This window comes from Acomys minous (genome assembly GCF_964271855.1).
Source record: "Acomys minous genome assembly, chromosome: 9".
NCBI classification, from domain to species: domain Eukaryota; kingdom Metazoa; phylum Chordata; class Mammalia; order Rodentia; family Muridae; genus Acomys; species Acomys minous.
Genome location: NC_140490.1, coordinates 99,373,883 through 99,445,680, shown reverse-complemented (window position 1 = coordinate 99,445,680; position 71,798 = coordinate 99,373,883). Strand labels below are relative to the sequence as shown.

Sequence of the window (71,798 nt, the reverse complement as noted above, 5' to 3'; positions counted from 1 at the left end):
AAAACAAACAAAAAGAAAGAAAAAAAGAAAAAAGAAAGGGCTGGAGAGATGGTTTAGAGGTTAAGAGCACTGGCTGTTCTTCCAAAGGTCTTGGGTTCAATTCCCAGCAACTACATGGTGGCTCACAACCATCTATAATGAGATCTGGTGCCCTCTTCTGGTCTGAAGATGTACATGCCGGCAGAATACTGTATATGTAATAAATAAATGAAAGAAAGAAAGAAAGAAAGAAAGAAAGAAAGAAAGAAAGAAAAAGAAAGAAAGAAAGAAAAAAGTCCCAATGGATACACTGTGACAGGATCAAACCTGCTTGAGGATGATCTGGTTTAGACAGGTTGTAAAGGCAAGAGGTCAGGCCAGTCATTGGTTCGGTTCATCCAGCCATCACCAAAAAGTGTGTTTAAAGACAAAGGCACCAAGATCAAGGAGAATTGCCCAGTAGGTCTTTAGCATCTGTATTATTTTGTAAGCTGTCCATGGAATAGAAATTAGACAAAATGTTGGCCTTTGTGGACTATGACTTGCAAGTGAAAGACAGTTTTACACACACACACACACACACACACACACACACACACACACACACACACACACACTCCAAAGAAAGGAAAGGTCACATTGTCAAACTGAAAATAAACCCATAAGCAAGTTATATACAAAGCACTGGTCTCCGTTTCTTTCTTTAAATTCTCATGGTAAAGCACCGGGAAGGTTAAGGCTGCTCTCTTAAGAACCACATTAGAATGCAAATTTAAATCACCAGCCATCAGCAGAGGGGCAAGTAGGCTTTAAAAGCTCCTTGCGAATTTCATCCAAGAATCTAGAGGACACAGCAGAGGACAGGACAAATAATAGATCTTAGTCTTTGGAAAAGAGAAAGAAGGAAGACACAGGGGACTCCCAGGAGCAAGGCCACTTAAATATTTTGGCATCTCACCAACACTCACAGTGTACTGAATTTAAAAATATCTTTTCTGGTTTTACCTTCTAAGAGGTACCCAATCACACCACACTGGAGCAGCAGGAGTGTTGAGTTTTCAAGACTAATCTTTTTTTAAAAATTTACAAACAGGGAATAAAATAGAATATGCTAACAATAACTACAAAATCAAAGACGCTAATGATAACTGTCTTCAAAAGGACAGAAATGTCCTTCATTGACAGAAAATGATCATAAGGGACTCAAAATATGGACAAAATGTGAACTTGAATGTAAAATAAATTTGATTATTCTTGAAGCTAACCACTAAGCTAGATGAATACATCATATCCATTTACACAAATCCACACATAAAATCAGCCCGATATGCAAAAAGAAAGAAAAAGAAAATTAGAATAGGTAATTATAACTCAAATGTGTGTGTTGTGAAGCTTGTCAATGGCTTATTAAAAATCTGGTTTATGAGCTGGGCAGTGGTGGCGCACGCCTTTAATCCCAGCACTTGGGAGGCAGAGTCAGGCTGATCTCTGCAAGCTCAAGGCCAGCCTGGTCTACAAAGTTAGTCCAAGACAGCCAAGGCTACACAGAGAAATCTTGTCTTGAAAAAACAAAACAAAACAAACAAACAAAACTCTAGTTTATGGGCCATCAGGAGTGTTACGAGTTTGCCACCAAGTCTGATGGCCTCAGATCCACATAGAGCCATGGTTCTCAACCTTCCGAACACTGTAACCTTTCAATACAGTTCCTCATGTTGTGGTAACCCCCTAACCATCAAATTATTTTTGTTGCTATTTCATAACCGTAAGTTTGCTACTGTTATGAATCTTAATGTAAATATGTGATATTTCCCATGTCTTAGATGATTTCTGTGAATGGGTCCTTCAGTTCCCAAAGGGGTCATGACCCAACTCTTATAAGCCCAAAACACCTCAGATGATGTCACAAAGAATAGAAGGGGCCAGAGAAAGGCATAGGGCGCTATGGACCTCTGACTTGCAGTATGACACTAACTTTGTACCCTTGAACTCTCAACAGCTGTGACTACCAGCACAAGAATAAATAAGCCTGTCAACATCCTGGCAAGAAGAGGGGAGGGCGGGCCTCACAAGGCCTCAACACCCTCTGGGGATCTACATCTGTAGACAGTCAGTGATTGCTATAGAAGGTGTAGACATTTTCTTTGGTGGTATAGCCACTGGCAAATTGGCTATGCTTATGTAAATAACCCGTTGCTCATGTTCCTATAAGTGACCCTAATTAAACTCACACAGCAGGAACGAGAGGGAGACAAGAGAACGTGATAAGGGATACCAAAAATACACACACACATGCTCGCGCGCGCGCGCGCACACACACACACACACACACACACACACACACACACACACACACAACACACACGACACATATATATTATATATTTACATATATGTGAAAATATCATAATGGAGCCCATTATATAAAATTAATATATGCTAATAAAAAGCTCAGAAGAAGCAATCCAATCTAGTCACTGGCTATAGTCATACAACTAATGCCAGCACACAGAAGGTTATGGCAGGAAGTTCTACATTTAAGGCCAGTCCAGGAGACCTTAGCTGGACAATGTCTCAAAAAAAAAAAAAAACAAAAAAACAAAGAATGCGAAAGTACTGAAGATACGATTGTTGAAGAGCATAACCTGCTACTCAATATAGCTTCCACCATCATCATCTTCTGTGCCTAGAGAATGGCAGACACTCATTATGTGTCCATCAGAAGCAGGCCCGTGGACATTGCATCACAGAAGGAAGAGTGTAAAAAGAGGCCTGATATTGTGGCCATGGCTCCTCCCAGCCATTTTTATGCAAATTTTCCCTAAAGTCAGTGGCCGGTGTTAGTGTTGCCCTAGGAGATGCATGAGGGTATATAAAAGGAACCGAGTAGAAGAAGGGGGCTCCATCTATGTGGTCATGGGGGAAGCCGTCATCCATGCTGGGTCAAGGCTTTCCAATAGGACCGACTTAGGATCATCCAAGCTCCTACCAAAATCCCTCACCCACACTTTGTAAGTAAACCCAATAAACCCAGTTGGTTTGTGGTTGGCACCTTACCGGAGGGGCACAGTTGGACATTGTTTACCTCTCTCCAGGGAAGGAATTCTCCAAGCAGTGAGCAAACAACCAGCATAATATTCAAAAATAATTCTAACAGGAAGGGGGCTTACCTGATTTGTTTATCTGGTACTATTTAACTATAAAACTAAATTTGGCCCTAGGCAACTTCCTCAGTTAGTCTTTACAAAACAAAACAAGCTGCAACCTAACTTGGTCGTTAACTGGAATCTAAATCAGAGATATGTTTTCTGTAACAAATAGCTGAGTCTAAGCTGTTCACAGCATCTGAGCTTCGTTCACTCACAGGCTGCCCACTGACTAGCCCATGTCCACATCAGGATTCAGCCAATCACAGGCTGCCCACTAACTAGCCCATGTCCACATCAGGATTCAGCCAATCACAGGATGCCCACTGACTAGCCCATGTCCACCTCAGGATTCAGCCAATCACAGGCTGCCCACTGACTGGCCCAAGTTCATATTAGGAATTCAGGGTATTGCAGGCTGCCCACTGACTGGCTCATGTCCATATAAGAAAGACAGGAGCTGTGGACAACCATAAATGCCTCTGTTCAAGTCAGCTGCCTGAACCTGTTCTGGTTTGAGGACTGTAGGACTTGTAAATTGTTCTTTACTCAATTAAATCACTCTTCAATTTGTCCAAAGGTTTTCTTTTAACAATACTTTAAAACCACAGTGAGTAAGAACACACATTAGTCAAGCTTTATCATTGAACGAAACTGAGTCCAGACACAGGCCCATGTGTGAGAACTCAGAGAAAGGTTGACCTGAAAAGAGTTGAGGAAGGATGGATTAATGCCTATGCAAATAGACTAAAAATGTGCCACTCTTCCAGTAAAATCATGATCTTCCTAAAAAAGGAGACCTAGCAATTTGGCTTAAAACTATTTTTTTTTTCTTTTTGGTGTTGCTTTTATCCATATAATTCTTACAAAATATAATTTACCGACATAGGTGTTATTGGTAAATTATCTGGGATGAAATCAATTCTAATCCCTTGAATAAGCTTATACAAGGCATAATTTCAATGTTTTTTAGTTATCAGCGTTCTCACTTTTATCATACTTCAGTTATTTTTTCATTAAGTGCCTAAAAAAAAGGAGGAAGAGGAGGAGGAGAAGAGGAAGAGGAGGAGGTGGAGGAAGAGAGGAGGTAGAGAAAGAGGAGGAGGAGAAGAAGAAGAAGAAGAAGGTGAGGAGGAAGAAGACGTAGTAGCACAGTAGTAGCCAGGGTCCCACTAGGCTTCCCAGGCTGGCCTGGAATTCACTCTGCAACCCAGACACATTGAATTTCCCAACCTGTTGGTTTGGCCATGCCCAGGTAGCTATGATTACCATGCAAAACAAGCTGGCACTCAAAGAGGAAAAGGAATCAGAAAGGTGGCCGGTGACTTATATTGAAAAACATGCTGTTAGTTGGATGTGAGGTGCCACTCTTATAAAGGCAGCACTCACTTGGGAGGCTGAGGCAAGAAGGTTATGAGTTCAAGGCTACCCTGCCTGAACTACACATCAAGCCCCGTGGCAAAAACACCAAACAAAAGCCTGTCGTGATGTCATGTGCCTGTTGTAGCAGCACCTGGGAAGCAGGGGCAATGAGATTTCTATGACTTGGAAGCCAGTCTTGTCCAGAAGTGAGACTCTTCCCTCAAAATAAAACAAACAAACAAACAAAAACAAAACCACCAGACAGAGTTCACAACTCTCTTGGAATTGTCGAAAGCAGTAGTTTCAGGGGCACAAAACAGGTCCTAGGATGGATGGATTCATTTCTGTCCAGATAAATTCACAACCTTGGGCTGTGAGCCGAGTCCTGTGGATTGGCAGATGGAGACTGGAAAAAAAAAATGTCACCAGAAGAAGTTTTATCATCAGAGCCCATCAGTCCCCTTACATTTCCACTCAGGCAGAAACGATGGCCGTCAGGTGTTTCATACCCTAGGCATTTGTTTAAAGGGCAACATGTAGGTTGACTGTAGGCTGAGGTACAGCTCAGGAAGGGAGCTTTAGAGATAACTGCACAAACTGGTCCCTTTTTCAGCTAGATAAAGGGGAAAGCGGCTTAACCAGTAATTCTTTTTTTTTTTTTTTTTTTTTAAGATAAAGGTGATGAAAACACCAGGGTTGTGGAGAGCTTCTGGCTCAACCAAACTTACACTAAGGCTTTAGAAACGGGCTAAGGGACTAAATTAGGTCCTACAGGAAGCTTCGAGGGGAGCAGTTTCTCTGGAAGGGGGATGTATTTGAATGCTGTGTGCGCAGCACAGCTGGGCTCTGAAACCTCTGTGGTTGCTATTGCAGCCTTGGGCCTTCCGTACATGGGTGAGTATGGTCCTTCTAACAGTCTTACTTAGAGACATTACCCCTCTTAAATCTCAAATAATTACCATACATCACAAATAATGCTGTGTGTGTGTGTGTGTGTGTGTGTGTGTGTGTGTGTGTGTGTGTGTACATTAGAGAGAGAGAGAGACAGACAGAGAGACAGAGACAGACAAAGGGCCATCCTACTTGTTTTCTGAGGTCCCTTGGACCTGGGGCTGGTTGGCCAGAGAGCCAATCAATCTGCCTATTTCCACTTCCACAGCGCTGTGTTTAGAACCACAAGCTTCCAGACCCCATTGCTTAACCAGGGTGCTAAGAACTGAACTCGGGTCTCATCCATGCAAGATAAGCATGTGCCTGACTAAACTGTCTCCCTAGCCCGCATCTACTATTCTTTTAAATATTCGTGTACCATTTGAAACTACTTTTTGAAACATTCTTAGCTTTGGTTGGTTGGTTGTCAAGCCACGGGACTGGCCTGTAGCATGCTGACCCCTGAAACAAAAGGCAATCATTGGAGCTTGGCCCAATGGGTGGTGCAGGCCTGAGATCACAGGACTCTGGAGGCTGAGGCAGGAGGATGGTGAGTTCCAGGCCAGCCTGAGCTGCATGGCATATCCCATAACAACAAAAAGTGCAAACAGGAAGGCCTTATTAACAATAGTGCTTGTTGTTCATATCTGGCCAAAGAAGGTTCTAGAAGATGAGGTCACATTGGGGCCAATTCAGCTGCAGGTGGCATCGAGTTGTGAGTCCAGCAACTCAAAGGCTACTCTCACGGAACTGTGGGGGTCCAGGAGCACAGGATCACTAGATAGCCAAAGAATCTCCTCGGGAGGGAGGTTGTTCCACTACAGCAAAGGACGGAGAGGTAAGACAAAGCCCTGCCTCCTCCCCCCCCCCCCCCCCCCCCCCCCCGCTTTTCAATTATCTATGCTCTACTTGTCCAGTAAAACCAGGCCACTGAAAACATCAGCAACCACAGAGTTAAATTTAGACACTCCCCCACCGCAACCTACGGTGGTTTTGGATTTGTTTTGTTTTGTTTTTTGTTTTTTGTTTTTGTTTTTCTTTTTCTTTTTGCATCAGGATGAGGCTCTGCTTTGTGCACACTGGAAAAACCAACAGTTCTCAGATCCCTCTCCCAAGTCCGGGCAGTCTGAGGACGGCTTTGTTTACCTGTAAGCACCAGGCTCTTATGTAAATTCCTGCAGCCAGCTCAAAGTAAGCCTGTGCTGGGGCTCTCTGATGGATTTATTTCTCATTTGCTGCAGCAGGCACAGACCACTTCTATGTGGGGGAGGGGGAGAGGGACACCGCAGCCGCGCTTGCCCAGGAGTTCAGGGCCTGCCTGGCAACCAGCCTCTTTGCTCCTTCTGCAGCTTGGGCCTGACTACCTAGCTACTGAATAGTCGGATGGGAAGGGTTCAATTCAGGGTTTGCACTTTCCCAGCCATTAGCCAGCTGCCAACGCATTTCATTATCTTCGGAGGGTTTGTACATCAAAGAGAGCCCCAAACAGTGTGATCGAGTGGAAGTAACAGTGCCTGGTCAACACTATAACTCGAAGCATTTTTTTCCCCCTTCGTGCATATAAAGCCATCTGGTACCCAGGGACAGCAAAGGCCGGGGATGGAAAAACCCTACCTCCTTGTTTTGCTTAGTGGTGTAACAGTTAATCCCGATAAAGAACACAGGGCGACTGCCTGCTCACTATCTTGTATGTCTATTGTCCTACACAGGCTGAACTGCCCCAGCCGCCAAAGGCAAAGGTTGCTCACAGGATTGCCAAGTGGGTGGAGGAGGGAGGGACATCAAGGAGAACTGGGGAAAACACCTATTTGTCTTTTTGCCTATTGAATTGCTTAAACACACACACACACACACACACACACACACACACACACACACACACACACACACACACACACACCACACGAAAAAGAACTATTCCTCCCAGACAGTGAAGTTTCCTGAGAAAACCTCAAGTAGCTGTCTTTGAAACTGGACTCTTCTGTTAATCACATAGCTTCTTAACATCTGCTGTAAAAATTTTGCTTTAGAGTATGTTGAAAAATTGCTCTCTTTAGGCAGGTGTGGGGGCACACGCCTTTAATCCTAGTACTGGAGAGGCAGAGGCAGGCAGAGTTCAAGCCAGCTTAGTGCAGGACAGCCAGAGCTGTTACAGTGAGAAACCCTGTTTCGAAAAACAAAACAAACAAAATAAAGAAAATTTGCCAGGCTTGGTGCCTGTAATCCCAACACTCTGTGAGTTCGAGACCAATTTAGTCTACAAAGCAAGTCCACGAGAGCCAAGGGTACATAGAGAAACCCTGTTAAAAAAAAAAAAAAGAAGAAGGAGGAGGAGGAGAAGGAGAAAAGAAAGAAAGAAAGAAAAGAAGAAAGGAAGAAATTCCTCTCCTTTACCCTCCAGGGATTTTAGATTGCCCACCCACATCACACCACCAATGAAATCACTGTTCTCTTCTGATTAAAAAGACAGAAAGGGGGCTGGAGAGATGGCTCAGAGGTTAAGAGCACTGCCTGCTCTTCCTAAAGGACCCAGGTTCGATTCCCAGCACCTACATGGCAGCTTACAACTGTCTGTAACTCCAAGATCTGACACCCTCACACCAATGCACATTAATTAAAATTAAATAAAATATTTTTTTTTAAAGGAGGCAGAAAGAACGCAAAGCCTGTGGCTAACAGAGAGGCTGTGTGAACACATGTGCAGTGCACAGGGAGAGCAGAAGCCAGTTTGCATGGTAGGTGAATTTCAAACAAAAAAAGGGGGGGGGGGCGCTGGACAACTATGAGTCTCTCCTTGTTTTTATTATTTTGACATCAATCTTCCAAACAGAGGAAACAACATCCACGTGGACAGTGGTCTGCTCTGCTAAAATGAGGACAAAAGCTCAATTTATGTTTGCTTGGGTTTTTTGTTTTTCTGGTTTTTTTGTTTGACTTCCTTTCGTGTTTGTTTGTTTATTTTGGTTGGGGGTTTTTGTTTTGTTTTGTTTGCTACTAGTCAAAACGTGCACTGCTACCGTTTGGAAACTCTTTGGTGTTTTGTTCTGTTTTGTTTTGTTTTTTCCTGTTCGTTACTCCAACTCTTCCCTTCTGACCGACTCTATGCTCTCCACCCTCCTCTTCCATCTCTGCAGGGGGAAAAACCTGATATTTTGAGTAAGATGGAGTAAAGTCATACCAAGACAGGATCCTGACATGGCTGCTTAAGCAACTAAGATGCCTTCAGAGACCGTAACCCTCCTAAGGCAGCTGTCCCTGTTCGCCAGTGGGTTCTCAACCTTCCTAATGCTGCGACCCTTTAACACAGTTCCTCACATTGGTCACACACACACACACACACACACACACACACACACACACACACACCCTTAAAATTCTTTTCGCTGCTATTTCATAGCTGTAATTTTGCTACTGTTATTAAGGGTGATGTAAAGAGTTTCGGGGACCGGGGGTTGCAAAGCGCGTGGAGACCCCACAAGTTCAGAACCATTTCTGTGCACAGCTGTACCAATTAAGATGATTGTAAAAGTAAGTAGGTGCCTACCAATAAACAACACGTTGTCTGAAGCTACTCAGAAGATTCACCTAAATCCCTGGCCTGCTACTGCTTTTCTTTTCCTTGGCATAAACTACACATTTAAAACCCTGGGAAGCCGGGCTTGGTGGCGCACGCGCCTTTAATCCCAGCAGAGGCAGATGGATCGCTGTCAGTTCAAGGCCAGCCTGGTCTACAAAGTGAGCCCAAGACAGCCAAGACTACAAGACTACACAGAGAAAGCCTGTTTTGAAAAATGAATGAATGAATGAATGAATGAATGAATGAGTAAATAAGTAAAAAATCTTGGGAAGAGAAGGGACGCTGGTTGCCATTTTCCCCCAGCATGAAGCTGCTCCTCTGGCCTCCACCCTGTCTCTCTTTCTTTCTCTCTGCCTCTCTCCCTTCTCAAAGTCATGAGAAAAGAGAAAAACAGAACAGAATGAAGGGAACACAGCTGAAAATCCCTGACCAAGAGGGAGAAATGAAAGTATGGTGCTCAGATTTCCAATGCTAGGTTATTTCCAATACAGATATATTTCTAATATGTACATTGGCTACTTCACAGTTCATAAACACTGAATCTCTATCATGGGGGGGGGGGGAGACTTGCCAAGGAGAAACTTGCACAGAATGTGAAAAAGCATTGCGTATTCCAAGTTTTAGCCTGTCTCTTGAGTGCTGGGATTAAAGGCATGTGCCACCACACCTGGACCTAAACTTTTCCTTACCTGAAACTTGCTCTATCCCGGGCTGGCCTTGAACTCAGATCTGCTTGCTTTCTGTTTCCTGGCGTTAAAGGTGTGTTTGTATTCCAGTTGAGCCACATAGACCTAGAAGGTCTTTTGGCTATGATCTCTTGCCAGAGCAGCTGTGTCTTGTTTAAATTCCTTGGGTGGGGTGAGGGTGGGGGAGGACTCACCATGACCTGAGTCATGGTGTGAGGATCCGAATGAAGCCTCTTTTAATAAATCTATACATAAACAAATACAATGGAAACTAGTAGTTAGTACAAGAGAGGGACTAGTAGAATAGTAAGAAAAGAAAGAAAGAAAGAAAGAAAGAAAGAAAGAAAGAAAGAAAGTCGGTTACATCAGAAACAGTCTTTGCAGAGCTCACATTAAAGTAGTGACCTGCTGCTGTGTTTAAGGCAAACATGCTTTAGTCGTCAAATCACCCAGGAAAGAGAATCAGTCACTTGTGGTGTGTCTTCCGTTCTAACTTTTTATATCACTTCATCCTTCTTGGGCCGTTACTGATGATTTCAGATTTGTTGGTGCATCCTTTTAAATACGGTGAGCTTCCCCACTCTGACTGTGGAAATGTGGTGTTCGCTGCAGGATCCTGCTGACAGGTTAAGTCACTGATATTTGCAAAGGAGGGAACAGAAGAGTAGTGGGTTATAAAAAAAATTTTTTTTAAAGGCAGGGTGTGGTGGCACATGCCTTTAATCCCAGCACTCAGGAGGCAGAGGCAGGTGGATTACTGTGAGTTCCAGGCAACAGCCTGGTCTACAAAGTGAGTCCAGGACAGCCAAGGCTAACACAGAGAGACCCTGTCTCAAAAAACCAAAACAGAAAAAAAGAAATGATGCAGACTTCCTTTCTTAAAATGTTGCTAACATCTGACCCATAGATGCTAGGAATTATAGGATGCACAAACTCATTTCTATAGAGTGTATGGGTTTTGTTTTGAGTCAGGAATCTCAAATAGGCCCAGGCTAGCCTCAACTCAGTACCTAGCTGAGGGTGACTTTGAACTTCTGATCCTCTTGCCTCTACCTCCCAAGATTATTATCCATGAGAAACTGTGAGCACTAAACATGCTACTGGGACTGAAAAAAAAAAAAACCTACAATAGCTCCCAGAACATTTAAAGCTGTCAACAGAGGCTAGATAGCGCTATTACCCACGCTATTTTTACCCCTGTTATTATAGTCATAGTTTGCATAACATCATGCTCAAAGCGGTTCAAACAAGACACCATGTTTAGTTGGCCATAACGTAGCATAAGAATCACTCTATTTCTAAACCCTAAGTGCCTAACGATATTCATCAGATTATTAAGGAAACCTTCATCCTGGTTTCCCATACACACCCAAAAGTAAAACTCTAGGATGACTTTATTTATCATAAAAGATTGGCCACAGGGCAGTGAGATGGATTGGTACATAAAGGCTTGTGGCTGAGCCTGGTGATCCGAATTTCATCCCAGGAAGCCATATGGCAACAGAGGATCAAGTCCTGCAGGCTGACCTCTGACCTCCACACATGTGCCATACTATGTACACACACACACACACACACACACACACACACACACACACACACACACACTTTTAAAAAAGATTTGTCTCTGAACTAACTTTCAAGAACTCCAAATTCCTTCACAAACCGCTCCCCGCTCAGCTCTGGCGATCTCTGGCCTTCCCAAATGCCACTCTTCTCTCTGCCTCTTAACCATCTACTTCCTCACAGTGGTTGCCACGGTTTCCAGCTTGCCAACCTGTCGTTTTTCTTTTTTCCCTGAGACTATAATGAAGTTTTGGGAAAACTTTAAAATCTCAGGCAAACTACAAAGAAACCCTCTAACATCCTTCTTTCCACTGCCAATTCATTTATGAAGGCTACCAAGAACCGGGAATCCTGATTACCCGAGGCATAACAGCTGGTGAGGGGTATGACCCTGGTGTGGAGGAAACACACAATGTTCTTAATTAAAGCAACTCCATGTGCAACGCAGGCTGGCCTTGAACTCCCAAGCCCCTTGCTTCAGCCTCCCTAGTGTTAAAGTTACTGGCATGCGTCAGCACCACACCCTCCCTTTGCAGAAATATTTCTTGACCCTTGTACCAATCACTTGCATGCAGAAAAAATACCTCCTAACTGCTACTCACTCTGCCCTCCCAAATGAAAAGTTAAGTCTGCAAACTGTCAGGCTGGCGTGAGAAAGCCTGGCTTAAAAGCATTCTTGTGTATGTGCTTACTTCTAGCTTTCTCTTGCCAACTTTTTTTTTTTTCAAATATCTGACCTGCAGGTTCTGTCTCAACTCAGTTTTCTTCTAGATTGTTCCCTGTATAAGAGCAAATCACATAAAGTCTCCCGGATTACTAAGTTCCCCTCTCCTTCCTACCTTCCTCTACTTCTTGGCAGCATGAACGTATGCACAGCGTGGATCCAACCTCCCAGTTCTTTGCAGTCGTCAAGTAGGCGTGTAAACATGTTTCTCAATAATTTCACCTTGGGCAATGGAGCATAGGTAATGTGAATTCTGTATCTTTACTAAAATGATCAGTATAATCTAGCAGGTATTTTTGTGTGATCTGAAACTGGATTTTCCAGCTGACAGAGCATCAAAATAAACACGGAATTTCATGGAGAATAGGACAAATCACAAAATAGAACGTGTGTGTGTGTGTGTGTGTGTACACAAAAACTACATATAAGCATTGCTTATATACATATAATGATGTCTTTGTCATCACATTGAATGGAAAGAGAGATACTTAAAAATTTAGTAAAGCCCATTTCGGGCTGTGTGCGTGAGGGCGTGTCCAGAGATGATTGGCATGTCCACCACCAAAGTGAGTGGAGAAGAGCCACCCTCAATACAGGGGAGCATCCTATGGGCTGGAGGCTTAGAGGAAACAAAACGTAGAAGGGAAAAGCTGCAATGAGTGTGCAGTTCTTCCTGATACAGTAAATTTGCCGGGATGCCATCACTCGCAGACCTCACCCCTGGTCCCTCTCGGTCTGTGGCTGGTGTGCAGCGACTGGCATCCGCAACATCCGTCTTCCTGACTCTGAGCCTGTTCCATCTCTAATTCTGTAAGCCAATGTAATGAATCCCCTTTGATAACTGCATATACGTTTCAGTCGTTCTGTTCCTCTGGAGAACCTTGATAATTAATCCTAAAGTATACTATACATATTCCTGTCAATATATATTATAGATGGCTAATAAGTGTGCACATACATAAACATCACCTTATTACAGGGATTTGGGGCCTCACGATATGCTGGTAGCAAGGTGGAGATAGCGCACAGGTACTGCAAAGCTGATGGACTAGATTGCAGTCTGAGCACGAAGGCCTCAGAATATAATTGAAAATATGTATCGAGATGTACATTATATACTAGCCATGGCACTAAGATCCTGCAAGGTGGGTACCATCTTGTTTTCAATTTCTATTCTTTTTTCCCTTTTCTGTTTTAACTTTCTAGACAGGGTTTCTCTGTGTAGCCTTGGCTGTCCTGGTCTTACTTTGTAGACCAGGCTGGCCTCAAACTCAACAGCGATCAGATCTGCCCCGTCTGCCTCTGCCTCCCCGAGTGCTGGGATTATAGGTGTGTGCCACAACGCCCACGTTTTTTTCAGAGAAAGAAACCAAGTTATGGAGGGAATGGGCAACTTGCTGGAAATGAAGCATTTAGCAAGTGACAGAACTGAGCAATCAAGCTAGAGAACGGAGAACATTAAGTCTCCTCTTTCCCAAAGTCTCTGACAGGTGACTCGCTCTTGACTGCACCCTTGTCTGCTGCGCAACATTTCCTCCAAGGTGGAAACACTCCATCCAGTAGGGTAACTCCTAAGGCGGGAAGAAAAACAACTCAAAAGAGCATCAGGAAGTCCCTGAAACTGACTAGAAATCACTAGGCGCCCCCCCCCCCTTGTCAGACTAAATAATGGAAGCTGACAGTGGCTGTCAGATGGAGAAAGCTGAGCTGCAGAGAAGACTCTAAAGAGAAGAAAAGGCACAGAGACCCTAAAACTAGACCTAAGACTAGCTGCCTGGAAGTGGCAGCCCACGGCCACACTCCCTAGAAGAGGTTTAGACCAGTGTCACTTGAAATGGACACCCTTCCACTTGCTGAGCTGCCTGCAGGCTGTGCCCAGGTTTCCCAGCTTATGTGAGCTGTCACTCGTGCTAGTGTGGGCTTTGGTGATACAGTCTTTGAGTCACTTCTGCTCCTGTAAGCGCCCCCTCACCCATATTCTATAAATAACCCCAATACAACTCATTGGTTCACCAAGTTGGACTTGGATGGTATCCATACGTTGGTCAGCCGTGGGTTCCCTATCTAGGATGAGCAGACATGCTGTTGTTAGGTCTCCCCAGGAAAGGTTTTGTAACGCAACGCTGTCCTTTCTCTTTGCTTCATGAAACAGGATGGATGTTGGGAAAGTCAGCTGTAAGTTTTCTCTGGCTTTTAAATTAGCACCAGGACATCCAAGGAACAGGTTTGGAAAGAGAGAGAGGTTTAGTAAGAAAAGGGAAGTGGTCAGTGCCAGTGGTAACAGGTGAAGAAAACATTAAGAAATTGCTGAGAGAGAGAGAGAGAGAGAGAGAGAGAGAGAGAGAGAGAGAGAGAGAGAAATAACAAACCCAAAGAACTGGCATCTTTGCACTTCAGCTTAAAGAGGAAGAACTACAGTGCAATCATGAAATAAAGTTTCTTTGGAAAACTCCAGTAGGTTTATGTTTGTCACAAGCACAAAGAAGGCGATCATGTACACACTTATATACGGTGGTGCTAAGACATGAGTGTAGCCAGAACTCGGCACATATTTAGTGTGTGTTCAGTGAGTGATAACCCATCTTATTTTTATCATGCAAAGGATTACTCACTCGCTCACTATCTAGATGCCCCTGAAAGTTTCCAAGCAACCCCGCAACCACCGTGACAGTTGTGTCTTCTCTCCCTGGTCTTCTCCGTCATTCATGGTGTCTCAGACTCCAGGGTGCTGGGATTACAAAAGTGTGCCCCCACGCCTGGTTAAGAGAAATGTATTTCTTTGACCTCTAAAACCTAACTGTCAGCAAGAAATGACTTGTGGCTGAATGAGAGAGAGAGAGAGAGAGAGAGAGAGAGAGAGAGAGAGAGAGAGAGAGAGAATAAAAACACCAGCTTGTGTTATTATGTTACATTGTTTTTTATTATTATATGTTCATGTGTGTAGGTGTGTGTGTGTGTGTGTGTGTGTGTGCGTGTGTGTGTGTGTGTGTGTGTGTGACGAGGAGGGAGTTTTACATGCCAAGGCACGTGTGTGGAGATCAGGAGCCAGCTTTGTAGAATTAGTTCTCACCATCACCTTTCAGTAGCTTCTGAGGACAGAACCCAGGGCCCAGCACCTGGTGTCCATGGGACGCCCGCAAGCATCTTTACCCACCATGCTGTCCCTTCAGCCCCAATCTTAGGCTCTGTCTGCATCTTCCTTCGCTTCCACAGACTTGGTTTCACTCATCATTTTGGAGTTGTTTTCGTTTAATGAAGACAACAACAAAGGAATTCGAATCTTAGAACAGGAGCTGAGAATTCATCTTCACAAACGAAAGCTTTGGGAAATGAAAACACAACCACCAAACAATTTAAAATATTTAATGGGCTATATACTAACCAACTAAGTCTCCACTGCAGAGTTCAAGAACCCAGTACAGAGAGACAAAATGAATGCACAACTTGCTGCCTGAATTTTCTTTTTCTAAATTTCTCAACATCACATTTTTTTAGACAATAGAAAGATGTCTTGATTATCTTATGATTCTAGGACAAGGACTTAACTTTTTCAGTCAGACAAGTTCTACAAGCCTACAGCCATCTATTCTTCCTCATATTGTACTTTTTTTTTTTTAAGATTTATTTACTGTGTATACAGTGTTCTGTTTGCATGTGCGCCTGAACACCAGAAGAGGACACCCGATCTCATTATAGATGATGGTGAGCCATCACATGGTTGCTGGGAATTGAACTCATGACCTTTGAAAAAGCAGACAGTGCTTTTAACCTCTGAGCCATCGCTCCCAGCCCCATAGTGTACTTTCAAAGTTTATATTCAGGAGAAAGAACTGTATCTTCACCAAGCAACAGGGCTCATAATAGGGAAAACACTGAACAAAATATCATCCTCTCTAGGCTCCGAATCACACTCCTTTTTTTTTTTTAAGATTTATTATTTATTATTATGTATACAGTGCTCTGCCTGCATGTACATCTGCAGGTCAGAAGAGGGCATCAGATCTCATTATAGAAGGTTGTGAGCCACCATGTAGTCGCTGGGAATTGAACTCAGGACCTCTGGAAGAGCAGTCAGTGCTCTTAACCTCTGAGCCATCTCTCCAGCCCCACATTTCTTTTATAACTAGAGTTTACAGTCTGTGTTCCTCTCCCATTTCCTCCAAGGAGCCGTCCCTTGTCAAGACTCAGCACCTGGCCCTTGAGAGGGTGTTCTGAGAGTGTTTCTCATTGGCTGTTCCACTTGAAGCATCTTTTCACTCAGAGAAAGGTCTGGTGGTCTCCGCTGTAATCAGCTCTCTAGTCCCCTGAGATCTTTGGATCCCTGAGGGATGCAATATGAGAGGAGAGGGGAGAGACAAAGTAGGGAAAGGGAGGAGCCAGCTCGTGCAATCAGTGAAGTGCCTGCTTTGTAAGCCAGAGGACCTGAGTTCAGAGCCCCTCAGAATCCACAGCTTTGGCCCTCACTGCCTGAGAGGCAGAAACAGGAGGATGCCTGGGGTTACTTACCGGCCAGCAGGTCAACCCAGAGCCAAGGGTCTGTGAGATGTGTGTGAGATCCTGCCTCAAAAGTATCGTGAAGAGAAGACCAGGTCTTCTGGCCTCTACATACATACATACACACACACACACACACACACACACACACACAGTGGGATGGGAAAAACAAAGGGACAATAAAATAAAAAGACATTTGGTCCAGGTCTAACATCAAATGTAGGTTTTCACATCACTACTTCCCTCCAAATATGGTTCAGTTTACTATTTTGGTGAGATGGATCCTTTTAGTTTGGCTTGTGTGAAAGGGGCTCATATAGCCCAGGCTGGCTACATGGTCAAGGCCGACTTCTAAGACCTGGTCAGTCTGTTCCTATCTACCAACTGTTGGGACGGCAGTAATGTGACACCAACTGGCTCTTTTTGTTTTTTGTTTTTAATATGCCTTTGAGATCTCACCCCTGTATACAGCTGATGCCTCATCAGGTCGCCTCCCTATAGTCCATTTTCAGTGTGAAGAGAAAAATGCAGGAGCATGGAGCCATGACAGCTCTCTACACCAGTGGTTCTCAACCTTCCCAACGCCACGACTCTTTTATAGTTCTTCATGCCGTGGTGACCCTCCAGCCATAAGATTATTCTTGTTGCTGCTTCATAACTGTAATTTTCTACTGTTATAAATTATAATGTAAGCCAGGAGGTGGTGACGCAGGCCATTAACCCCAGCACTCGGGAGGCAGAGGCAGGCATATCGCTGTGAGTTTGAGGCCAGCCTGGTCTACAAAGTCCAGGACAGCCAGGGCTACACAGAGAAACCCTGTCTCAAGAAAAACAACAACAACAACAACAACAACAACAACAAAACAAATAAAAACAAATTATAATGTAAATATCTGTTTTATGATAGTCTTAGGTGACTATCACAGCTCTACTTTATAAAGCAGGCACTGGCTAAAAGTCAATGACTGGAACGATTGATGAAACATCTCTCTAGATTCACAAACTTTCTATCCTACCACTTAATTTAAATAAAAACAATGATGGTATTTCTATTATGCACACAGAGACACAACTGATGTGGTTTTCTCTTTTATCAAAACTGAGGGCCAGGCGTCCAAATAGGTGTCGAAGTGCAATATGCCTTCTGGGGATACCTTTAAAACCAAAGCCAGTATCTTTACTTGTACTAATTTCAAGGCAAACAAAAATGCTACTTTGTACCACTTCTTAAACTTTATTTACTCTTCTTTTTAAAAAATGTGTGTGTGTGCGCACGCGCGTGTAATAGAGAGAGAGAGCCACGGTGCACATGTTGAGGTCAGATGCACACTTTTGAGTCAGTTTTCTCTTTCCACTGTGGATCCCTGGGACTGAATGCAGGGCATCAGGCTTGACAGCAGGTTTCTCTACCTTCAGAACCATCTCCCCAGTCCTTACGAAGTCTCCCCAATGTTGACTACATTCACCCTAGTCTCCAGCAAAAATAGATAACCACCACCACACCACTACCCCCAGCACAGGTGTTTGAATTTTGTTTCCTCAAAATAAATTTCTAGTGAAAAAAAAAATTTCACTGCAAATTATAAACATCTATCTGGGCAAAGGCCGGTGCTCCAAACCCTTAAATAGCATTTTCACTCAAACACTCTAAACCCTTGAACTGTGAAATAGCCAGCTAAGCAATTCCATTTCAATTAGCTTGCATAACTTTATTATACCACAGTGTTATGCTAGCTTTAAATTAAAAACAACAACAACAACAACAACAACTCTGCCCAACCACACATTTAGGTGTCTGTATTTCATTCTACGCAGGGAAAGAGTTTCCTACCCAAGCAGAGAAGTTTGGCAGGAGCAGGCGGGAAGGAGGAAAACACAGCGATTCTCACTAAGAAATGGAGGCAGAACATTTCTCTCGAACACGAAGGGCAAACACACGTCTCCCAGCCAGAGCATCCAAGCCAGCACTCTGATGCAGAGAATGAACTTGAGGCACGGTAATGCATATGAGAAATCTTCTGGGAGACATAACGTAGGCCATGGAAACAAGTATTAGCGGATTCACAAAGCTATAATCGCCATGGGTATCCATGGCGCTAGGTTTCAAATTAACATGGTTATTTTTCTTGGGTTGCCAAATTTAGCATTGGGGAATTTTGGTTGTGGGCTTATTATCGTTAGGCAAACGTGTATGCCGCTGTCGAAGGAATTGTTCGATAATTACACAGCATTTACAGACACAGGTTTGTGGGTTTAAGCATATACTCGGATACCCGTGCCTCCAAATAAACACAGGTCTCCTGTCACCCTTGGTAAATGTTTGTGGTGGGTAAAATGTCTGGTTCTGCATGCAATCCTGAATAATACGACTATTGGTTTTCAGTCTATCACTCCGCTTTTCTTTCCTTTCTTTTGCTATTCTCCACTGCTCTATCTCAACACTTTTAGTTGAATGGCCCCAATTATCTGTTAATATTTATGAACTTTAAGGGGGATCCCTCTGATGTGGATCCAAATGGAAGGTGGGGGGTTGGGAGGAACTGGAAGGAGTAGACCGGAGGGGAAGCCATAACCAGAAATCAGAAAATGAAAGCATAATCAGAATATATTTTATGAAAATAATCTTTTTTCTTTTTATGTTGTTGTTGTTGTTCGGGACAGGGTTTCTCTGTGTGGCCTTGGCTGTCTTGGACTTGCTTTGTAGACCAGAGTGGCCTAGAACTCACAGAGATCCGCCTGCCTCTGCCTCACTGAGTGCTGGGATTATAGGCGTGTGCCACCTCACTCGTTATGGGGGGAAAAAAAGGAGGCAAAAACCTTTTTTGAATAAAAGAAGGAAAAAAAGAGGGATTCTTCTGCAAGATCCAGTAAATATTTCTGCCTCCATCTCTGTCTTGCTCGGACGGCCAACAGTGGTATGCGGAAACTCAGGAGAGTGGTTTAATCTCAACCTCAACAGGCCAAAAAGTACTCAGAGGAGTTCTCAGTAGTCCAAGGAAGACCACTGAGGAGGAAGTAGGGCAGCCAGTGTGAACAGGAACAATGAATCTCACTTCCTGGGTCCGTGACCAGGACAGAAATCATGGCGCAATAGATTTTAGAAAGTACAAAGTGAAGGAATCAGGAAAATGCTTTAAAATCTTCACACCAAAGCCCGTGGTGACTCATGCCTGACTTTCCAGCTCTTGGGAAACCGAGGCAGGAGGCGTATGAGGAGGCATGCCTGGGCCGAGGAACAAAACCTCAAAAACAAAAACAGGATCGGGCAGTGGTGGTGCACGCCTCTAATCCCAGCACTCCAGAGCAGAGGCAGGGGGCTCCCTGTAGGTTGGAGGCCAGCTGGGACTGCACAGGAGCTTTTACAGGACAGCCAGGACTATGTAGAAAGAACCGCGTCACAAACAAACAACAAAAGCCAAACCAGGCTGAGGATGTAGGTCTGGTGCTAGAGCCCTTGCCTAAATGGATGAGGGGCCTGGGATCTGATCCCCAGTATCCCATAAACTGGCACTCTTACATATGATTGTAACCCCAGTATCTGGTGGGTTGGAGGCAGGATCATCAGAAGAGTTTCTAGCATGTCCTTGGTTGGCTACGTAGTGAGTTCAAGGCCAGCCTGGGAAACACGAGACCCTCTTGAAAACAGAAACCCGCAAACTGGTGGCTGGAGAGAGGGCTGAGTAGAGAAGGTGGCTTGCTGCTCTTTCCGGAGCCCCCCAAATTCTGATGCCACACCCATCCGCAGTGAACAACTTCCTGTAACTCCAGCTCCAGGGAAGCAAACTGCCTCTTCTGGTCCACTCGAGATAGCCACATGGCATATACATACACGCATACACATAAACCGAAATAAATCTATACGGAAAAAAAAAAACAAAAAAACAAAAATTCTACGAAACAAAACCAAACCAAGAATAAAGCAACACATACATAGAGAGTCCTCTACAAATAACTCAAAGATAGGACAGAGACCCACCAGTGACTTTAAAAAGGTGTTTTGTAGTGAGATAGTGTTGAGGGTGAAGACACCTGATAACGTGAGTTAGATCTTTGGGACTTATATAAGATGGACGAAGACTCCACAAAATTGTCTTCTGACCTCCACACATGTGGTGGCCAGCTCACGTGTACAAGGGCACGCATGCGTGCAAACACACAGCCACGAATAATACAAAAGAAATAAAACAAGTGTTCCAAGAGTATTTATTTATTGCATGACGAAAGCAGTGTACCTTTGCTTTTTATCTCATCTCATACATGAAGGCCAAGGGCTTAAAATGATAACAACGCCCTTTACTGTAATCTCTTGATTCAGGGAGAACAGGCTTCTTGAATAACTGAATCTCCCAGTTACCGGGACGCTGTTTTTGTTTTCAACACTTGCCTGTACCATTACCCTGAGCAGTAAATCTCGTTTCCTATTTCTTGCAGATGTAGAGTTTAAAGAAATCAGAATGACTTTTTGAAAGTTCACGTCTTCTCGCATCGGGGCTGTCTGTTTTGATTTGCAATTTTCTCTAAAGCGGAAAGGAAGGGCTTGGGGAGAGGTGGGAGGCGGGGACCTGCTGCTAAGGCTTTCCAGTAATCAGAGATGTGCTTACTCCTGCAAAACCCAGGGATCAGGAGCGAAAAGGACCATGAAGCAGGTTAGCCGACACTCTCGTGGAGGCGGGGGTCCAGATGCGGGATCACAGGGGAGCGCTGAGCCCCCGAGAGAGTCTGGAATTCACTCAAGTACGTGAACAGGATATTCTCTCTCCTAGACTATCTCCAAATCTGTTCCTCCGTTCTCTGGGCTTCCTGCTCAAATGTGACCTTCTCCAGGAGGCCATCGTGATGACCATTTTACTTAAAATAGCAACCTGCCCCAGCCCCTACCCCAGCAACAATTCCCCACGTCCCTTTAATGTGTGGACCACACACAGTGCTGTACAAGCCTGTATGTCCTTGTCCAGGAACTAACCCATCAGCCTTGTTCGTAGCGCCCTTGCTCCCTGATATCACATATATTTTCCCTGCTTCTTCTTCACCTTCCTCTCTGAAAGCAGAGGATTTTATTATCTTCACACAAAAAAAAAATAGGGGGGAAGGAAAATAGATAAATAGATGCTGGGCCCTTGTATTTCAAACTATACAGTCTTTCAATATAACGTTAGCATCTTCTAAAGATTCCACCTAAGTGGACATTAAAATCTTCCTATGTTATAAGATCAGACATGAGAAATGCAACGCCTAGGTAGGAGTGATGGCTTGGCAAGCAAAAGCAGTTGCTGGGAAAGCCAGATGACTGAGTTCCATCCCCAGCCCACACATCTCTCTCTCTCTCTCTCTCTCTCTCTCTCTCTCTCTCTCTCTCTCTCTCTCTCTCAAAATGAACAAATTACAAATCAGGCAACTGAGCCAGGCATGGCAGCACACGCCAGGCCGATCGCTGTGAGTTCCAGGTCAGCCTGGTCTACAAAGTGAGTCCAGGACAGCCAAGGGTACACAGAGAAACCCTGTCTTGGAAAAACAAAAACAAAAACAAAAAAATCAAGTGACTGTAGGCAGACTTGGTGGTGCGTACCTGTAATCCCAGCACTGAGGACACTCAATCAGAAGTGTTACTATTTCAAAGCCATCCTGGGCTATATAGCAAGGCTCTGATTGAGGATCACGGAGGAATGGCAGAGTAAAACAAGCAATGCTTGAGGAAGTAACAATGGTTATCTGGGGTGTGTGTGTGTGTGTGTGTGTGTGTGTGTGTGTGTGTGTGTGGTGGTGGTAGCAGTAAATAACAATTGTGTACAAGTGTACAGGCAGCCATGCTTAGCACATTCCCAGCAGTCAGCAAGTCTACAGAAACAGAGTCATAGAACAGGAAGACAATGCTATCTGCTATCTGGAGTACCAGGAACTTGATAGATGAGAGACTTCAGGTAGGCAAAGGGGAAACAGCAAATAGATGGGGCTGTCAAGACGGCTCAGAGAGGAAGTGATCCTGCCACCAGGGCTGACGACCTGAGCTCAGTCCCTGGACCCCACAATGGTGTGACAGCAGAGAACCAGTTCCTGAAAGCGATCCACACATACGTGCCACACACACTTGCATGGGCACAAACACATACACACAATATATATGTTCTGAAAAAAATCATTTAGTCTCAAACAAAACAAAACAAAACAAGAGGGCTGGAGAGATGGCTCCGGCAGAGGACCTAGCTTCCTTCCCAGCTCACACCCGCTGTAACTCAAGCTCCAGGGAATCCGAGCCCTCTGGCACAGGCTCTCCTGTGCACGGGCGCCCCCCCCCCCCACATAATTAAAAATAATACAAATAAATCTGTAAAGAAGAAGGACTGAATCTACTACTACCATTAGCAACACACAGCAAAAGCAGGACGTTCCCCAGATGGAATAACGTAGTTTTATTTCATTTTTTTATGTGTATGGACGTTTGGCCTACGTTGTGTGTTTGGGCATCACGTATATGCCTGGTGTCCTCAGAGGCCAGATCTCTTGGGACTGGAGTTACAGGTGGTTGTGAGCCGCGCTGTGGGTGCAAGGAACCAAAGCCAGGTCTTCTGTAGGAGGCATCCTTCAAGCCCTGGAGTCAGGTTATTGGCTAGGCTCTCACTAATGAAATCCAGCCTGAACCATTCCCCCATCTGTACTGACTTGCCATTCTTTCTAAACCGGAGTTGCGGGAGATGTCGGGGGTGGGGGTGGGGGGGTGGGGGGGTGGGGGGGTGGGAGTGGGGATGGGGGGTGGGGGTGGAGTGGAGGACACCAGTGCTGAAAATGCTCGGAGCGTTGCTTTGAGGAAAAAAAACATGCGTGCAAGGCACTCCCCGACATCACAGGCCACCCTTGCTGTGTGGCAAGGACACACTGCCCACCCTGTTCAGGAAAAAGCTAATCAAGGTCTGATCTCAGAGTAGGCTCCTATTGAACCAGCAGCTTTCCGAACGCCGTGGCCTTTCCCCATCATTGGACTCCACTCTACCAAGTACTTTTAGGACAAGTCTACTTCCGGCTCCAGAAGCTTCAGACAGTGCACCACACAGGCCTCGCACTAAGTCATTTGCACAACTGTTTATGCAAGGACTTGAGTCAGGATTCCGGTGGCGCTAGCCATTGGTGGTGAGAATTTTGACATGAGAGGAAATCCCCAAGGCAAGGACGTGGCTCTACACACGTGCTTGACACCATCGCCTCTCGTAGCTGCAAACCAACCATAGCAAAAAAGAAGCTCCAAAGGGGGCAGGGAGGAGGAAGGGGAGAGAGGGGGAGGAGGTGACAAAATTAAAAATAGCACAACACAAGGGATGGGTGTGGAGAGGTACCATGTAAATTTGGCATCCTCACAACCTTTTGGGGTGGACCGAGAGACTCAGGTTTCTGCCTACAAACAAATAAGCAAATCGTTAGTAAGCCTGTGAGTCAGAGAACGGTTTGTGAGTCAGAGCCTTTAGAGGTCTGAGATGGAGACCAAATCCGGGAGGGGCATCCCGGGTGAGCAGCCACTAAATCATGACCAGTTGAAAGGCAAGAGTTTCCTCTTCTTGGTGACCACTTATTTCACGATCGGGGCGACCGTTGCCACAGGTTTCAGATGCCAATAGTAAAGTTAGGCGAAGAGAAGTAAAACAACTCCTTTTCCAATTTGAGGCTTGACTCCACAATCACATGTCTTAATCAAATCCTAAGTGTCCCAGAGGGAATTTTCTGGAGTGGTAGACATGCTCCCTCTTTGATGGGGGTGTGGATTAGGTGTGTGTGTAAAACTCCCCGAACTCTATATGCATTTGCCTAAATAGACAATTCTTCACTTTAAAGAGCGTCCCATACCTTAGATGTCATACACTTAGCACAAGAGGGTCCTTAAAATTGTGATAAGGATGCTGAAGTGTAGCTCTTCACAGTTGATGGCTTCTGGTGGGGGTGGGGGTGGGGGAAAGTTTCAGTTATTTTTTAAGGCGCTGGGCCACTGGCAAGTTTGACCATGCTCCAGTGAGTATATGGGCAACACAAATTGGAACTTCTGTCTTAGTTTGGGTTTTACTGCTGTGAGGAGACATCATGACCATGGCCACTCTTATAAAGGAAAACATTAATTGGGGCTGGCTTACACTTTCAGAGGCTTCATCTCTTATTTGTTATGGTGGGAAGCACAGCAGCGTGCAGGCAGACGTGATGCTGGAGCGGGAGCTGAGGGTTCTACATTTTGACAGGCAGTAGGAAGAGACAGTGGGCCGCACTGGGCCGAGCCTGAGCAATATAGGACATCAAAGCCCGCCCCCACAGTGACGCACTTCCTCCAACAAGGCCACGCCTATTATAACAAGGTCACACTTCCTAATAGTGCTACTCCCTATGGCCCAGCATTCAAATATCTGAGTCTACGGGGGGGCCATGCCTATTCAAACCAAGACAGACTTGGTGTACTATGGGGAGGGGTTGAGGGGGTTTGGACCTGGGAGGAGTGAGAATCATATCTGATCATAAAGCACTGTATGAAACTGCCAATAAAAACATTATGTTGGGGAAAAATATGAACTTAGATTATTTTGAGCTTTGAGCGCTTGTCTCGATGCACGAAGTGCTGGGCTTTACCCCAGCAGTGCTGCTTAGTGATGCAAGCCTGAAATTCTAGCACTGAGGAGGCAGAGGCAGGAGGATCAACACTGAAAAATCAAGGTCATCCTCGGCTACATAGATTCTGAGGCCAGCCTGGGGTACATGAGGCCCTTTCTCAAAAACAAACAAAACACCACAAAAAGCAAAAAGCCTACTTAAAATTAACCTTGATTGGAGCTAGAGAGATGCCATTGTGGTTATTAGCACCTATCGCTCTTTGGTGTGGTTCCCAGAACCCAATGTGGTGGGTCACAAGCATCTGTAGCTCTAGTCTCAGGGAGTCTGACCTTTGTAGGTATGAGGCATCCACGTTGTGCTGTTTCTTGAGGCAGGAGGACAGTGATGCTAAAATGACTGATAGATCTAGAGGCTAAAGCTAAGAGCCATCTTTTCTTGCTCAACCTTGTAACATGTAGGATAGACACTGTGCCAGGGATAATCAAGACCACCTTACTGTTCCAAGAAAGCCTCCCTTGGAATTCTTCCCGGGTCTACCCTGGACCTGCTAAGGTGTGATGTATCCCGGTCACATTCTCAGGAAGGCAACAAGATGCTGATCATCAACCCTAAAACGTTAATACTGTGGACACATCCTACAAAAGGGGTGTGGCCATAGGTCCTGACCAACGCTTGCAGTCTTTAATTACTAGCAGCACCTTTTTTACTCGGAGAGGCCTGGTTTGGTTAGTAAATGTTATTTATTATGTTATTATTTATGGTCAGTCAAATTCTATGATCACTTGAGCTATGCAATGGGTCTGGCTCTTTCATTCTCTTCAGTAATCTTCCCATCTGTTTGCCAGCACCTTCCAGCAGATTCCACTGGCTCTCTATTGTTTGCCTTCTCCCCAACAAGCATCTAAATCTTTCAGACTTCAGGTCTAGTGCCCCTCCTCTGGGAGATGTATCTGGAGTAGTCATGTCGACACAGCTCATGCTAAAGAAAAGTCATTGAGATGGCACAGTTTTAACAACACTGGCCAGCTAACTTGTTCTGTTTACATCCAAACTCATGGTCTCCTACCTCCATCTTACCCATTATAGGACATAACTGATTCAGAAACCATGAGCCATATAGGGGATTTAAGAAGGGACATACAAGCCGGGCGTGGTGGCGCACGCCTTTAATTCCAGCACTCGGGAGGCAGAGGCAAGCGGATCGCTGTGAGTTTGAGGCCAGCCTGGTCTACAAAGGGAGTCCAGGACAGCCAAGACTACACAGAGAAACCCTGTCTCAAAAAAAAAAAAAAAAAAAAAGAAGCAACATACAGCTGGGGCAGTGGTGGCCCATCCCTTTAATCCCAGCACTTGGGAGGCAGAAGCAGGTGGATCTCCGTAAGTTCGAGACCAGCCTGGACTACAAAGTGAGTTCCAGGATAGCCAGAGATGTCAGACAGAGAACACTGTCTTGAAAAACTGGGAAAAAAAGGGGGGGGGTACCCACATCCAGATATGCCAATGCCTTTTATTCCAGCACAGTACTCAGGAGACAGAGGAGGCCTCTGTGAGCTCCAAGGAAACCAGAGATGCACAGTGAGACCCTCATCTCAACAACTAAACCAAATGATCAAACAAAAGCCCCCTTTTCAAGGCAGGTGTGGTGGCGCTTCAGCACTCGAGGCAGAGGCAGGTGGATCGCTGTGAGTTCCAGGTCAGCCTGGTCTACAAAGTGAGTCCAGGACAGAGAAACCCTGTCTCAAAAAAACAAAACAAAAACAAAGAAACAAACAAACAAACAAGCCCCCTTTAAGGTCCAATGAAAAAGACCTGTAACCTCAGATGTGCAGAAGGCTGAGGAAGATCTAAATCCAAGACAGGCCTGGGCTACGGTGAGTTCAAGGCCAGCTACAGGAACAATGAGACTCTATCTCAAAATCCAAAAATGCCAAACCAGCAAAAACCGTAGGTAAAAAGATGTAATTCAGTGGCCGAGTGCTTACCTGCCTATTACTAAGTACAAGGCTTTACTTGGGTAGGTGGGGAGTGAGGCCTTTCCCCTGCTGGCGGAGTGTCCGCTTGATGCCTGTGGGTGCTGGCACACAGCAGACGCACAATAGCACTCAGTGAGGCTCTCTTCACTTAGCAGGAGAGACTGACAGTTTAGTCCAGAAGAGCCCAGGGTCAATGACTCATTCATGACTGACCACGGGAAATCAGTGACAGTAGAGGCGACTCGAGAAAGCCACTGCACCTGGTTGCAAGAGGAGAAATGCAAGCCCAAGTAACTACTGTCTCAAAGGGCCGCTTTTTTTTTTCCTTTTCTTTTCTTAGCTTTACTCAGACCATTCCAGATTAAGAAGAGACTGAGAGCCACTGTTCTGCCTGAAAGTAGTAAATACAAATGGCTTGAAGGACCGAAAGGTGGAGAAAAAGTCACCTGATTACTTCCACATAGTGAGGACCCCTGAGGACCAAGCCACAGGATGGATGCAAACTCTTTCCACAGGAATTACAGTTACACACACTGGGTAGAATGACTCCATCTCTCAATTTGACACGCATCCAATTTAGACAGAGGATCTGAAAAACCAGCTCGGAGCAATGATAAGAATCTAGCTCAGAAAAGTCTGGAAACAAAGATCAAGGCCCTGGCTATCTGGAGATTTGGTCTTCCAAGGAGAAGGGCAAATCATTTTCTTCCCTCTATTCCTTTAAAATCGCAATGATGTTTCTTACAGGTCCTGCCTAAAGTGGACTTTAAGAAACTCTAAGCATTGGCTGGGCAGTGATGGGAGGATGCTTTACTCCCAACAGAGGCAGGCGGGTCTCTCTGTGAGTTCGAGGGCAGGAGTCCACAGAGTGAGATCCAGGACAGTCAAGGCTACACAGAGAAGCCCTGTCTCAGGAAAAAGAAAAGAAAAGAAAAGGAGAGAGAGAGAAAATTCTGAGCACAATCATGCTATGATCAAGTATTTGTGAGGAAAACCAAACTTGCTAGGTTTAATTGGCATCCATGATAAAGAATTCAAACATCCATTTTACAACATCCTACTTCGTAGTTTCCCTTATTTGGTCTGGACAACAAACAAACATACTTTTTTTTTTTTATACAGAATGACTCCAAGAGGTTGAGGGATTGCTCAGTCAGAGGCTGAGCCAACTACTCACTCATGTGCAGCCTAAGGCCAACTGTCTAAGGAGGAAAGAGGCCTCACTGTAAACAGCTTTATCTCCTGGACCATGCAATTTCAACACTGAAAATGACCAGAGATGGCCAACCACCAGGAGAAGTTCTATCACATAGTCCAACAGTGGGAAACCAGGCAAGTCATGCCACTGGCCATGAGTTTGGCTCAAGGGGTCAGCAAGGCATGAATGCAAATTACTTACTAGCTGTTTACTAGCTTTTCTTGGCATTAGGACATATTAAGCTCTCTTAGTTTTCTACCCAGACAAACGGGGGTGGGGGGGTGGGGAGGTGGGGGGGGGGGAAGTATTGACCTGCCTTCCTGTCAGTCAGACCCAGTTGGTGAAAGAGCTAATGACAGTATGTATTGATCATCAAAAGCTCACAAGCACGACTGACTGGAGTACAAATTCATTTAGTTTATTGACCCAAGGGTACAAGGATTGCCATGCATGGGAACTATAAAGTAAATCTAGTCCAGTTTATGAGGTAACTGTCATGTCTAACCATTTTACGCTAATGTCCATTTATGGACTCCTCCCAAACACAGTCCATTTGTTAAGTCGTCTTTCCAAAAATGTAGGATGGCTTAGAAATGTACAGAGACTGACTTCCTGCTACAGTGTGACTGCAAGAGACGATTCACCGCACTGACTTCATTAAGTCAGCTTTCTTATCGACATTACAAAGCCCCTGACAGCTTCTGCAAGACACAGAGGGACAGACTTTGAATTGGCAGTAACAATTTTGGTTATCTATTGACTGAAAAAAAAAAAGGCTTAATTTTAGGCAATCCTCACCCTGTTGTTCCAACAGTAATTTTTTTTTCTTCAGGTTTTTGGGGGTTTTTTTTTTGGTTTTTTGGTTTTGTTTTGTTTGTTGTTGTTGTTGGGTTTTTTTTGGGGGGGGGTTGTTTTTTTGTTTTGTTTTGTTTTTGAGACAGGGTTTCTCTGTGTAGCCCTGGCTGTCCTAGACTCACTTTGTAGACCAGGCTGGCCTGGAACTCAAGAGATCTGCCTGCCTCAGCCTCCAAGTGCTAGGATTAAAGTCATGCACCACCACCGCAAGCTCCAAAAGCTCATTTTGAATGACTTGTCACTTAAAGGGACAAATATCATAATTATAAGTTATAAGCAAATACTCCTCTGCTTTGGTAATAATCAAGAAAAAAATTACATATGCTGATCATGGACCCATCAATAAAATGTTTAGTTAGTGCTTGGTGAAAAAGATTAAAATATAGACTTGGTTTCTGTGGTTTTGAAACAAGGTGTTTCTTGGCTGACCTGGAACTAGCTACACAAACCAGGCTGGCCTCAACTCTTAAGAGATCCACCTTCCTCTTCCTTCCCAGTGCTGGAATTTTAAGTGTATATTACTACACCCTCCCCCACCCCCCATTTTAATACACATGAAAACTGCAAAAGCGTACTCAAAAAAAAAAAATGACGTTATGAGATGACTCACTAAAGACAAAAACATAGCCATGGTTGAGTGTGTCATCTGTCACTGTTAGCCTGAGGTAGTTTCTCCAAGTGCAGGAACCAAATTAACTGGCTTATGTGTGTTTCTTATCCACACATCCCACAGGTTGGTTTTCATGAAGGTCTGCACTGTCACTTTGACCTACATATTTAAAACAGTTCAGGTTTTGCCTCAGTTTTGTGACCTCTACTCCCTTTGGTTTTGCCAAGCTCTGCCAAAACTGCTGTGCACTCCTCAGGACGCACCTCTGACCACAGCGGAGTGAAATGCCACCCAAACCTTTGCATTCTAGTCCAGTCCCTGGCCCCCGCCTTGCCCGTTTGAACTTTGAACTTCAGGTAATTCAATACACTTCCTTGCCATCAGGGTTCCCTGTGCACATATACATTCCCAAATGAACTTTGTGTCTTCAGTTTATAAGTAGCCTGAAGGATTGTGGATATCAGAAACCCAACCTCAGAATGTTAAGAGTATCTAACAAGGCCAGACACAGTGGTGCGTGCCTGTAATCCCAGCAGCACTTGGGAGGCAGAGGTAAGCGGATCTCTGTGAATTCGAGGCCAACCTTGTGCACAGAGTGAGTCTAGGACAGCCAAGGCTACACAGAGAAACTCTTTCTGAAAAAAGCAAAACAAAACAAAATTATCTAACAAGGGCTGGAAGCATTCAAAAATGAAAAATACAATTCTATGATGGAAGTCTTTTTTTTTTTTTTTAAATCCTGCTTGGCAACCTAAGTAATAAAGTAAATTAGTAAGCCAATTAAAATCTGTAGTCAAAACACTGGTGTGTTAATAGTCCACAATGGATGAAAAAATGGTTACCAACAATCACTGCTTACAGAAGGCTTATTTAACCAAGAGCAGCTCAGACACAAAATGCAATACCTTAGCAATGAGTTGTTATTGTTATTTTTTAAAAACCTATGTATAGACTAAAGATACAACCAGAAATTACAAATGACACACATTTCTCTGGCTACCCCTAAGTCTCCAATCCTGGCAGAAAGCCTGTGACGCAGCTCAGTCCAATTTGTAACACAAGGCACTTTACCCTAAAAGATGTCCTAATACTGCTCCTCCATTCCAAACACAAAAAAATTAACTAAGTAGACTGACAGAGCCCACATGTGAAAATTTGACTGCAAACATGAAGACACCTCTGGGCTCTGCGCGCTCCCTATGTCAGGAAATTATTATCTTTGCAGTTTCAGGTGCCGATGCTTTCTAAAACCACTGGCAAGCCCTCTTCACGAAGCTTGCCAGAAGCACCATCATCTGAATTGAAAAGGTGGGGAAAGTGTCTTTAAACTTCCACATGCAAAATCCTGCTTGCTAAATTTGTAAAGAGGAAGAAGTCTTAAAAAAAAAAATGTTACCACATGACCAGGGAGAGTCCAGCAGCCTGAGTATTTAGTACTAAGGTTGAAAGGGGCCTGGAAATCTTTAATCATTAAACAGGGACGTCAGGACCACTGCTTCCTTCTCTGGAAGGTGAAGCCCAATCCTATAATATGGCCACAGGAAACTAAAATCACCAGCCAGGCTTGGTGGTGGAGAGTGTACCCTTGCTTCCACTATGTGGGAGGCAGAGGTGGGTGGGTATTCGAGTTCCGATAAGACCTTGTCTCCAAAAACAAAATTCCCTGCCAAAGTATGAGTATCAGTGACATAAAGAAGCCTCGGGCGGGCGGTAGTAGCGCATGCCTTTAATCCCAGCACTCGGGAAGCAGAGGCAGGCGGATCGCTGTGAGTTGGAGGCCAGCCTGGTCTACACAGTGAGTCCAGGACAGTCAAGAGAAACCCTGTGTTGGGGGAAAAAAAGCCTCCTATTCACTTCTAAGTAGAAAGCTACTTTCTGGTGGCCTTTCCAGCCTGTGATTACAGAAATATCTCAAAGGTAAAGATGACAGGAGGGATAGTCACATCCTGTATAAATGGGATAACTTTTCTTATAATCTACATCAAGCCAGGCTTCCTGGTGTGATCTCAGGTGGAGAGAGGAGATCAGGAAATTCAGGTCTTCCTTAGCTGCATAGCAAGTTCAAAGCCAGCCATGAGCTACAGCCGTGGCATCAAAACAAAACATTAATATGTCATGGGTGGTTTTAGGATAACAAAGGAAGGCTCAAACTTAAATTTGGAGACAGCAACAAAAAGAAACTCAAAATAAAAACAACCTAAAACCTGTAAAATAACCATTCCTCACATTTACTGTTAATCTTAACTATGAATTCCTCATTTTAAACCATCTTTTAAGAGGATTTCCAATAAATGACTTCAAAAATAAATCAGGGCTGGGCGTGGTGGCGCACGCCTTTAATCCCAGCACTTAGGAGGCAGAGGCAGGAGGATCGCTGAGTTCCAGGCCTGCCTGGTCTACAAAGTGAGTCTAGGAGAGCCAAGGCTAACACAGAGAAACCTTGTCTCGAAAAACCAAAAATAAATAAAAATAAAAATAAACCAGGCAGTGTGAAACCTTTTACATATACCGCTCTTTGATTTAAAGAAAAACGCCTGGTATTAATGAACTGCATGTACACACTGCAGTAGACACTCAGTTTTTGTCAAAATAGCTAAAGCCAAGCGCTGGCCAAAAGCAGTGAGCAGGACTATTAAGAAGCTCCTGTGCAGCAGACACAGGCTTGGCTCAGCTCAGCTCTCTGGGGAATGCAGGGTTACAGTCACAGGAAACAGCTGGACGCTAGGTCTGAGATATTTGCATGCCTCACGGGCTAGACACCACCTGAATTCTAAATCACACTTTTGTTAGGCTTTTTTTTTTTCCAAGTAGCAAAAAAGTCAGATAGCACCATCAAGACCAGTTCTCTCTTAATGAGGAAGAGATCTTAGGGCCTCAGTACAGAACTGTACCGTCTGGAGGGTCCTCCTCTCTGCTTTAGGTCACTAGAGCCTGTGCCCAAAGCCTCACCAGCTAAGCAGCTTCCAAGGATTTAACTGGCCAGCAGTAGGGCGAGACCTGGTTTAAACTACACTGTAGTATAGTGTTCAAATCCAAGTTTGGTAACATGGGACCTTTGAGAGAAAGGACTAGATGAAATATGTGTATAAAACAAAGCCATAATGAGATCCATTTCGTAGAAACACAAAGAATTTGAACTAATACAGGGTGTGACATACATCTGTGTGACATATGTCTGTGATCCCTGCATTCGGGAGGCTGAGGCAGGAAGATCTAGGCGGCCAAACCTGGGCGACATAAAACAAGAGCCCATCTCAGAAAACAAAACCCAAACCAAGTGTATGAATAGCTTTTGTATTCTATTCTCAATTACCTGGGGCATTTAGTGCTTGGTGATGTACTTCTGGACCACTGATAAAAATATCAGAAAAATTCAATCTTCCAGATTGAAAAAAAAAAGCCCTCAAGCTTGTTTGAATCCACTGACTTAGAGCAATTACTGACTTTAAGCAATGTCAACTGTGTTAATCTATGCCCAATGTTAACATGTTTACAGGTAGTATTGCCCCCTCCCCCAACCAGGTTAACTGCGAAGAAGTCAAATTTCTGCTTTCAATTTTCATGAAAGCGCCAGTCTTTCTAATCCCCCACAACCTTCAAACCAGCAGCAAATCTTCGTACATGAGGCACTACCACCTCAGTATTTCCCTCGCTACGGAAACCAGGGCTCCGAAGCCAGTGCTTTGACTTTTGAGGAAAGAAGTTTATCAACATACCTGTTGTTGAATTCCGGCTTATGGGACTTTTATGTAACTCTTGCAGGTGAGGCAAAGCGTCAAGCAAGCGATCGCTCTGCTGCCAAGAGCCTGTTCTTTAACACTCTAGGTCACCTGCCCCAGGATTCTCTAAAGGAACAAATCCACGGGACAAAACAATTGTTTCTCAAAGGTGGGCCCGAGGATAACACATCTATCTTCACTTCCCCAGGAAGCAGTGACTCGCGGGTCCTTTGGGTGGCATCACTTTTGGAAGAGGTTACCCTCCTTTGTGTCTCTCCTCATTTCATGACATTGCTAGCTTGTCAATGTGTCCATGTTTTTAACTTGAGTTAAAAAAAATACAAATAAAAACCTTACTCCTGTTTCTTCTAACGCTACCGACCACACCCGTCACCTTTGTTCCTCACCCAGTGTGTTTTTCTGCATGACCAGGGTGCAAGTGACATCAACACAGCTCACAAACCTAAGACTTCTGAGAAAAATACCTTTTAGCTGCACCTCTGTAATCATGACAAGAGAGTGATTAAAATGCCAAGATAAGAAACAATTTATTATAGAGAGAAGAAAAATTTCTCATCCAAAATATAGAAATCTGTACAACTTTGCCACAATCAATATACATGAACTGTACAAATTTACACCAGTTCATAATTTACCAAATAAAAGATGACTAACAAAGTTCACAAAATAGATGGTGGTTTGTGGAAAAGACTTCTACCCAACTGAGTACAATGAAAAGTTACAAACCAGACCTCCACTTTCTAAAAATAAGAGGTTTACTCACTCAGTCTTAGAAAACTACTAGCTAGCAAATGTACAGAGAGCTGGCTGGTGCTAACAACCACAGTTGAGACAGTGTCTTTTTAAAGGGTCTTTTAAAAGCCTGTTGCCACGGCAGATTCTGGTCACTTGCTACTTTCAAAGCCAAAAACACAATACAAGGTCTGACCGTTTCCCCCGGGGTCATGCGTACTAGTTTGTCGTTATGTACATTTATACATTTAAGTGCTAGGTAAAGTCTCCGTGGAGTTTCCAGTACTACCATGCTTACAACATTGAGCTTTCCTGTTGAGCTGCCAAAAAAAAAAAAGTTCCTGATAACTTTCAAGTGTAATAGTGCAAATTCCCCTGCAAGATGGACTGCAAAAGAGGGTTCTGAGAAATACAGATTCTCCTTAAAGGGACTGACGTTGACAAATTGGGTAGAAGGTCTGGGAGAAACTGAAACCACCCTGCCTTGACTTCACTCCCTAGCAAATAAAGTGATCCTAACCTTGGACTCACAGGCTATTTAAATCACTGAAAGGTACTGTCCAAACTATGGCACTGTCACTTTAAAAAAAAAAATTATTACCACTCTATCTTGTGCCAGATCTTCACAGCTGTGACATGGTTTAAATTCCATAATCCATCCCCAAAAGGAGCCCACCCAAAGCAAAAAATCAAATTTATCCATCCATTATAAGATGATCCATCCATAGACTATATCTTAACCTGATACAGTCATCATATTGTAGTTTTTGGAAGGGCTTGTTCTGCCCAAGAGAAGTTCCTCCTTACAGCTGATTCTGCTGTCTACCATTTGCACGTTGGTGCTGTTTTGCGTGCTGCCCCCTGCTGGTGAGGCTTCGTACAGCACACAGATGGAGCCATCCTCTCCAATCCTGTAGGACACTTCGTAGGGGTCAACCCAGAGTGTGAGTTCACTTGGGAGAAGCCTGAACAACTCTTGACTGCTCAGTCCAATCCGCTGGGCTGCCTGTCCAATCAGAGGATCCATCTTATGGTTGATGCGAATACAACGGTAACCCGATCCCTTGCACGGCTTTTCTGGGAACCAGTGATGTTTGTAATGTTCTGTGGAAGAGAGGAACAGAGAAACAATGCTTAGATCGGTAGTTCATCGCGGCCGCCGCACTGTACTCTTCTCTTGCTAGCCTCTTGGAGGAGAGGAAACGAAAAACACCAACTTTTACAAATGTCCGAGGCGGCATTCACTGTCCTGAGACAGGATGGAGAAAGAGCAGACAGGGTTTCTGAATTAACAGTGTGGCAAACAGCGGCCGGGGCACTGACCCGCTTGAGCCGCCAAAACAGGAATCCCGCGCGCTGCCCCAGCTGGCCGGATTGCACAGGCGACCAGGAGGGAACCTGTTTACTTTCTCCACCCCACGGGGGTCGCACACAATAGACTTTATGGCTTTGGGGGGGGGGAGTGGGGGCAAGACAACGCCACAGTGGACTGTTAACCCCGAAGGGAAAGAAAAACAAGAAACCCTAAACCAAGATCTGGGCTGGGTTGTAATTGTACCGGTGACAAATCCGATGATTAATGGGCAAGAGGCACGGGAGGTGCGGAGACCTGGCACGTCGGTCCCCGGGCTGGCTCCGGGGCCACGGCAGCGACGAGCAAGTCAGGGGCCCCGCAGGCGACCCCCGCAACGGTCGCGGCGGCCTGGCGGAGGGGACCGACGGGACGCCGGACCCCGGGTCTTTTGTCCCCCGCGACCGGCCCGCAGCCGTCGGGGCGCAGCTTCCCGTCGCCCCGTTTCGGATCCTTTGTTGTGCGTGTCGCGACGTCCCGCCGCCCAGCCCTCCCCCCGTCTTCACCCCCCCCCCCCGAGCCCCGGCCGGGACGCGCCCGTTAGTGGCCACCCGCGACGGGTCCCGCGCCCCGCTCACCTGCCAGCAGTTCCTGGAGGCTCTGGCTGAAGGTCTGCAGCTGTCGCTCGCTCGTGAGCCCCTTGGTGCGGAGGAACTTGGAGATGAAGGACACCGCGGCGGCAATCTCGCCTATCATGGTGGCGGCCCGGGTGTAGAAGGGATGCATGGGGGCGGCGGACGGGGGTGGCCCGGGGCGGCCGGGGCTCGGCGGCGCGGCCCCGACGGCGGAGCGGCCACCCCGGGAGCACGCCCAGACCCGACGGCCGAGAGGAAGCGAGGGCGCGAGGCGCGGACGGCTACTGGTTCTATGGGATTTTTTTTTTCTTTCTTTCTTTTAGAGTAAAAAAGTTATTTTCAAGCCAGGAGGCGGCAGGAGAGAAAGAGAGAGAGAGAGAGATACGAGCGATGGCGGCCTGGTCACATCGCTCGGACCTCCCCAGCCGCCTCCGCCTCCAGCTCGGTAGCCTCCGAAGATCCCGAGAGTTGCATTTCCAGCTCCGAGGGGCGAAGAGCAGCCGCCGCCGTGCAGCTCATTTTATAGCGCTGCGGAAAGGAAGTGGCGTACCCGGAGCGTGACGGCGGACGCCAGCCAATCCGGAGATCGCACCATTGTGACGCAGGCAGATTCGGAGCCGGAGGGGGCGGGAGAAGGGCCGCCAGGGGGGCGGGCCCAGAGGCCGGGAAGAGAGGGAGGAGCTGACGTAATCTGCTTGTAAACAAATAAACCCCCGAGTGGCAGCCTGAGACGCTGGAGCCGTGCGGGGCGGAGGGACCAGCCGAGGAGGCGCGTGTGAAAGCTCCGCCCCCGCGCTAGCTCCGCCCACGGCCCTGGCCAGCCGGGACTCTACGGTCTCGGAACGCGGCTCCGGGGTCCGGGTTCCGAGACTCCGTTTAACGCAGCGTGCCCGGAGCCGCCTGCCGGACGCGGGTTCGGTCTCCGTCCGCAGCCGCAGCTCCGATCCCTGTACTTACTCCGTGTTTATTTACATCTGGTTCCAGCTCCAGTCTGAGTGGCTGGCTGGTCTCGGCGGGAGGAGCGTACGGTGGCGGAGTGTGGGGCTCCGATGTGTGCAGAGGTGGAGGAGCCAGCTCCCACGAGCTGTTAATCCGGCTGGTTAAAGCGAACCCGGGACTACAGAACCCCGGCAGCCTCGGGGAACGGTGAGGACGTGTCTGCAAAAAGTTGAAAGAAAAAAGAAAAGGAAGGAGGGCTTTGAAAATAATAATTTTTTAAAATCTGCATATGTATTTTAAAAGTGTACACACAACCAACGTATTTTTTCCCTAGTTGAAGAAATGTCAGAACTTTAGAGCTGGGCTGCTGTTAAAGCAAACAAAAGATTAAACTTTCAGCTTGTTGAGTGTTAAGCAGAGACACCCACATTTATTTGCAAAGGCATTTGGAAACGGCCTGGAGAGAAAGCATGAGCCTGCCAAAACTATTAGCTCCAAACAGGGTTAACCCAACTCTATTAAAATAGGAGAGGGGAGAGGAGGGAAAAGAAGGTCAAGTCCAGGCAGGCAGGAGGAGAAAGCAAACAAGAAGTTGAGCTCTACCAGATGGAAATAAACATCTAGGGTTTAGTTGGTCATCAGTTGCGACACACACCATTTTAGAAATATATGGAGCTAGCCGGTGTAGTGGGAAAGCAGAGCACTGATTGGTTACTGAGAAGTTTGCTTAAGTGAAATTATTTTTTTTATTAATACACAGTACTAAAGTAGCCACACATGTCCTCTAAAGACAATATTGTGAAAAAGCACTAGCTTAGCCCGGTGGTGCAGTACAACTTTAATCCCAGCACTTGGGAGGCAGAGGCAGGTGGATCTCTAAGTTCTGCAGAGGGAGTTCTGGCACAGCCAGGGCTACACAGAGAAACACTGTCCCAAAAAAGAAAGAAAGAAAACCAAAAAAATAAAAAGTCTACTTTGTATTTTGTGAAACTATTGATTTTCTTTTATAATAAAGTAAGTCGAATCTCTTCTCTCTTCTCTTCTCTTCTCTCTCTCTCTCTCTCTCTCTCTCTCTCTCTCTCTCTCTCTAAGTGGTAAATAGAACTTTCTGAAAAACAAACGGAATAGCAAGCAGGCTTTGCACTGGAGCCAGGAGGCCTGTAGTGAGGTAGGCATCACTCTTAACCACCCTGCTCCCCACCTGTCTTTTAGTCACAGCCCTTCCAGGCAGGACTCAGAATGAGGAGAGTAAACCTGTCCGGTTCTCCTGTACCTGACCTCCAGTTTGGAATCCCAGAGACTCAGAGAATAAACAGATTCCTCTACGAAACAAAAAAAATGAAGCTAACAAAACACTTAAAAATCAAACTCCCACAGCTCCCTATGCCTGGTCCTCTCCATATCCCAAACATGACCAGGACCTCATCTGATAACTTTAAAATTAGGCCGGGCTGTGAGTTCAAAGCCAGCCGAAGTTGAGTCCTTGTCTCAAAGCAAAGAAGTCAGTTCAAGAAGCTAAGAGAAGTTTGTTTGTAATTCCATCCTGAGGCAGGAGACCTAGGGCTATGCCTCAGCTGGTAGAGTGTTTATTTAGAGTACAGAAAGATCCCAGCTCTGCATAAACCAGGAGCAACGACACATGCTGATAATGTCAGCACTGGGGTAGCAAAGGCAGGAAGATGAGAAAGTCAAGGTAATCCTCAACCACATAGTGAGACCTTACAAACAGTCATGGCATCACTATCATAGGATTTCTGTCAAAACAAAATCAGAAAATGAACTTGGGGATTTTGTTTTGTTTTTGTTTTTGTTTAATTGGCAAACAGAACAAACATCAGCAGCTCAGGAAACACTTTCTATAGGGGTAACTGTTGGTCAATTTAGCAGAATCCAAAGAGTTGTGCAGTTTTTGATCCTATGTCAAATGTTTTTAACCACAAAGGAAGAAGAAAGAGAAACGTGTATGTATGTATGTATGTATGGAGTAAGGGAAGGTTTCTCTAACCTATAAACTACTAAACTTTAAGCCAGGCGTGGTGGTGCATGCCTTTAATCCCAGCACTCGGGAGGCAGAGGCTGGCGGATCGCTATGAGTTCGAGACCAGCCTGGTCTACAAAGTGAGTCCAGGATAGCCAGGGCTGTTACACAGAGAAACCCGCTCTCAAAAAACCAAACCAAAACCAAAACACACACACACACACACACACACACACACACACACACACACCAAACAAACAAACAAACAAACAAAAACAAACTACTAAATTTTGGGGACCAGCAGTGTTGAAAACCTTGACGTCGTCTCAAGACAGCACAACACCAAGTTGTCAGCACAAAGATTTATTTGCCCCAGAGGCCAGGGAATAAGATACAAAGACAGGAGCTAGAGGACAGGAAGAAGAGGATGAGAACAAGGGAAAGGCGGCAGAGGGATTTGTCCCCAAGGGATAAAGAACTGCCTCTGGATGGAGAGGAGACAGACCTGGCATATAGGAAAATGGCGGTTTACAAAGGTAAAGGGGGAAACTTTATGAGATGCAGAGGTGTTTGGTTTTAATTGCGCATGTTAATTGGGTGAGCCAAAAATGGGCTTTTGATTGCTGGAGTTCAATACTTTGATGGCTGGACCTTGGGAGTCGGCCTCAGGAGGAGGAAGCAGCCAAATAAGGGACCAGACCTTGGGGGCTAGCTTTAGGATGTACTCTAACAGGTTTCAGCAAGGCAGAGGTCAGGAGGAGGAGGGCAAGGCCTGCCAGCGCCATGTTTGCCATGCTAGCTAGAGCCTTTTCGCCATCTAGTTCTATCATGGAAGGGTGTGTGTGGTAAGCAGGAAAGTTATCAATATCAAAATACGGCATCATGGCTTAGACATGTTTTTGTATTTTGGGGACGGGTAGGGTAGGGTGAGATATCTCACTGTGTAAAACTGGGTAAGTAGAATAGGCTGGCCTTGAATTTAGAAATCTACCAGGCTCTGCCTCTGAATGGATAAGATTAAAAGATTGCGCCAACATGCCCGTCGGCACCCTGTCCAAGGCCAACTTTTAGTTCAAAGAAGGCAAACAACCCAAGAGAGAGCCAGAGAGAGGACACAAGATCTTCCTGTGTAGCCCAACGGGGTTTGTTTTTTTTTTTTTTCTGTTGTTGTTGCTGTTGTTTCATTTTTTTGTTTGTTTTGTTTTTTTTCCGAGACAGGGTTTCTCTGTGTAATAGCCCTGGCTGTTCTGGAACTCTCTTTGTAGACCAGCCTCGAACTCAAAAAGATCTGCCTGCCTCTACCTCCAGTGCTGGGATTAAAGGCGTATGCCACCATGCCCGGCCATATCAACATTACCTTTAAGTGTTTACAATTAAGTCACAATGTTAGGACTAAATTAGGTTGTTGTGCTAACCATTACATATTCTAGCCGGGCGTGGTGGCACACGCCTTTAATCCCAGCACTTGGGAGGCAGGGGCAGGCAGATCACTGTGAGTTCGAGGCCAGCCTGGTCTACAGAGCAAGTCTTGGACAGCCTGAAACCCTGCCTCAAACAAAACAAAACAAAACAAAAAAAACCCCACAAACAAACACAAAAAACCAAACCAAACAAACAAAAACATTTCGTATTCTGTCCTCACTACCAAAGGACCTCTTTGCTTTTCCACTTCCCTAATAACTGTTTGTATGTTCCCCAGAAAACTTTCTCTGACCCTCTAGATAGCAATGACCGTGCGCAGTGCTGCCCCTCACTCTGGTACTTACCCAGATTGAACATAATTAATCTCAGTATATGAAATCTTATCTGCTGCAGGATCGTTGAAATTTGAGCAACATGGTGTGAAAGTAGACAACTCCATCTCAATGCATACGGCACACAACAGAATCTGTTCTACATCCTCAAGTAAGAAAGGACTTCCTGGTCCCCTTCTGATGAAAGACCCTCTTCCTTCCATTCCCGAATCCCCACCCCCAGCACGTCTGTCGACGGAAGGTAATGAGATACTCTTAGTGCAAAGTGATGTTGAACTTCTGGTCCCTTGCTTCCGTGTCCTTAGTATTGGGATTGCAGTTAGTTGACCACCACTTGAGGCTGCAGATGGAACCTAGGGCATCCTGAATACTAGACAGTCACTCTACCAACTAAACAACATCGCCAACACTCCTAGAAAAAAATTATTTTGTAAGGTTTGTTTTTAATTATGTACGTGTGTGTGTGTGTGTGTGTGTGTGTTCGTACATGAGTTCAGTGATCGAGACAGTCCCGGAGACATTTTTTAAAAGCCAAAAACTAACAATAGAACTACCATCCCATCCCACAATCTTCCCATTGGTTGTAAAGCTATTTGAAGTAGCTTTAAGATGTATTGAGCCGGGCGTGGTGGCACACACCTTTTATCCCAGCACTCAGGAGGCACAGGCAGGCAGATCGTTGTTCAAGGCCAGCCTGATCTACAAAGCATATCCAACACAGTCAGTGCTACCCAGAGAAACCCTGTCACCCTGTCTCAAAAAAAAAAAATTATAAATGTATTAAAATTAAATAACTTCTTCACCTAATTTATTTCCATCCTACTCACAATAGTCAATGAATGGAATTGACCTACATGCCCACCAAGTCATGAGTGGATAAAGAAAATGTGGTATTTTTGAATGGAATACTACTTACCTTTAAAAAAAAATAAAATTCTTGTGATTTGTGACAATGTGGATGGCACTGTGTGGCTTTTCCTGGAGAGAAGTAAGGAAACATCTGTTCAATCTAGGAAGGGTGCTGGTGACAGAAATGAGAAGTGATTGCACCCAAATCTACACTGTAAAATAGTGAGCTTAATGTGATTACTTCTAAAGCATGGGTAAGTGTTTGCTTAGAGAAAAATGGATGACTCGAGGACAGCTGTGTCACTAAAAGCTCACCTAGCCTTGCTGATGACTACACCAAAGCCAAAGTCCCATCCAGGAAGCTCCTTGCAAGACCTGCATCTGAGCTGATCAAGAGACCTTTCTCACCAGCATTTTGTTTTGTTTTGTTTTGTATGAAACAGGGTTTCTCTGTGTAGCCTTGGCTGTCCTGGACTCACTCTGTAGACCAGGCTGGCCTCGAACCCACAGCGATCTGCCTGCCTCTGCCTCCTGAGTGCTGGGATCAAAGGCGTGCGCCACCACTGCCCAGCTATCGCCGGCTTTTACTACTGATCATACCACCTTGGGGAGGAGCCTTGAGTAGTGTGTATGCCTCAGGAGCTTTATTACAGGTCAAAAGGTGTTTGCTTCCTTAGCCCTGTAAACTTCATGTACTTCTTGAGTCTTACTGGTCCTCCCACCATGATGGAAAGTTTCAAATGGGAGGAAACAACTACGTGGAAGATGAAACTAGATGCCGCCATATCAAGTGAAATAAGTTAGAAATTGGACATTCTAGACCTGATAGCACAGACTTGTAATCCTGTCTACTCAGAAGGGCAAGAAAGGAGAACTGTCCAGAATTTGAGGCTAACCTGGGCTACACAGTGGCCAGCCTTGGATTAAAAAACTATATATATATATATATATATATATATATATATATATTAATGATATCTCAGAAGAAAAAGTTGAGAGTACACAGCAGTTACAAGAGGCTGGGAAGGATAAAGAAAAGGCAAGAGTAGGCTAGGAAAGTCAGGTGTGTGTACTATAGGTCATTTATGGCCAGTATGTAGCCCAGGCCACTTGTAGCTCACACAACAGTCACAGTCCTGTTAGTCTTTTAACTTGGCAGTCCTCCTGTCCCGGACTCCCAAGTGTGTGCCACCATGCTCGTTTGGTACAACATTTCTTCTTCTTCTTCTTCTTCTTCTTCTTCTTCTTCTTCTTCTTCTTCTTCTTCTGTTTTTTCAAGACAGGGTTTCTCTGTGTAGCCTTGGCTGTCCTAGACTTGCCTTGTAGACCAGGCTGACCTTGAACTCACCGCCTCCCAGCGCTGGGATAAAAGGTGTGTGCCACCACGCCCAGCTAGTACAACATTTCTTGATAGAAAATTGCAGTTGTGTACCGGTGCAGCTCAAGCATTAGGACGTGGTTGTCTCATCCCGGTAATCCAGCATTCCAGAGGCTGAGGCTGGGGAAGGAAGGATGGCTGTGAACACAAGGTTAGAAGAAATAATGTTTGTGACTATTCTTTCACCACATAGAAATGATAGCTGAGGGTCTGTGGGATGGCTTTTCGGGAAAAGATACCTGCTGGCAATCCTGATGACCTCAATTTGATCCCTGGGATCCATAGGGTGAGAGAACATACTCCTGCCAAGTTGTCCTCTGACCTCCATGTTCCTGCCTGTTCCCATAAACACACACACACACACACACACACACACACACACACACACACACATACACACACGCACACACACACACACACACACACACACACACACTATACTACAATACTAGAAAAGGATGTTGTGATAATCTCAGCACTCCAGAGGCAGAATCAGGAGAAAAAGGAGTTCAAGGTCAGCTTTGTCAAGGTAGTGAGTTCAAGGATACCCTGAGCTCTATGAGACCCTGTCTAAAAGGATCAAACAATAAAACCAAACAAAAGCTTCTGAGAGGTGCAGGATGCTGAGGTTGTTGCCCTTGGTTGGCAGAGTGATTTTTTTCCCATTCATCAAATTCTGGGTTTTTCCGGGTGTGATGGTGCACACGCTTTTAATCCCAGCACTCGGGAGACAGAGGCAGGCAAATCTCTGTGAGTTCGAGGCCAGCCTGGTCTACAAAGTGAGTCTAAGACAGTCAAGGCTACACAGAGAAACCTTGTCTCAAAAAACAAAAACAAACAAAAACAAAACAAGAAACAAAGGACCCCCTCCAAAAAACCCAAAAAAACAAAAAATTAAATAAACCCTGGGTTTTGATCCCCAGTACCTCTTAAACAGCATGGGGTACACACTGCAATCCTAACCAGATCATAAAACAGAAGATTGTCATCTTTAGAAGGCTACATTCCTAGTTTGAGGCCAGCCCTGTTTTAGAAAGAAAAAAAAAGGGGGGGGGGGGAGAGGAAAGAAGAAAAGAGAAGGGAAGGGATGGAGAGAAGGAAAGAAATCAACTGGGGGAAACACCTCAGTTGGCTAACATGAAAGGCTCTCGATCCCATCCCTGAGAGAGAGAGAGAGAGAGAGAGAGAGAGAGAGAGAGAGAGAGACAGACAGACAAACAGAGAGAGAAAGAGAAAAGAAGAAGAAGAAGAAGAAGAAGAAGAAGAAGAAGAAGAAGAAGAAGAAGAAGAGAAAGAAGAGAGAAGAGAAAGGGAAAGAAAAGGAGGTCATAGAGCAGTGATTCTCAACCTTCCTAACGCTGCTACCCTTTAATACACGTCCTTATGTTGTGGTGACCCCCAACTATAAAATTTTTGTCTCTACTTCATAACTGTAGTTTTGCTGCTGTCACGAATTGTAAGGTAAATATCTCTGTTTTCCAGTGTTTCTTAGCTGACCCCTCAGAAAGCGCTGTTCAACTCCCAGGTTAAAAAACGGCTGTTAAATATTAACCTTCAACTAAACAGCATAACAGCACTGAGTGGAACAACACTGTCTAACATGTGCAAGATCCTGCCTTCCATCCCTCCTGCTGGGAAAACAAGAAACCAACTTTGGGGATGAAAACTGTGGCACTGGTGCTGACTGGCATCCTGGTGAGGCTGGCACCCTGCTGTGAGCACAGTACTGATGCTGTGCCATGATTTTTACTTTTAAATAAAGGTAGGAAAGGATTGATTTTTCTTGTAGCATTTAAATTCCTCATTATGACAGACTGTCTACTTGAGTAAGTGAGACAGCAGCAGTCTTATTTTTCTGGAGAGTCACTTGAAACACAAACTGTTTCAAGAACACAGTTCTTTCTTTTCTCCTTTTGTGCTGTTTTTGGTTTTGTTGTGAGTCAGGAGCTTTCGTAGGCCAGCCTGGCCTCCTAACTCGAAAATGTAACTAAAGATGACTTTTGAGTTTCCAAACTGACCTCTACCTCCCCAGTGCTTGGATCACAGAGTTGCAGCACCATATCCGGGTATTAAAATGCTGAGGATACCACTCAGGCCTTCCTGCACGTTGCTACGTGCTAAGCACTCTACAACTGAACTGCATGCCTGTTTCTCATGAACACAATTAAAACAAACAAAACAAAAACTCCCACCTTTGATCTGGTGGTGATGGTTTTAATCCCAGCACTTGCAAAGCAGAGTGAGGCACATCTGAAGCTACCCTGCTCTACAGAACATGTCCCAGGACGGCCATGGCCTCACAAAGAAGCCCTGTCTTGAGAAGCCAAAACATTTTCAATAAACTCCCTTTAAGCTAGGTGTGCAAAATAAATACAAAACATTTGAACTTGATTTCCACTCCCGCGAATATTTCATTATCTCTGTGTAAATACTGCCAAATCCTACAAAAATACCTAATCTCCAAACACTTATGGCCAGACAGTATGGAGAATGAGCCTTCACCCTGCGCCATTTGTAGCATCTACTAGCATTCTCTAGGATCCATCTTGTTGTTGTTGTTGTTGTTGGTTTGTTTGTTTGTTTGCCCTTGGCTGTCCTAGAACTCCCTATGTAGACTAGAACACACAAAGCCATAGAGATCCAGCAGCTTCTGCCTCCAAGGTGCTGGGAGGAAAGGCCCATGCCATCATGCTTGGTGGTCTTCAGCATCTCTGGGGCCTGCTGTCTATCACTTACCCAGGCCTGGGATTCACTGTGTCCCTCAAGGCCCAACAGACAGCCCTGAGAATGGAAGCACAGAGATCCAACACAAATGTGGCCTGGGAATGTAGCTTAGTGGTAGGGTATTTGGTCAGCAAGCTCAAGGCGCTCTCTCTCTCTCTCTCTCTCTCTCTCTCTCTCTCTGCTTTTTGAGACAAGGTTTTTCTGTGTAGTTTGGCTGTCCAGGATCTTCCTTCATAGATTGAGCTCACAGAAATACAAGGGTGTACACTACCACTCCCAGATTTCAGTCTCTTAAAAAGTCTTACACACACACACACACACACACACCATGGCAAGATGGCTCAGTGGTTATAGGCAAAGCCTGACAAATGACTTTGATTCCTGAAATCATCATGGCAGGAGAAGAGACCCAAGGAGGCAGAGGCAGGTAGATCTCTGGGAGTTCGAGGCCAGCCTGGTTTACAAAGAGTCCAGGACAGCCAAGGCTACACAGAGAAACCTTGTCTCCAAAAACCAAAAGAAGAAGGAGAAGGAGAAGGAGAAGGAGAAGGAGAAGAAGAAGAAGAAGAAGAAGAAGAAGAAGAAGAAGAAGAAGAAGAAGAAGAAGAAGAAGAAGATAGAAGAGACCCAAGTTCCAAATGCTGTCCCTCAGATCTTCACAGGTTTGACATGGTGCTTGTGCTCATACACACAGAAAAGCTGGAGGGCAAAGGGTGTGAATGCCTGTGATTCCAGTCTTGGGAGACGGAGGTCAAAAGATCAGGGGTTCAAGATCAGCCTCTGCTATGGAGGATGGAGGCCAGCTTGTGACACAAGGGACTCTGTCTCATAAAAAAAAAAATAAAAAATAAATAAACAAATAAATAAGATCAATCAGAGACAAAGCCTTTATCTTTGAATATGTGATAAGGAACCCCCAAAGTGAAACAGAAAGTGAACTATGATTTTGTCTTCCTGGAAGGCAGAAAAAGAAAGGGGGGCTGGGCTTGGAGTATTTTCAAAGCTTAAAGCAAAGACAATAAAGGTCATTGAAAACACATGGTGTGGGGGCAGGGGAGTGGCTTGGGTATTTGGGACAGAAAAGTGGTGTGATCAGATTTATTTTTTGAAAGCTAAAAAGAATGATAGATTTTAGAAAGATAAAGTTGAAATTTTTTTTCCTTCTATCTCCTTAAATCTTGAAATACTTGAGTATTTTTAGAGGTCTATACTTCTTTTGTTGTGGTTTCTTTAGATAAAGTTTTGCTGGGTCATCTGGGCTAACCTCAAACTCCTTCTGTGTGGGCCTCGTTGTGCTGGGATTACAGGCCTGGCTCAATCCCGTCCATTATTGTGTTTGTTGTGTGGCAGCCACGGGCAGTGGACCCTTCTGGTGGCCGCGACCTGGTTGCCATCCTTCCCTTGCTTTTCCCCTAGGGTTTGAACTCAAGAGGCACCAGAACTGTTTGGATCTGCTGGGTTCAAAGAGAAGAAAAGAACTACTCATCAGAAGTGACCAATTGGGGGCGGGGGAGCTCAGTTTCTTCTTGTGTGGCCTTGGCTGTCCTGGACTCACTTTGTAGACCAGGCTGGCCTTGAACTCCTAGAGATCAGCCTGCCTCTGCCTCCCAGGGTGTGGGATAACAGGCGTGTGCGCCACTGGGCCTGGCTTCATCCTCCCCTTTTGAGACAGCAAAGGATGACTTCAAGCTTCTGATCCTCCTGCCTCCACCACCCTAGGGCGGTAGGATTCTAGGGTGAGCTACTGCGTCTGGCTTATGTTGGGGGCCAGGCAAGTACTTTACTAAGGATGCCACATCCCAAGCCTCACACTTGGTTTCTTCCCGTTTCAGTTCTTGTCAGCGTATTGGATTTGGTGGCTATCTTCCAGGTGACCTCTTTTTTGACTTGTCTCAGAAGTTCGGTCCCCATGGACTCATGTCTGAGCAAATGGCTTTTTTTTTTTTAATGGGAATCTCCCTATACAGTCGGGCTTAGCCCTTGGACTCTTCATCAGTCCTCTTCAGTTCATGAGTCCTGAGATCGCAGATCTACAGACTGGGATTTCGCCAACCTTCGGGACAGTTCTAAAGAAAACAACTCACTCACAACCATATTGTAGCTCTCACACCACGTGCTGGAAAACTCAGTAAGATTTTCAAGAGACATGCTTTTTGCTAACAAGGACTGGAAAAAACGAAAGCTGGAGTAAGTAGGCAAGAGAGCACAAACAGTTGGGGACGGGAGCGGGGGATCACACATCAGGGCAGTGGTGGTGGAGACATCTTATGGTTGGCATACCCCGGAAAATACAGTGACTTTTATTAAAAGGCTGGCTGGAAAATGGAGTCAAAAGGCAGATTAAAAAGTCTGCCAAATAAAATAATTTTCACTGGAATGAAAAATTTCCCTAAGGGTAGATACGAGAAAACAGGGGCTAGGGGTGGGGGTGGGGGTAGCGGGGGGGGGGGGGGGGGGAGGGGTGGCTTCTATTTAAGGCCACTTGAAGCTTTGCTTCTTGAAGCTTTCCACTTCCCCTATGACCTGAATCTTGAGAGAGGAACTCTAAGCTGCTCCACAGACTAAGGCAAACAAGAGGAAGCTTGTGACCAGTGGGGTGTGGAAAGGCCCGGTGGCTACCGCTGAACAGCCCAGTTAGACGCCAACATTTGCCCCCCCAGGAGGTCCCACCCCATGGTCTCTAGTAAAGCCTCAGGGCCATTTCTCAAAATCCGGCTCCACCCCAAACCTTTTCTTTTCTTTTTTTTTAGAGCTCAGCCTTGTGACTCTCTCTGTTTATCTGTTTTTAAAGTCCCCACCATCTGCCCTATCTCTCAGAACAAGGCTTCTGTGGTCAGAGAGGTCTTGGTTCCATCTCTGCGGGGAAGCAAGGTTTTGTTCTCTTTTGTTTTCGCTCCTGGTGATGTTAGCCTGTTTGTTACTTAGCATAGGCTGGTCTTGAACTCACTAAGTAGAGGAAGATAAGCTTGAACCTTTGATCCTTCTGCCTCCATCTCCCACAATTATAAACCAGCATCACCACTCATTACTGGAGGCCAGGTGGGGTTTGTTTTGAAATTTTTGGTCAGTGGACAATGGAATGGCTTTCACTGACATTGTCTTACCTCTGTATCCTTATACACCCCTCTCCCTCCCCACTACCATCCCCAACCCCCTCCCCCCACCTGCCCCCCCAAGTACCTCTCTTCTCCCTAACAGTCCCCCTTGTGCTTTCATGACACATATATTCCATTGCCCCTGTCTTCTCTCTTCCCCTGTACGTGTTTTTCTCCCTTTCCGTAGTCCACCCACCATGACCATCATGATGCACACATGCACACACATGTGCACGACTCCCTTAACATCATGATCTCCGGTTCGATTTCTTGCCGGTGAAGTAACTATACCTGCCTTTACATCTGAATAGCATCCTACTGAGTATATGTACCACATTTTAAAACCTATTTATTAAAAAAAAAATAAAATAAAAATAAAAATAAAATTGATTTATTTGGTGGACCTCTAGACTGGTTGAGCTGTTTAATTTTAAATTTTGTGCATTTACGCGCAGTGTGCAGGTACATGAGTACCCTAGTGCACCTGTGGAGGTCAGAGAGCAACTCTGTGGAGTTGACTCTCTTCTTCTACCATGTGGTCCTCAGGATGAGACTCACGTCATCAAGCTTGGGAGCAAGACCCTCCATCTAATGAGCAGCCACTGTGCCATTCCAATTTTGTCAATTAAAAAAAAAAAAGATGATGATTATGATGATGTTGATGATGATGATGAAGAAGATGGTGTGTGTGTGTGTGTGTGTGTGTGTGTGTGTGTGTGTGTGTGTGTATGGTAGATACAGGCAAACATCTGCAGGTATCAGAGGTCAACATTTATGTGTTTGCTTTGTCTCTTTATTCTGGGTTTCAGAGCTTGAACCCAGGCCATCAGGTTTACCCAGCCCCTGCTTTGTCAGCTCAGCCATTCCCCACAGTTCATATCAGTCTCCCACCGAAACGCCCTCTGCCCTCTTACCCAGTTTTTGTTTTGAGATGGGCCTTAGGTAGTCTTAGACTGTCCTCCAACTTCTCCTTGTCACCCAAGCTGTCCTTGAACTCATGAGACTCCTGCCTCGGCTTCTTTTGTGCCGGGACATATTATTGGTTATAGAGACTAGTGTAGTAGATAAACATAGACGTGTCGCAGTATGCTGACTTAGAGTCGCCCTTCCTATGGATGCTCAGGAGTGATACGAGCAGAGTATGTGGTTAGGTGTATTTGTAGACCCACCAAGGTGCTTTCCATAGTGGCTGCACTACCAGCTGTGTACAAGGCATCTCTCTTTGCCTACTACCCGGCTCCAACCCTAAGGTTTTGTTGTGTTTTTCTTTTAGGTTTTCGAGATGGGATTTCTCTGTGTCACAGTCCTGGCTGTCCTGGATTTGCTTTTGTAGATCAGGCTGACCCCAACCTCATAGTGATCAGCCTGCCTCTGCCTCCCAAGTGCTGGGATTAAAGGCGTGCGCCACCATGCCTGGCTTCCAGCCCTAAGGCTTAAGCATGGTCAGGTAATAAGCCTTCTGGGAAGACTGTGAAGAAACAAATCTTCACTAACGATGACCATACCCCGAGTGATGCTAACGTTCTGATAGGAAGCATGTGGCTCTCTGTTTGGGATTCTCGCTAGTTCTTTAGCAGAGCTGGCCTCACCCAGTTCATAAAGCAACTATGGCCCCACCTTTGAGCTATAGAGATAAAGTGAAGGTGAGGCCCAGACCCGAGGCATTGATACTTGAAAACAATTACTTTCCAGCAGAGGATACAGCTCAGGAGTACTTGCCTAGAAAACTTGAGGCCCTGAGTTCTTTTGTAAAAGTCCTGGCAAATCCACAAAAAATCGACACAGTGAAGACCAACTTCTACTGCCCAAATTGCCTTGGATGCGTGGCCATTGCTGGAGCACAGTTGACTTTTCAGGGCAACACTCTTAGAGAAAATTGACTTTTCCTTCTTCCAATTAGCTATCAGTGGCCAATAGCTACCAGCTCATGGTGGCACTTGATGCCCGGTTCCTCTCTCTATGCTGGGATTTGGTCGTACTTAGGCTTGCACAGGTCTTGTGCACACTGTCCTTTGTTTCACTACCTCTGGCTCTAAAAACCATTTTCCTCATCTTCCCCAAAGTTTCCTGGACCATAGGAGGAAGAAGATGTGGCCTATATGGTTCACTTTTTTGAAAGCTTTCTATGGCTATTTGCCTGCCGTCCCTCAGATTCCTTCCTCTACCCTTTTGTAGGTTCCGGGGATTGAACTCAGATACCCATGTTTTCACAGCAAGTGTTTTACCTATACAGCCGTTTCAAAAGCCATCATGACAGCTTTGAGGTCTATCAGTGACTAGAGTACATAAGTCATTTGTTTGTTTGTTTATTTGTTTATTTATTGAGACAGGGTTTCTCTATGTACCCTTGACTGTCCTGGACTCACTTTGTAGACCAGGCTGGCCTTGAACTCACAGAGATCCACCTGCCTCTATTTATTTATTTATTTATTTATTTATTTTAACTTAGTTGAAGATTCTCCATTAAGAAAGCTTCCTGTGCTAGGCGTGGAGGTGCACACCTTTAATCCCAGCACTCAGGAGGCAGAGCCGGAGGCAGGTGTTTGAGTTCAAGGCCAACCTGATCTACAAAGCAAGTCCAGGACAGCCAAGGCTACACAGAGAAACCCTGTCTCAAAAAACCAAAAAAAAAAAAAAAAGCAAGCAAGCAAGCAAGCAAGCTAGCTTCCTTTTGTAGTTGCTCACCAGGGTGACTCTGGGCACTGGTGTTGTATCTTCCCCTCTCCCTGTCCCTTGGCTTTCACACATTCTCTACTGTTCCCTAAAGCCTTCAGGATGCCCTTCACGGCTTGGCCCAGGCAGTTCCTTCCTGGTCCCTTATCTTCTGAAAGCCTCTTTTGCTTTGCTGTGGGTGCCTCACACATTCCAAACGTCCATACCATCACATCTAAGGGCCCAGAGAACAAGTCAGCTAGTGAGAGAGAGAGAGAGAGCTTCTTTCCCAAGACATTCACCTCAGAGCAGTCCACAGGGTTGGAAAGCTGGTAAGGAGGCCTCTCTGGTTACAGTCTACTCAAGTGCAAAAATCTTGCTGGATTAGCCAAGAGAAGTGGACTAAACTGCGAAAGGCTCAACAGCACTTGATTTGGCCTCCCCCTCACAGATGATCAACACACCATTCTTTCCTCTGACTAAGGAGAAGGCAGGCATTTGAGCCCAAACAGGAAGTACTCTGGCTACATATGTGCATAAAAATCAGCACCCTGTGGGGCTCTTGTCGAATGAGCCAGAGAGCACAGAGCAGTCTTTGAAAAGTGAACTCTGAGGGGAAATCTTTTTCCTTGGTTTCATAAACACTCATTGTTTAATCATCTGAAGAAAGCGCACAGTTAGGATTAAGTTCCCCCACGTCCTACACACTAATGAACTTCTAAAATTTCACTTCCTCAGCCCAACCTGTCAGGGTTGGGGGGGCAGGCACACAGGCCACCTCTCTCTACGTATCAATAGTTATATCTACATCTCTAGAGGATAGATAGATAGACAGTGATAGATGATAAATAGATAGTCATATATAGATGATAGATAAACAGTGATAGATTATAGATAGATATAGATAAATAGTGAGAGATAGATAATGATTGATAGAAGATAGATGATAAATGATGGATAGGTATATAGATTGTATGTGTGGTGTGGTGTGTGTGTGTGTGTGTGTGTGTGTGTGTGTGTGTGTGTGTGTGTGTTGCGTGTACCTGCCTGTGCTCTACTGGGTATTGAACTGCATGTCTTACTCATGCCTGCCAATTGCTCTATCACTGATCTACGTCTCTAGACCTTTCTTGTGTTGTCGTCATCAGTACGATTTTGACAGTGTCAAGCCTGAGCCTGCTTGAACTCACTGTGTAGCCTATGTTGGCCTAGAAATTTTATTTTAATTGAAAGAAACTTATTTTTCATACATTATAAGCTGATCACAGCGACTCCCGTGTCCTTTCCAACTCTCAACCCAACTCCATGTCCCCCTTTTTTCGCTCTCTTTAGAAATCAAACAGGCAAACAAAAACAGCAAACAAACAAGAATTTAAGAGAGACAGCCAGGCACAGTGACGTACACTGTGGGAGGCACATGGGAGGCAGACGTAGGCAGAGCTATGTGAGTTTGAGGCTAGCCTGGTCTACAAAGCAATCCCAGGACAGCCAGGGCTACACAGTGAAACCCTGTCTTGAAAAAGCAACATCATCATCATCATCATCATCATCATCATCATCATCATCATCAAACTGTGTGTTTTTGTGTCTGTGGGTATTTGGGAACACCAGAAATGCACAAATACCCACAGACACAAAAACACACAGAAAGGAAATACACGAAAATATGAAATTCGAAACCAGTATACAAGAAAAAAGATCAGTAAGATAAGACATGCTCACACAAAGCAACATGAGATAGAAAGTCTACAGAAATACCACCGAGTTTATTTTGTGTTGCCATCTACTGCGGGGCATGGGGCTTACCGTTAAGTATGGTTAGTATACCCAATGAGAAGACACTGGCGAAAACTGAATTTTCCTTTACAAACAAATGCCAATTGGAGATAGCTTTTTGCTTAGGCGTGGGAGCTCATGTCCACCTTTCCACCTTCATTTTGTCATTTTAATCCTTCTCCTGACTCAGCCTCACAAGTGGCTGCCATGCTGAGGGGGAACCAGCATCCCTAGCTAGTATACTGTATATTTCATGCACAAATTGTCAAATCATCTCCCTCGGAAATGTTTATATCAGTATTTTTCTTTGTGTGGCTCTGGAGATTGAGGCAACCAAGAGCAATGGCTGTGCTGCTTCATAGGTCTCAGGGGGCCCTCTTTGACTAATTAACTTGTAGGGAGGTATCCCATACCCGGAACTGAGATATTCCACTTAATAACATGTCTTCTGAGACCAGCATTGAAACAATGTTGTTTTCCAAAGGCAGCCAAATAAAGCCAATTGGGGATTGAGGATGAAGCTCAACAGCAGGGCTCTTGCTCATGGCAAAGTGTTCTGTAGCCTAGGCTGGCCTTAAACTCTGTAGAGACGAGGAAGGCCTTGAACTCCTCTTCTTCGGTCTCCACCATCTAAGGACTGAGATTACTGGCTGATACAGTAACCCTGGCTATAGTTTTGCCATTGTCATAGTCTTCGTAGAGAAGCTATAAAAAATTTCCACGAGGAGTAGCAGGTATCCCAGACTACGGGGTTCAAGGCAAGGCAAGAGAATGTTGAGGTCAAGGCCAGCTAAGACAGAAACCGTGACTCAAAACAAACCAAAACCAAAAGCAGAAGAAGACACACAAAAGAATATAAGTATGGCATCATCTCTCAGAAGTCCTTCCCCCCAGCCACCCCACCATAACACGGTGTCACACTGTGTGAGTCAGTCTTGCTTTGAACTTACCAGGTCGCATGGACTGGCCTCTAACTAGGCCTCCTAAGTGGAAGGATTGCTCAAGATGTTTCCTTTAGGTTTGCTTGAATATGGACTAAAACTTCACTTGATAAGGCCCAGAAATGTTGATTTGGGGCTGGTGCAATGGATCAGCAGGAAAAGGCCTTGCTGCCAAACGTGACTTCCTGGGTTTGAGCCCCGAGACCCACATGACGGACGGAAAGAAAGCAACTCCTGCAAGTTGCTCTGTGACCTCCTCAGGAGTGTCATGGTGTTTGTGTGTGTGTGTGTGTGTGTGTAATAAATATAATCTAGACTTGAATTCAGCAAATGTTTTCTACAAATGACCCGATAGCATCTGTTTTGGACTTGGTGGGTGGGTGGGCTTTAACTCTGCTATTGCGATATAGAGGCAGCTCTCTTAGTCCCCTTGGTGTTGCTACAACAAAATACCTGAAGCTGGATTGTTTAGAAAGAAGAGAGTTTTATTTAACTCATATTTTGAGAGGTTTAAGGTGAGGGTCTCTGGCCAACAATATACTGGGAGGGACACATGCAGGAGAGATCACATGGTGACACAGAAGAAAGAGGCTCATTCTGTTTATTTGTTGCTTTGCTCATTAGTTAATTAAATTAGAGACAGGGTCTCATGTAGCCCAGGCTGGCCTTGAACCCACGATTCTGCCTCATAGCAGTTTTTTCAAGATAAGAGGTGTGTCCCACCATCCCAAACAATAAGTGTCTTTTGTTTTTGGTTTTTTGAGACAGGGGTTCTCTGTGTAACCTTAGCTGTCCTGGACTCGCTTTGTAGACCAGGCTGGCCTTGAACTCCCAGAGATCCACCTGCCTCTGCCTCTCAAGTGCTGGGATTAAAGGCATTCGCCACCACACCCAGACAGAGGGTGATTTTAGTCACACCAAGTAGTAGAACTTTCTTACAGAAATACACAACAACAGAATATTACAGCTGTCTTGTTTCCTAGTACGGGTGAGCAACTCAGTGGTAAACAATGACATTGATAACTATTTCAGAGACAAACTAAGCTTGACTGAGAGTCTGTGACAGCAAACGCTCTGACGGAAGATTAAATACATACCTTGAATCAAAAAATTCTACCTGGCCGGGTGTGGTGGTACACATCTTTAAATCTCAGCGCTTGGAGCTCTGTGAGTTCAAGGCCATCCTGTTTTACCTAGTGAGCTCTAGGACAGCCAGGGCTATGCAGAGAGACCATGTCTGAAAAACAAAAAAGCTACAGCTCAACTGAGTGGTATTTTTGTATAAAAGAGAGAAGAGACCAGTGAATCCTGCAGGAGCTTTTGGGTGTTTTTAGCTGTGTCCTCACCACACTACTTCAGGAAGTACTCCAGAGGTCAGTGGCAGAACAGTTGTGCCATAAACGTTCCTTCATTGTTATGCAGATGAATAAATGGAGGATCCCGCAGAATGCACGCTATCATGTCTGTTCAAAAGAGGAAGTAGCAGGGCAGTGGTGGCGCATGCCTTTGATCCCAGCATTCTGGAAGCAGAGACTGGTGTCTCTCTGGGAGTTCCAAGGCCAGCCTGGTCTACAAAGAGAGTTCCAGGGACAGCCAAGATAACACAGAGAAACCCTGTCTCAAAAAATCAAAGGAGGATGTAGAAGGAAAGAGAGATGGCACTATGGTCAAGAATACTTATTGCTCTTGTAGAGGACCAGGGCTCAGTTCCCAGAACCCACATGGTAGCTCACAACCATACACATACAGGCATGCACCTTAAAATATGTTGCCCGGGTATGGTGGTGCACACCTTTAATCCCAGCACTCAGGAAGCAGAGGCTGATGGATAGCTGTGAGTTTTGAGGCTAGCCTTGTCTACAAAGTGAGTCTAGGACAGCCAAGGCTACACAATGAAACCCTGTCTCAAAAAACAAAAACAAACAAACAACAACAACAAAAAAATCCACAAAAAACGTCAACAATTTTTTAAAGGATGGGGTAGGTCTATAGCAAGCCATGTGAAGTTCTTTTTCAGAGTTTCAAGCCTCATAAGGAAAGCACACTCTAGAACACTGAAAGAAGAGCTGGCCAACCTGTACATACAATTGAGCTCTCCCAGAGAAAGGATACTTTCAGAGCTTGAGCGCTTATTTATTTGGCTGAGTCCCTTGCCCTGGCTCTGCAGAGGCAAATTAGAGTGCTACACTGTATATAGAACAAATTCCACTTAGCTTACATTGCTAAAATAAAAACCAATGGGAAAAATGTAAGCAGTGTGTAGATCCTCAGGGGAGGCTGTGCTAATCTGTACCTCTAGAGTGGGGCCCACATTCTTTCAGTTCTAGAGTCTGGGAAGTCCACAGTCCAGGCACCAGAAAGTTTGGTGTCTTTTGGAAACCTAATCCCCATTCAGAGAACCATCTTGTGTGTGTGTGTGTGTGTGTGTGTGTGTGTGTGTATGTGCAATATATATATATATATATAATGTATTGCATATATATATTTTATATACTTATTTTAAGCTGTTGTAATAGGGGCTGGAGTAATGGTTTGCTAGTTAAGAACACTAGCTGCTGTTGCAGAGGACCCAGGTTCAATTTTAGCACCCACACAGAGCTACCTGTAATGCTAGTTTCAGGAAATCTAGTGCCTTCTTCTGGTCTCCTCAGGTACTGTACATGCATGGTGTTGAAGTACTTTTTTTTTATATAAAATTGTTTGTTTCCGAGTTTCTCTCTTAACAAAGCTCTCACACAAATAATTGAGACTATATTATATTTGTTTAATGATAAGCTTCATTCACAACACAGTAGTTGAGCAGTTATTACCTTCTTCTTCTTCTTCTTCTTTCTTTGTTTTTTTTTTAAGTCAGGGTTTCTCTTCTAGTCTTGGCTGCCATTGACTCACTTTGTAGACCAGGCTGGCTTTGAACTCACAGAGATCAGCCTGCCTCTGTCTCTGGAGTGCTGGGATCAAAGGCGTGCGCCACCACACCTAGCCTCTATATTCTTAACTCTCTAAGATAACTTTGCTTCCTCCCAGAGTACATTCCAGAGATACTTGGTCTTTGTGACTTTCTCTGATCCAATTCCTTCTCCTGATGTCTCTTGGACCTCTCCCATCACTAAATCCCTTACTTCTCTTCTAACTCCTCCTCAACTGGCTGGCAGGAAGTCCAGCCCTATTTTCTTCCTCTGCTCAGCGATTGGCTGTAAGCTGCTTTATTGGCACATCAGGGTACAATTGGTGATCAGTGTTTACACAACACTGAGACAGGAGATTCTCAGAACAAAGATAGCAACCTGATATGGGGTGTGCAGAAATCAGCATTTTAATTACACAATAACCTTATGCCTGCTGCACGGTGCCCATAAACTCACTCAAGCACATACACATAGAAATAAACAGTTAAAAAAAAAAACACTGCAATAACTATATATCCTGGGCATATGTGTAGAAACATGTATGTGTGTGCATATTGTATTTGTGCTGTTTTTCTCTACTTTTTCCTGTCCCTTCCCCCTTTTTTTCTTCTTTAGCACTGAGGATGGAACCCCAAACTTCATGTTCCTTAGATACTGTACCACTGAGACAGCCATACCGCGGCCCCAAGAGATACTGCTGGCCTGTATACCACTGGCCTGTGCTATGTTTCCTCTCACCTAGGATGTCTGTTTCATTTGATGTTTTTCGGGTGTGTTCATGTTTTTCTCTGTGGATTCTCGACGGGAACAACATTCTCTAGCTGTTATCATTGCTCTGGACCGGATATCTGTGCTCCTCATGAATTTCACGTTGACACACCATCCCTCATGCACTGGTATTTGGAAGTGGTACCTTAGAGAGATGGTTAGGAAATGAGAGTGTCACCTTCTCAGTGGAGCCTCTAACCCTCATGTGCATCTACTGTACCTCTGGGACCGAGAGTTACAGACAGTGATGAGACTCTGTGGGGCTGCTGGGAACCGGATCCAGGTCCTCTCCAAGAGCGGCAAGTGCGGATAACCACGGAGCCGTCTCCCCAACCCGGCAACCGGATATGACCAATAGTCACTACAGGGCTGAAGCAAAGGGTCAGTGCTTAAGAGCACTAGCTGCTCCTGAACAGGACAATGTTCTCAGAACCCACACGAGGGGACTCACGACTGGCAGCAACTCTAGTTTCAGGGGGACTTAACACCCTCTCCTGGCCTCCTTGGGCACTGTCTGCACATGGCATACATACAGGTAAGCACCCACTCATACTTGTAAATAAAAACATATGAATATGTAAGACTACCATATGTAAAATGTGCCTTTCAGCAGTTCACTTTTGTAAACCAGGTTGGTCTTGAACTCACAGAGATTCACCTCTCTCTGCCTCCTGAGTTCTGGGATTAAAGGTGTGCACCACCATGCCATACCACCGAAGATAAATTTAGAGCAAGATTGATTGCCTATGCTCACACACTTTTGTCAGAGATGAGGGTAGGTTCGTACAACACCTTCTCTTTTGGAAACCCCCTTAAATACTCATTTCCCCCCCTTCACTTTTCAGCAGGGATATGGTGAAAGAAAACAAGATATGGCCAGTGATTCACCTCACTGGGATTTTCCAACCTGGACACGCTGGAAATGTCAGTGACTCTTTCTGAAAATGTATGTGCTGCAAGTAAAATCTTGCAATCTCTGGTGGTCATTTCCCCACCCCCCTCTGTTGTATGAAGAACATCCAGCAATAGAAGAAACAGGATGGGCAAAGACCAGCCTTGGGATGTTTAAACTCTTGGCTGGAGTTGTTCCAGAAGGTTCTGTGGCATTGTAGGTATCTTTTGCCTCGGCCATGCACCTTATCCTGTGAGATTTCTTTAGTCTTTTGGTAAGGGCTACCCCCCTGCCTTTGGTAAGGCAGGAGATCAAACGCAAAGCTTTTGTGTGTGCTGGGGGATCAAGCGCTCTACCACTGAGCTTGTCTGGCAACCTTTGAGTTTCTCTTTCAGGTAACATGCTGCTACAGAGGCACACACCCCGTGTGGATGTTATATGGACAGCGTAGCAAGAATAGGTGACCAGTGTGTTTCATACCTTAAAAGATTCCTCTCTGAGTTTGTCCGTTTGAAGATAAGGGGCTAGTGTCATACCCCAATGTGACAAACAACACAGAGAAATCCAACTTCAAACCCTCCTAACAGGCAGACCCAAGTGACGAGAAAGCTGGGCACGAGGGTAAAAAGGGCATTCCCAGATGAAACAGAAGAAAGGTGGATCTACAAGCAGAAAAACAGCAGGCTAAACACGATTCCTGGAGACCTAGCCCTTGGCTAGTGAGCCTCAGGGGCTGACTTCCCCCAGCTATTTGCTTTTCTCCTCAGAGGAGCAATTTAGCCTGTGGTCTTCCCAAATTACCTGGGAAGTATTTTTAACCTGGATTTTTAGAGTTCTTTCCTAGGCCTGGGAAGAAGATATAATTTGTAGGGCAGGAAGGAAAGTGGGCAGAGTGCTTCTGAAGCCAGCCCACCTATCTGCCTCTATTTCTTCTTCCCCACTGTTTAAAAAAAAAAAGCCATTCAAAGTAGTCTGGAATTTGCTAACAGTTGACTCAGCAAAGCAAGGAGAGATCAACTCCATCAGCAGAAGGCAGGACTAATTCAAAAGCGATGGGACTTGTCTGTGGCAGCCAAGGAGAATTTGAGAGCAGAGGCGTTTGTCATTCAGAGATGCGTTGCTTCTGGAGGCTCAAGGCTCGGACCTGAGAACTCTTCCTCGGACAGCCCCAAAGTCACCCACTCTCCAATTTGCCCACAGGGACGAACAGTCTCGGCTGCAGCGTGCAAGTTTTCTGTACCTCGTTGACTCCAAAGGCATAGAGAGCCGAATTCAAAACCACAGGGTTCTGTGTGTTCCCCTGAGAAGGAGAGGACTTGTGAATGGTACCAATGGGGCGTCAGTCTTTAGTCCTGCTCGAGGATATGTCCTTATGCTTATATACCCGCACGTGCAGCTGCGAAACGCCTCTATATGAGATTTATAAATGGTTGGCTCTTGTCTTTTCGTTTTTCTTTGTTCTTTTTTGTTTGTTTGTTTTTGTTTTTGTTTTTGTTTATAAGGCAGGGTCTCAGGAAGCACAAGCCACGTTCCGACCTCTCAAAGGGTTAGGAATGCAGGTGTGTCCCACAGTGGCCAGCTGTAGAGAATTCTTTTATGGACACAGAAAAGGGTCTCGTCAAATTGGTAATACCTGCTACCCGCCTCAGAGACAATTATCTTTTACCGAAAGTATCTCAGCTCTTTCTGCGGCTTCTCGGTTCAGAGTGTTACAGAATAGCAGCCTGCTGCGGTCGGAAGGAGTCATGTTAAAGTTCTGAGCAAGACTGAACGGTGTCTTCGAAGACAGCTACCTCTGAGAGTCAGCTCTCGCTTCTCGCTATAACCGGGAAGCACACCCGGAAACAGTCGCACCGGGAAGCACACCCGGAAACAGTCGCATGTAAAGCCATCGTTGCTGATGGCTGATTGGCTATCGGTGATACCGGATTTCACTTACAGAGTTACATTCGGCATCAAACCAGAGCAGTTAACACGGAGTATACTTATCAGGTATAGATGGGACATCTGCTGTTCCCCTCCCTTAGATAATAGCCCGTGTCGGTGGAGCTCGGAGTAGCCGAGCTGACATTTGTTTTTCAGGGCTTGCCTTGCGCCTACTAAATCTTTGCCGGAGAGACGCCAGACCCGATGTGCTAACTACGCATTGTTCAGCTTCTGCTTTCTAGAAGAGATGGCTGAAATTTAGGGTTCTGGTGGTGTGTCTAGTTTCGATGTTTTGCTGCTGTTAATCTCCGGGAGTCCGTGATCTCTACGAGCATTCCCCACGTAGAGATTCCTCAGAGAGATAACACAAGCCTAGATTCAAGACAGACGGTAAGTAGACAAGACACACAGAACCCGTTTACTGAGAGACAATATCAAATTTTCAAAACAGCGGGGGGGGGGGGGGGGGCGGGCGGCGGCGGCAACACCTCTCTAGACGTGACAAGTTTAATGTGAAAGCCGCCGGCTTCTATTCATTTAAAAGGGTCAGTGTCAAAAAGGGATAAATAATACCACACGGCAAGCAGGCTGGCCGTGGCTTCCCACCGAGCCTTCACTTTTTTCCTTCCCTGACCTGGATTACAGAATAAAGAAGGTCTTCTTTAAAGCTGCTTGGACCACTACACTTGAGCCCTAAAATACTTAAGGAGGAGGGGCTGGGGCAGGGCTAGAGGCCCAGACAAAATACAGGGCACTGCTTAAAACTTGTTGCAAACGAACAAACATTTCTTTTCACATGTAAATAGACCCCACACTTCCGCTGGGAAATGTTTATGCTAAAATCTATTTATTGCTTCCTTGAAATCCAGATTTAACTGGGTGTCTTTTGTTGTTGTTGTTGTTGTTGTTTGTTTAACCTGGCAACTTTAAGTGGGAGAGCTGTACGGAGAAAAACAGACCAGACGAGGTGTTAAAGAAAATAAGTATGATTCAGAGTCTGGGGCAGAGAGGGGGGGAGGAGAGAGAGAGAGAGAGGGAGGGGGGGAGGAGAGAGAGAGAGAGAGAGAGAGAGAGAGAGGGAGGGAGGGAGGGAGGGAGGGAGGGAGAGAGAGAGAGAGAGAGAGAGAGAGAGAGAGAGAGAGAGAGAGAGAGAGAGAGAGAGAGAGAGAGAGCGCGCGAGAGAGCGCTCAGCGCTTTAGGGCACTTGCTGCCCAGGCAGTTCCCAGCATCCACAGGGAGGCTCACATCTGGCTTTAACTCTACTTGCAAGATCTCTGACACCCTCTTCTGGACTCTTCCAGAATCTGCATGTCCATGGTACACATACAGACATGAATACAAAGCACTTACTTACACTCATAAAGATAAAAACAAACACATCTTTAAAAAAAAAAAGTTCAGAGTGTGTTGGGAACACCTCGAATTCTTTCTTTTTTTTGGAGGGGGGGTGTTGGGATGGGAAGAAAGAGCTCATTCACCTCAAAACTCCAGGTTACAGGCTATCATCCCAGGAAAGACAAGGCAGGCACATCACATCCACGGTCCAGAGTGAAGAGACGGTAAACTCAACCTTTGTTGCCTGCCTGGCGCCCTGCTCCTTAAGCCTGGTGCTAAGCACCTCTTCGACTAACCCGTCTCAGCAGCTGTTGCTTGTTTTGCTGCTGTTATTTTTGACAGACTGGGATTAAATCTAGGAAGTCATGAGTGCCAGGCAACCACTCCACCACTGAGCTACAACCTTAGCCCCGGTTTTTTTTTTCTTCTCCTCCTCCTCCGCCTCCTCTTCTTTGAAGGCAGGAATACCTAACTTAAAAAGGTAAGTGTTTAAACATCTAATAGAAAAATACCAAAGATGGGTGCAGGATTGTACCTAGCTTTGCCAAGACACTAAGGCAAGAGAATCACCAGAGCACAGAAGTAAAGGACCAGCCTGTGCAACACAGTGAGACTCTAATGGAAAAATACAGCAAACACCTAAGAGCTGGATTTATCAGGAGTGACATGGTCCTGTGCCCTCGGACACGAGCACCCAGCACCCCAGGCTGGATGCTTGTAGCAGCACCCCAAACACTTGTCCACTTCTCCAGTCAGCACCACTTCACCTGAGCTCTCAGGCGTTCCTTGGCAAGGCCTGAAGCTCCATCTACCGTGCTCTTTTGTGTACCTTTAAGGCTCGCCTTCCACATTTTTTTTCTTTTCCCATTGTGTGTATCTGTATGCACGTGTACGTGTAAATCTGTATGTATGCATGTATATGAGTGCACCTGCATGTACATGTGTATGTGTACATGCATGTATATGTCTGTATATATGTGTGTATGCATGTATCTGTGTATGTATATGCGTGCATGTGGTGTTTGTGTGGTGTGTAGGTGTACATGCGTGTCAAATTCTTCCTAGAGAAGAAGAGACTAACCTGCTTTGTCTTATGGTTTAAAATAATCCCACAAAGTTGAAGAACTTTTCAGATTACAAGACAATGAGGTTGAGTGGGAGAGCACGTGAGGAGGAACATAAGGAGGATCCTGGTTGTGAGCCTTCCCCCTCTCCCTCCCCCTCCCCTCCCCCCTCATTTCCCCCTCCCCTCCCCCTCCTTTCCCCCTCCTTTCCCCCTCCCCTCCCCCTCCTTTCCCCCTCCCCCTCCCCCTCCTTTCCCCCTCCCCCTCCTTTCCCCCTCCCCTCCCCCTCCCCTCCCCTCCCCTCCCCCCTCCTTTCCTCCTCCCCCTCCCCTCCCCTCCCCCTCCCCTCCCCCTCCCCTGCCCCCTCCTTTCCCCCTCCCCCTCCCCCTCTCCCTCCCCACCAGGGAGTTTTGTTGTCTCTCAAGCATCTTTGCATCCCAGTCTGCAGGCTTTTGCTTTTAGTGCTTCAACAGCCAAGTGTCCTTTGAACGGATCAGCCCTTTCCTTGAAGATTCTCCCGTTTCCAATCCCTAGCGAGGGGATTACAAACGATTGCCTTCATTCCGTAAGATGTTTGTGACACATACCTTTCTTTTGTGAAAAGGATCAGAGATTTGTGTGTGTGTGTGTGTGTGTGTGTGTGTGTGTGTGTGTGTGTAGCTAGCAAGTGAGAAGATATTCAAGTTTGGGTGGGACTAGAGCCATCAAGAAATGCAGAATCCTACATGATATAAATCACTGACTTGAGACAAAGCTCCTCTAAGGATTGCTGTCAAAACATCCAAGTTCTTGCCAGAGAGAAGAAAGAATTTAACCTACAGCTAATCGGAAAAGATGTGCCTCGAAAGAAAAAAAAAATGGGCAGCAACCATCCAAGGGCGATCGCCTAAACCCTCTTAAGGAGGCGTGAAGATGGCTTAGGAGGTGCTCTGCTGCTATTTTTAGTCTCCTCCTGCCATCATCCCCTCTTCCAGTACTTTCCCACAGTGATTGACATACAAATCCTTAAAATAAGAAGGATCACTGGCTCAGTCTGCCAAGAGTGACAGCAGGAACACAGGACACTCAGAAGCTAGGCTGGCAGGGAAGGGGAGAGACCCGCCACCCCAACCTGAACCTGGCAGGCCAGCCCAAGTCTGAAGAGAAGGCAGTAAGACTGGCAGTTAGGGAAAGGGCTTTGAGACTGATGCTGACTCCATCAAAAAATACTTGCAAATTGTATTTATGCAAACGTTGGAAGCATCTGCCTCCGTGTGTGTGTGTGTGTGTGTGTGTGTGTGTGTGTGTGTGTGTGTGTATGTGACTGTATAGCCAATAGTAGTGTTGAACTCCTGTCATATTGCTTCTGTTCTGTCCTTTGAGAACTGGGGTCACAGACAAGTGCCACCAAACCTGGTCACTTATCAATCCACTTTGTCCTTTTCCCTTCTTCTCCTCTCACCCCCTTTTAAAATTTTTTGATGTTGTTTTGAGGACAGGGCCTCATGTGTCCCGGCCTAGCTTTATACTTATTATGAGTTCTAGTTTTCATTCTCGTCCTGTGACGCACTTTGACCAAAAGAAACTTGGGCCTTATTTCACCCTACAATTCCCTAATTAAATCCATCATTGAAGTGAGGACAGGAATCCAAGGCAGAAACCTGGAGGCAGGAACCATGGAGGAACCACAGAGGAACGCTGCATCCTCACTTTTTGCTCGTTTTCCTTTCTTTCTTTCTTTTCTTTTCTGTTTTGTTTTTTGTTTTTTTGTTTTTTTTGAGACAGGGTTTCTCTGTGTAGCCTTAGCTGTCCTGGACTAGCTTTGTAGACCAGGCTAGCCTCGAACTCACAGAGATCCGCCTGCCTTTGCCTCCCGAGTGCTGGGATTAAAGGCATGCACCACCACCGCCTGGCTTTTGCTCATTTTCTTGCACAGTTCAGGTCCACTGGTGTCAGGATAGTGCCCCTATAGTGGGGTAGGCCCTCCCACATCAATCATCAATTAAGACAGTCTCTTACAGACATGGGCCCAGGTCAATCTGATTGGAGCAGGGCAGGGGGTGGGGGTGGGGTGGTCAGGGGGTGGGGAAATCAGGAAGTAAATTCTTCAGTTGAGGTACCTTCTCATGTGCAGAAACTCTAGGTTGTGACAAGCTGACAATAAAAACCAACCAGGACAGGGGGCAACTGAAAATGACTTTGCCTTTTGATGCTCTTGTTTCCCTTTCCAAGCTCAGGGATTACAGGCTTGTGCCACTAAGCCTGGTCTATGAGATGCCGTGAAGTAGACCAAGGCTTTATGCACAATAGTCAAGATGTACCAACTGAGCTACACTCCCAGCCCTGTTCCTGCCTTATCACACTTAAAAATTTTTAAAGTGTTTGTTTTTGTTTTGTGTGTGCGTGTTTTTGTTTGTTATAGTGTTTTTTGTTGTTGTTTGATAGGCTCTCAAAGTAGCACAGGCTGGCCTCTTGATCCTTTTGTTTTTGCTTTCTGTGTGCCGGGATTACAGGTGTATACTGCCATATCTGGGTCTCCTTATTGTTCCCCCCTTTGAGACAGAGTTTCACATAGCTCAGGCTTGTCTGGAATTCTCACTGGAGCAGAGAATGACTCTGACTGAACTCCTTCTCCTATTGCCTCCTCCCACCCCCTCCTCCCACCCCCTCCTCCCACCCCCTCCTCCCACCCCCTCCTCCCACCCCCTCCTCCCAGGTGCTTGGATTCCAAGCATGCATCATCAGGACTGGTCTACCAGGTGCTAGAGATTCAAACCCAGGGCCTTTGGCTTGGTAGGCAAGCAGTCTACCAAGGAAGCGGCACCCCCAGCCCCTGTTTCCTAATTCTTAAGAGTTATAAAATATTAACTGAAGATTTAAATGTATCAACGTTCAGGTATCAGTGTATCAGTGAATGGCTGCAAAGACTTCTGGGATCTCAGAGCTTGTGTTTAGACGCTGCGTAGCAAGGGAAAGGAAGAGAGCAATGGGGAAAATGAACTGACTTCACAGTTTAATTTAAGGCTGTGTCTCCTCTGTTTGACCATCCTAGATTGTATTTAATAGGCAGCAGGGTCTGCTGGAAGCCCAGGCACCCTCAATATAATACAGTTTCAGACTTCAGTTCTGGGTGAGACAGCTTTAGTATGCACTTTCTTGTTCTTTTTTTTCCTCTCCTTTCTTTTTTTTTCTATCTATCCATCTATCTGTCTTTCTTCCTTTTTTTTTTTCTTTTTTTTGGTTTTTTGGTTTTTTGAGACAGAGTTTCTCTGTGTAGCCTTGGCTGTCCTGGACTCACTTTTGTTTTGTAGACCAGGCTGGCTTTGAACTTACAGAGATCCGCCTGTCTCTGCCTCCCGAGCGCTGGGATTAAAGGCGTGCTCCACCACGCCCCAATGTAGCACTTTCTAGTAGAAGCAATTGCAGAAATACACACACTAATGTACAAGAATCTTTGCAACCCAACTTGCTCACGTGGCTCCCTCCACTCCCCATGGTCCCCCAGTTCTGAAGACAAAGCCTCCATCACAGAAAACACATCACCTAACTCACCAAGAATCGAGGTGGGAAGGAACAAGGAGGTGGAGGTGAGCTTCACACACTTGACACATTCCGAGGGCTGAAAATAAGTGTTCTTGCACCTCTGAAGTAGTCACACAAAGTGAGGTGCAAGGACGAGGTTAACATGCAGTTACCACTTAGCTGCAGGGGAGTCTTGAAAAGGATAATGTTTATGAAACTGGATTGGATTTAAAAAATTCCCTTTAAAGAAACAGCATGACCCGGAAGGAAACCCAAGCCTCATCAGGTACCAGGCTTCATGGGTGTCGATGACACCTACGCAAAGTTAATTTTAAAACATAAAAGGAAAACATATTTTGCTTATAAAGAAAAGGATTGGCTGTACATCTTGTAAGTGGCAGGCTCCAATCCCGGGTCTCATCTGTTATCTGTGAATGTCTATTTGTCTGGAATGTGGGGCACAATATTCTTGAAAACAAAGGGTTTGGCATCTAAGATGGTGGCCTCGTCTCCTTGGGCTAGAGCCTGTGAGGAGCTTCTGTCCACGTCTGTTTCCTTCGTTCCCCCATGAGGTTTGAGTTGTTCATGCTTGCTTTGTAGGTCAGCTAAGAAACTGGGAGAGTTGAGGGTTTCCTGCTCTAGGAAGCCCTCTAGACTAGAGGAGATCAACACACAACCGCTTTCCTTTTTCTATCTTATTTTAGCTGCAAGGAAACTATTTAATGTTCATCATTTTCCAAATTTTGTTAGTTCTTAAAGGGACTGGGGTTTGTTTTTTTTTTTTCTTTTTGTTTTGGGTGTTTCTCTAGACAGGGTTTTTCTGTGTAGCCTTGGCTGTCCTGGACTCGCTTTATAGACCAGGCTGGCCTCGAACTCAGAGATCCGCCTGCCTCTGCCTCTGGAGTGTTAAAGGAACTGCTTTTATGCCCTAGGACTGGGCATAGTCTAACATAACAGTGTTCCTCCAGGTGTAACTCAAGGGCAAGGGTTGAAGTTAAAGCAAGGAAATTGGCAAGAGGGAGTCGGATGCTCCAGCTTCACTGTGTTAATGCAGTAGCCCTTTTACTTACATCTGCCCAGAATCTAAGCATGTGATTTAACATGTAAATAGGGTCTTGGCTTGACATGGTAGAATATACCTGTAGTTTCAGAACTTAGGCTCCTGAGGCCGACAGATGAGGAAACAGATTAGGGTGCTGAGGCAGACAGCCTAGGCTATGCAGTGAGGCCCTATCTCAAACAATGAAACAAAGGGGATAGGGTCCACTTGGTAGAATGTCTGCTTAACACGCACATGACTTCTGTGTACAACATCCCATAACAACGGACATAGTTAGTGCATGCCTGTAATTCCCGGCATTAGATCCCAGACACTAGAGGGGGTTAGGGATGGAACATACTGTCTAGCTATATAGGGAGTTTAAAGCTATCCTGGGTTACTTGAAATCTCATCTCAAAACAAAGACAACAGCAAAGTATTAAGAAGAAGAAGAAGAAGAAGAAGAAGAAGAAGAAGAAGAAGAAGAAGAAGAAGAAGAAGAAGAAAGAAAGAAAGAAAGTATTTAAAGATACAGCCACTTGAAAAATTTTGAGAGGAAATACTGCTTCCTATTGTATCAAGATTCTTACCTAAATCTAAGACTAATCAATCTAAGGAGAGGTCTGTTGAACACTGATACACGGAGAGGGTGGCCATGCGATGATTTGAAACATGTTTCTGCGAGCTAAGAATGCCAGGAGACAGGGGAACTACAGGAGATTGTCGCCTTCTGTGGCCCCACTGAGATCCTGACTGTAGACTTCTTGTCTCCAAAACCATGAGACTAAGTTTCTGTTGTTTGGAATCATCTGATTTGTGGTAAGTTGCTGTGGCAACCCCAAGAAACAAATTCATTACTGTATCTGTCTGAAGGATCACAAATTCATTTTGCCTTCTTGATTCCCAAAGACTGGATGGGTGTATGACGCCACACACACACAAAGCTATACACGGACTTTATATGTGCCAATCATGGGTCTTATTTGATAAGTGAGGGTGGTGTCGGAGAATGTATTGTGACTGGGGGTTGAGCATAGGGCTTCATGCATGTTAGACGTGTACTCTACCTCTGAGATAAATCCCTGTCATGTATGTGCTTGTGTCTCTGTGTGTGCATATGTGTAGGTACACAAGTGGGGTGTGTGTGTGTGTATGTGTGTGTGTGTGCCCAGGAGAAGCCAGAGGTCAATGCCAGTGTTCTCCACTTTTATTTTTATTACTTTATCAATTCAGAGTTCATTATGTAGCTGCAGCCAGCCAGAAACTCACTTTGTAGGACAGGCTAGTCTTGAACTCACAGGAATCCACCTGCCTCTGCACCTCACTTAAATACATGCACTACCACACACTTTCTTCTATTATTTTCCTTTGAGACAGGGTCTCTCAGTGAACCTGGAGTTCATGGATTGACTAGACTGGCTGGCCAGCAAGCTTCGGGGACGCCCCCATCTCTGACTCCCCAGTGCTGACATTAGATGGGGTGCATTGCCATGTCAGGTCTTTACATTTACACTGGAGATGCGAACCTAGGTCTTCACGCTTCATGTCCTGGTTGAATCATGTCCTCTGCCTGCTGAGAGAGTTTGTGTAACTGGTATCTAAGAAGCGTATAGCAGAGATGGGGATGTGGCTCAGCTGGTCAAGTCATTACTGTGCAGCCACAAGGCCCTTGGGTCAGATGGCCAGCACATATGTAAAAGCTGGAGGGAGCAGCACGTGTTTGTAATTCTAGCACTAGGGGATGCAGAGCCTTGGGACTCAGTGGCCCAGCTAGTCTGCCAGAAATTGGGAGCTACAGAATGGTGAGAGATTCTGTCTTGAAAAATAAGTTGGAGGTAGATAGAAAAGACACTTAATGTCAACCTCTGGCCTCTACAAGCATGCACCTGCACACACACACACACACACACACACACACACACACACACACACACACACTCACACACATGTACACATGCAAGAAACCCTTTCAGATTTTTGTAATAGCTTAAAAATCTAGGGTTGTCACTCAGTGGTAAAGAACTCTCCCAGCATACACAATGTCTATAATGACATACATAAAAAGTGTATAACACTAAATAACATTTGAACAATTGTGTGCTTACTGTTAGGGATTGTGACTGGCCTTATTTGAGTTAATCTTACCTCATTTTAATAGCCAAACTATAAAGATAGTTACTAAGTATTCATCTGTTTAAAAACAAAACATAGGACCAAAGACCATAAATTATACGCTGATGGTGTAGAACTTGGCAAAGGCAGGATGTGAGCACAAGTAACAGATTCTAAAGGCCGGGGGCCAGTGGAATTTGTTATGGTACGTGTAGATACAGTGTCCATTTCTTTCTTTCTTTCTATTTTCTTTCTTTTCTTAATTTTATTTGGGAGACAGGGTTTCTCTGTGTTGCCCTAGCTGCCTGGACTCACATTGTAGATCAGGCTGGCCTTGAACTCACGAAGATCTGCCTCCCCTCTGCTGGGACTAAGGGCATGCATCACCATGCCTGGCTAGTGTAGCTGTTTCTGTCACGATCTCATGATCTGGGACAACCCATACATTCATCAACTACCTGTAGGCATCCCTTTTTTTTTTTTTTTTTTTGCCTTTGCTACCAGTTCTTCTGGTCTATCTAACAGCAACAAAGAATGCTGATTCTCTCTTATTTCATAGCCAGTTTTGACAAAATGCTTTACACGTGTGATGCAAGCCTGACGGTCAACATGTAGCAGAGTCTTTTTAAAGTCTGCTTTGCTGGGATCCCAGGGAGAGTACCACAAAGTGCCTGTTCTATCTTCATTGTTTGAGGACTCTTCAGGCAATGTGTCCCCAAGCCTGTGTGCCATTCTCCAGGGATATTTTATTTTTTTATGTTCTGTGCAGCAGTAGCTTCATAACTGTCCATCATGTGGGTGTGACCATTGAGGCCGGATCTTTTCTCATCCATTCTTGAAATGTATCAGTTTTTCCATATGTGTAGGCCAGTTGGGTAGAGGCCTAAAAGACCCTGTACTCTGATTTGGGTGTAAAGCTTCTGCTGGCTTCAAAGGTCAAACCATATCCTTCCTGCATTATCAAAGCACCAGCTGCTACCACTTTATGCCTGCTCTCCTGTGTGCTGCACGAATCCTCCAGTCTCCCGTGATGTGTTTTCTAAGTGGCAAGGGTTTCTGAAGCCCTTCATTGGTCTGTAGTCACCTCATAGGCATTTGGTAGATCTGAGCTTCATCTTGTTAGTGACTCAAACATGTAAGTGACAGACTTGAAGGCGCATTACACGAACGCAGTGCTTAGTGGTCATGGCCCTCCGTCGCCGTTAGGGGATGTGTCCCAACCTTCCCAGTGGTTGTCTGAAACCACAAGTCACATTGAGCTCTTACTCAGTCTCCTGTTCAGTTAGAGGAAGTATTTCTTGCTTTCTCTTCGGCACATTGTAATAGCTGGCAACACTGCTCTTGCGTCTGACGGACAATAAGAGAAGCACGGGTTACTTGAATGCAAGTGCCGTGATGTTTCCACAGCCCATCTCAATTCCTAGCACCTGCAGTGAAGACCCACTAGGCAGAGAGGTAACCCTGCATGGGACATGTGAGAGCTAGCCATGCTGAGAACGGCACAAGATGTAACCCCGAGCCTATGGATGAAGGGCCACTGTGTCAGGAGATAACCCAGGTAACTGCGCAATAGGCCCTCGTTTTTGGTTTGTGTCTGTGTGTGCATGCGCACATGTGAAAGAGAAAGCGACTATGTGGTTTATGTGTAATGATGTATGTATGTACACATATGTGAGCTCGGTGCACGTGGATCCTAGAGGATGCAAGCTGTCCTTTTCAGATCCCTCTGCCTTCACGGCCTCTCTCTGAAAGTGGAGTAGCAAACTCCAGTAATTTTCCTGTCTCTTCTCCCTCACAACATGTAGGTGTGACCACACCACACTGCATCATTTCTAATATGGCTTTTGGAGCTCTGAGCTTAGGTCCTCACATCGCTACAGTAAGTTCTCTTACCCACAGAACCATTGTCCTAGCTCCAGATCCTAATTTAGGTCTAAAATAGTAAACTTTCTTAAGTTTTGTGTGTGTGTGTGTGTGTGTGTGTGTGTGTGTGTGTGTGTGTGTGTGAGAGAGAGAGAGAGAGAGAGAGAGAGAGAGAAAGAGAGAGAGAGAGAGAGAGAGAGCACAGGCGCTACACACACCAGAGGCATCAGA

At 45.3% G+C, this 71,798-nt stretch overlaps 1 protein-coding gene and 1 long non-coding RNA gene across 3 annotated transcripts; one reads left to right on the top strand and one right to left on the bottom strand.

Annotated features, from left to right (window-relative positions):
- Positions 1–33,919: 33,919 nt before the first annotated feature.
- Positions 33,920–36,570, bottom strand: BTG1 (BTG anti-proliferation factor 1). Its single transcript, XM_084796690.1, has 2 exons — positions 36,079–36,570; positions 33,920–35,253 (listed from the first exon to the last, which is right to left on the bottom strand). The coding sequence occupies exons 1-2, from the start codon at positions 36,224–36,226 to the stop codon at positions 34,886–34,888; spliced, it is 516 nt and encodes a 171-aa protein (XP_084652816.1). The 5' UTR covers positions 36,227–36,570; the 3' UTR covers positions 33,920–34,885.
- A 134-nt stretch (positions 36,571–36,704) lies between these two features.
- Positions 36,705–49,122, top strand: LOC311605834. Of its 2 annotated transcripts, XR_014782102.1 has the most exons (5): positions 36,705–37,221; positions 40,808–40,987; positions 47,114–47,433; positions 47,530–47,884; positions 48,980–49,122. It is a non-coding gene; the product is annotated as an uncharacterized lncRNA (long non-coding RNA). The 2 variants fall into 2 exon arrangements; XR_014782103.1 differs by lacking the exon at positions 48,980–49,122 and having other exon boundaries at positions 47,530–48,097.
- The last annotated feature ends 22,676 nt before the right edge of the window (positions 49,123–71,798 follow it).

Bases quoted from the DNA above. Each gene is read 5' to 3' on its own strand.
- BTG1 (XM_084796690.1), bottom strand. From the start codon at position 36,226: ATGCATCCCTTCTACACCCGGGCCGCCACCATGATAGGCGAGATTGCC. The intron at 35,254-36,078 runs GTGAGCGGGGCG...TCTCTTCCACAG, and splicing joins CCTCCAGGAACTGCTGGCAG to AACATTACAAACATCACTGG.